Raw genomic sequence first — 72089 nt, 5'->3', positions numbered from 1 at the left:
TAGAGTAAAGGGTAAAGGGAATGCTGTCAAGAGTCCTGGTCTTTTTCTCAGTTCACCCCCTGGAACCGCTATAACTGCCTCTCTCACTGCTGGTTTCAACAATCCAACTCCGATTCCACACCCCTTTAAACCATGCTCACAACTCCCACATTTTAGCTTTTCACTGGGCACTTTATTAGATTTGAGACAGCCCATTCTTAGAGAAACTTTAAGTGCTCTGAACAACAATAACAACAATTTGCATTTGTGTAGCGCCTTTAACGTAGTAAATCGTCCCAAGGAGCTTCACAGGAGCGATAATCAAAGTTTGACACAAAGCCATATATGGAGATATTAGGACAGGTGGCCAAAAGCTTGGTCAAAGAGGAATTTTTTAAGGAGCGTCTTAAAGGAGGAGAGAGAGGTAGAACGGCGTAGAGGGTTAGGGAGGGAATTCCAGACCTTTGGGTATAGACAGCTGAAAGCACGGCGGCCAATGGTGGAGCGTTTAAAATTGAGGATGCGCAAGAGGCAAGAATTGGAGGAGTGCAGAGATCTCGGAGGGTTGTAGGAATGGAGGAGGTTACAGTGATAGGGAGGGGCGAGGCCGTGGAGGGATTTGAAAACAAGGATGCAAATTTTAAAATCGAGGCGTTCCCGGACCGGGAGCCAATGTAGATCAGCGAGCATGGGGGGAACAATCTTTTTTTTTCTCTCAGTTACCTTTCAGAATGTCGAACAACCATCTCACCAGTTCTTTTTCATCCCAGTACCACTGTCCTTTTATTTCTGCTGACTCATTCCCCAGTGCCGCTCAATCTCCTCCCAGCTCCCTTCCAAATTTTATTTGGAAAATCCGTAGAGTCCCCCTTTACTTCTAATCCAGTCAGAAATTTTCAAAGAGACCAACTTGGTCGAGAAACTTTCTATTGTGTCTGATTCCATCCTATTCCCTAGATCGCGATTCCCAGGAGCTAGTTATACCCACTGTCGATATTATATCAGACTCACCGTCCACATATTTGTTGGACCAGTTCGTGGCACCAATTGTTGACCTCCTTCCTTCTAAGGTTCACCACAACACTTTACGAGTAAGTACAAGACACTTGATAGTGGAGTATATGGAACAGACTTTATTCATACACAGTACAGGTGAACAATGTATACCATATAAGGGAATAGCTTCGGGTCCCTCTCTCTTTCGAGTTCTACCAACTAACTCTGGAAAGACTCCCTCTTCTGATACACCTCAGTTTGCCTACTTGAAACATATACTTCACAGGTAAGATTTCATGATTGATCTGTCCTCAGATTCTTTCAAGAAAAATTTATTTATATAAACAGTCTTAGTTGAGTACATTCCATAAACAAGACTTCCTGACAAACTATTCTCGGAATTTTTCAGGAAGAACTTATTTACCTAAACATCCACTCTATACCATGGTTAATTGATCCCTTTACCTATGTTCATTACAATAATCCCTAAGTTAAACATTTATCACTCATGGTCGATGTCATCCCAAACACTATCTGTTTGCAAACATCCCTTGTTGATCGTTATCAGACATTTGACCCAAACACTATTTCTTTGCACAAACACCCCTTGTAGATCGTTATCAGACCTTTGACCCAAACATTATCTCTTTGTGAACATCCCTTCCAGATCGATATCAGACTTTTGACCCAAACACTACGTCTTTCCACAGATATCCCTTGTGAATCATTATTCAACCTTTGAAATTGACCAACGTCTCTTCTCCCAGTTCCCTTCTAGTTTCCTATTTATCTTAGAAAGCCTGTTCTATCCATGAGTTAGACAGGTTAGTTCGATTATTAAACTTAACTCTCCAACATGTCCAACAGAGCCCTGGTAAAATTCTGGTGAATATAGTGAATAGTTGATGCCCCGCCAGAGATCCCTGTGGGACACCACTAGTCACTTCCTTCCAATTTGAGTACAATTTGACTTCCATTATCTCTACTCTCTGTCTTCTACCACCTAACCAATCTTCTAACCAGATCAATAATTTACCTTCAATTCCATGAGCTTTAATTTTAGCAAACAGTCTCTTATATGGAACCTTAGTGAATGCTTTCTGAAGACTTTCCCCTGTCTACTAATTTAGTTGCTTCCTCAAAAAATTCGATTAGGTTCGTTAGACATGACTTACCCTTTACAAATCCATGTTGACTCTCTCTAATCAGCTCAAATTTCCCTACGTGCCCAGTCACCCTCCCTAAATTATAAATTGCAATAACTTAGAATCATGGAATCATAGAAAGGTTACAGCATGGGAGGAGGCCATTCAGCCTATCGAGTCAGTGCCGGCTCTATGCAAGAGCAAGCCAGTTAGGTCCACTCTCCTGCCCTATCCCCGTAGCCCTACAATTTTTTTCCTTTCAATTATTTATCCAGTTCCCTTTTGAAGGCAATGATTGAATCTGCCTCAACTACACATTCTGGCAATGCATGCCAGATCCTAAACACTTGCTGTGTAAAAAAAGTCACTTTTGGTTCTTTTGCCAATCACCATAAATCTGTGTCCTCTGGTTCTTGACCCTTCCGCCAATGGGAACAGTTTCTCTCCGTCTACTCTGTCTAGACCCTTCATGATTTTGAACACCTCTATCAAATCTCCTCGCAACCGTCTCTGTTCCAAGGAAAACAACCCCAGCTTCTCCAGTCTATCTATATAACTAAAGACCCTCATCCCTGAAATCATTCTAGTAAATCTCTTCTGCACCCCCTCTTATGCCTTCACATCTTTCCTAAAGTGCGGTGCCCTGAACTGGACACAATGCTCCAGTTGTGGCCGAACCAGTGTTTTATAATTGCTGGACTATAACTTGGTGTTGTAAAATTGTTTACAATTGTCAACCCCAGTCCATCACCGGCATCTCCACATTATAAAGGTTCAACATAGCTTCCTTGCTTTTGTACTCTATGCCTCTATTTATAAAGCCCGGGAACCCATATGATTTTTTAACCAATTTCTCAACCTGCCCTGCCACCTTCATTGAATTGTGTACATATACCCCCAGATCTCTCTGTTCCTGTGCCCCTTCTCCACAACAGATGTTAGACTAACAGGTCTGCAATTTCCTGCTTTCTCTCTCTCACCGTTCTTAAATATTGGAGGTACATTTGCAATTTTCCAAATTAAAAGGACAATTCCTGAATTGAGAGAGCTTTGGAAGATTATGGCTAAAGCAACTCCAATTTCCTCACCTACTTCCTTTAAAATCCTAGGGTGGAAACCATCAGGTCCTGGAGATTTGTCTGCCTTTAGTGCCATTATTTTTTCTTGCTTATGTTGACTTCAGTGAGTTCCAGTCATTATTAGTTCCCCTGGGAATGTTAGGTATATTATCCTCTTCCTCTACCGTGAAGACTGACACAAAATAATTATTCAAAAAGTCTGCCATTTCCTTATTTAATTTGCAATATTACCCACATCGGTTTGTAAAGGGCCCACATTCCCCTTGATTATCCTTTTTCTTCCAATATAATTCTAGAAACTTTTTGTGTTAATCTTGATATCCCTCGCAACTTGCTTTTCATATTTCTTTTTTACAGCTCTTACAATATTTTTTTGTCTTCCTTTGTTATTCTTTATATCTCTCCCAGTTCCCTGGGTCTACACTATTCTTTACATTTTTGAATGCTCTTTCCTTTACTTCTATGTTATCTCTCACCTCTTTTGTCGATCATGGCTGTTTTATTATTATAAATAGAGCTCTTGCCCCATAGGGGTATACACTAGTCCTGTATTAAGCTAAATTCTTTTTGAACACCTCCCACTGTTCATCTGTACTTTTACCCGCTAACCGTTTTGACCAGTTTGCTGTCGTCAGTTTCTGTCTCATCCCGTTGAAGGTCGGTTTAGTAAACTGTGTTAAGTTTCTGCTTTTCAAATCTAACATTGAATTTGATCCTATTATGATCACTGTTGGATAAATGTTCCCTTCCTGTTAGATTATTAACTAACTGGCTCATTACTAAATCAAGAATGGACTCCTTAAAATCTAGCTCTTCCTGTCCTAATATCTCCTTATGTGGCTTGCTGTCAAATTGTGTTTGATAATACTCCCGTGAAGCGCCTTGGGGCAATTTACAAAGTTAACAGTGTTATATAAATGCACGTTGTTGTTGTTGTAACGCGCACCCATCAATGAAACTGGGAATTTTTGGAAACACGCTGCAGGTCCTTCATTATCTGGGGATCAAATGACTGTTGTATAATGTACCATCCGTTAACAGGTTCCTGTCAACTCCTCCCTCTGCTTTGTAACGCAGACTAGGACACATTTCTTACACACCTCAAGATTAACCCGCACGGCGACTTTGCTGTCAGTGAAGAGAGACGAGAAAGACCAAAGTGCCGTTTGCCCCTCTCCGTGTGGCCCTGACGGACTGTGTCCAGACTGAAGTTCTGTTCCCACCGGACGATCCTCCCCCCAGATTGTCCTTTCTGAGCTCCAGTCAGGTGATGCTAAACACTCAGGTGGGAAAGACCAAAATCTACAACAAGGTGTTTAAAACAAAGTTGATTTATTTGACATGTATCCAGAAAATTAAACTCCAGCCCAGTTATAGGGGTTATTAACATCAGCAGAAACAAACCCCGACTGTCAGAACGAACATTCTTCAGTCCTGGATGGGATTAACCAACAGAATCCAACCCCTGTAATTACATGTGAACTCGCTAGTGTGCCAGCAGGTTGGATGACTGAGTGAATCCCTTCCCACATACAGAGCAGGTGAACGGTCTCTCCCCAGTGTGAGTGCACTGGTGTTCCTCTTTGCTTTTAAAAGGTCTCTTATTAGAATGAACAAATTGGTGTGTCAGCAGGTTGGATGACTGAGTAAATCCCTTCCCACACTCGGAGCAGGTGAACGGCCTCTCCCCAGGGAAATTGAATCCCTTCCCACAGACCCCACATTTCCACGGTTTCTCCGTGGTCCGGGTGTCCTTGTGTCTCTCCAGGTTGGACGATCAGTTGAAGCCTCGTCCACACACACAACACGTGTACGGTTTCTCCCCGCTGTGAATGGTGCGATGTTTTTTCAGGCTGTGTAACTGGTTAAAGCTCTTTCCACAGTCAGTGCACTGGAACACTCTCACTCGGGGGGTGTGTCTCGGTCTTTCCCAGTCACACTGATGTTTGAAATCTTTTCCCAGTCACACTGATGTTTGAAATTTTTTCCCACAGAGAGAACAGACAAACATTTCTCCTTCAATATTCAAAGGCCGATGATATTCAGGTCCTGATGAATCGAGTGACTCTGTCAGATCTTGAGGTGATGTTTGGTTTGAATTTCCCGTCTGCAAATGCTTCCCATCTAATATCCTGTAAAAGGAGTTTACGACATCCATCACTTTAAGTACAGGATAGAAATTCAGAACAGACAATTCGAATTTCTATGGAACATTCTTTCTCCTCTTGTTCCCCCAAAGCTGTAAATCCCCATCCCAAACACTGTCGCTCCTCCCTGTGCTGAAATCATAACCCATCGTACCATCTCCAACATTCTTCAGTTCTACACTCATTGGTTCCCCTTTCTCCCTCCCACCCCTGAAGGTGCTGACTCTGCTGCCCTTATTGTAACTCGCAGCCAGTCACGTTCACCCATCACCCCTGTGATCGCTGGTCTACATTAGCTCCTGGTCCAGCAACGCCTCATATTTAAAACTCTCATCCTTATTTTCAAATCCTTCCATGGCCTTGCCCCTCCCTATCTTTGTAACCTCCTCCAGGCCTACAATCTTCCGAGAACTCTGCGCTCTTCCAATTCTTGCCTCTTGCACATTCCCGTTTTTCATCACTGCTCCATTGACAGCTGTGCTTTCAGCTGCGTCGGCCCTAAGCTCCGGAATTCCCTCCCTAAACCTCTTGGCATCTCTACCTCTCTCTCCTCCTTTAAGACGCTCCTTAAAACCTACTTCTCTGACCAAGCTTTTGGTCACCTGTCCTGATATCTTATTTGTTTGTTAACGCTCCTGTGAACCTCCTTGAGACATTTTACTATGTTAAAGGCAGAATATAAATGCAAGTTATTATTGACTCTGCTGGTTTACTTCTAACCGAGATTCGGGCCAGAATGATCCCGGGAACCAGAGGATGCATAATGTTCCCTGTTTTATATTGGGGCCTGGGGCCGCACTCGGTGTTTATTAACCCGGTGATCCCTCGAGGTTTATGAGCCCTGCAATACCCCCACCCCCACTCCCCGGGCCAGGTTTGTTAACCCTACGATCCCCGGGGTTTATTATCCCAGCGATCCCCCGAGGTTTATTAACCCTGCCATAGCCCCCCGGGCCGGGTTTGTTAACCCTACGATCCCCAGAGTTTATTAACCCGGCGATCCCTTGGGTTTATTAACCCTACGATTCTTGATGTTTATTAACCCTGCGATTCTCGATGTTTATTAACCCTGCGATTCTCGATGTTTATTAACCCTGCGATTCTCGATGTTTATTGACCCTGCGATCCCCCGGGGTTCATTGACCCTGCGTTCCCCCGGGGTTCATTGACCCTGCGTTCCCCCGGGGTTCATTGACCCTGCGTTCCCCCGGGGTTCATTGACCCTGCGTTCCCCTGGGGTTCATTGACCCTGCGTTCCCCTGGGGTTCATTGACCCTGCGATCCCCCGGGGTTCATTGACCCTGCGTTCCCCCGGGGTGCATTGACCCTGCGTTCCCCCGGGGTGCTTTGACCCTGCGGTCCCCCGGGGTTCATTGACCCTGCGGTCCCCCGGGGTTCATTGACCCTGCATTACCCGGGGTTCATTGACCCTCCATTACCCGGGGTTCATTGACCCTGCGATCCCCCGGGGTTCATTGACCCTGCATTACCCGGGGTTCATTGACCCTGCATTACCCGGGGTTCATTGACCCTCCATTACCCGGGGTTCATTGACCCTGCATTACCCGGGGTTCATTGACCCTGCATTACCCGGGGTTCATTGACCCTGCATTACCCGGGGTTCATTGACCCTCCATTACCCGGGGTTCATTGACCCTGCATTACCCGGGGTTCATTGACCCTGCATTACCCGGGGTTCATTGACCCTCCATTACCCGGGGTTCATTGACCCTGCATTACCCGGGGTTCATTGACCCTGCATTACCCGGGGTTCATTGACCTTGCATTACCCGGGTTCATTGACCCTGCATTACCCGGGGTTCATTGACCCTCCATTACCCGGGGTTCATTGACCCTGCATTACCCGGGGTTCATTGACCCTGCATTACCCGGGGTTCATTGACCCTCCATTACCCGGGGTTCATTGACCCTGCATTACCCGGGGTTCATTGACCCTGCATTACCCGGGGTTCATTGACCCTGCATTGCCCGGGGTTCATTGACCCTCCATTACCCGGGGTTCATTGACCCTCCATTACCCGGGGTTCATTGACCCTCCATTACCCGGGGTTCATTGACCCTGCATTACCCGGGGTTCATTGACCCTGCATTGCCCGGGGTTCATTGACCCTGCATTACCCGGGGTTCATTGACCCTGCATTACCCGGGTTCATTGACCCTGCATTACCCGGGGTTCATTGACCCTGCATTACCCGGGGTTCATTGACCCTGCATTACCCGGGGTTCATTGACCCTGCATTACCCGGGGTTCATTGACCCTGCATTACCCGGGGTTCATTGACCCTGCATTACCCGGGGTTCATTGACCCTGCATTACCCGGGGTTCATTGACCCTGCATTACCCGGGTTCATTGACCCTCCATTACCCGGGGTTCATTGACCCTGCATTACCCGGGGTTCATTGACCCTGCATTACCCGGGTTCATTGACCCTCCATTACCCGGGGTTCATTGACCCTGCATTACCCGGGTTCATTGACCCTCCATTACCCGGGGTTCATTGACCCTGCATTACCCGGGTTCATTGACCCTCCATTACGCGGGGTTCATTGACCCTCCATTACCCGGGGTTCATTGACCCTGCATTACCCGGGGTTCATTGACCCTCCATTACCCGGGGTTCATTGACCCTGCATTACCCGGGGTTCATTGACCCTGCATTACCCGGGGTTCATTGACCCTGCATTACCCGGGGTTCATTGACCCTCCATTACCCGGGGTTCATTGACCCTCCATTACCCGGGGTTCATTGACCCTGCATTACCCGGGGTTCATTGACCCTCCATTACCCGGGGTTCATTGACCCTGCATTACCCGGGGTTCATTGACCCTCCATTACCCGGGGTTCATTGACCCTCCATTACCCGGGGTTCATTGACCCTCCATTACCCGGGGTTCATTGACCCTGCATTACCCGGGGTTCATTGACCCTGCATTACCCGGGGTTCATTGACCCTCCATTACCCGGGGTTCATTGACCCTCCATTACCCGGGGTTCATTGACCCTCCATTACCCGGGGTTCATTGACCCTGCATTACCCGGGGTTCATTGACCCTGCATTACCCGGGGTTCATTGACCCTCCATTACCCGGGGTTCATTGACCCTGCATTACCCGGGGTTCATTGACCCTGCATTACCCGGGGTTCATTGACCCTCCATTACCCGGGGTTCATTGACCCTCCATTACCCGGGGTTCATTGACCCTGCATTACCCGGGGTTCATTGACCCTCCATTACCCGGGGTTCATTGACCCTCCATTACCCGGGGTTCATTGACCCTCCATTACCCGGGGTTCATTGACCCTCCATTACCCGGGGTTCATTGACCCTGCATTACCCGGGGTTCATTGACCCTGCATTACCCGGGGTTCATTGACCCTCCATTACCCGGGGTTCATTGACCCTCCATTACCCGGGGTTCATTGACCCTCCATTACCCGGGGTTCATTGACCCTGCATTACCCGGGGTTCATTGACCCTGCATTACCCGGGGTTCATTGACCCTCCATTACCCGGGGTTCATTGACCCTCCATTACCCGGGGTTCATTGACCCTGCATTACCCGGGGTTCATTGACCCTGCATTACCCGGGGTTCATTGACCCTCCATTACCCGGGGTTCATTGACCCTGCATTACCCGGGGTTCATTGACCCTCCATTACCCGGGGTTCATTGACCCTCCATTACCCGGGGTTCATTGACCCTCCATTACCCGGGGTTCATTGACCCTGCATTACCCGGGGTTCATTGACCCTGCATTACCCGGGGTTCATTGACCCTCCATTACCCGGGGTTCATTGACCCTCCATTACCCGGGGTTCATTGACCCTGCATTACCCGGGGTTCATTGACCCTCCATTACCCGGGGTTCATTGACCCTCCATTACCCGGGGTTCATTGACCCTCCATTACCCGGGGTTCATTGACCCTCCATTACCCGGGGTTCATTGACCCTGCATTACCCGGGGTTCATTGACCCTGCATTACCCGGGGTTCATTGACCCTCCATTACCCGGGGTTCATTGACCCTCCATTACCCGGGGTTCATTGACCCTGCATTACCCGGGGTTCATTGACCCTGCATTACCCGGGGTTCATTGACCCTCCATTACCCGGGGTTCATTGACCCTGCATTACCCGGGGTTCATTGACCCTCCATTACCCGGGGTTCATTGACCCTCCATTACCCGGGGTTCATTGACCCTCCATTACCCGGGGTTCATTGACCCTGCATTACCCGGGGTTCATTGACCCTGCATTACCCGGGGTTCATTGACCCTCCATTACCCGGGGTTCATTGACCCTCCATTACCCGGGGTTCATTGACCCTCCATTACCCAGGGTTCATTGACCCTCCATTACCCGGGGTTCATTGACCCTGCATTACCCGGGGTTCATTGACCCTGCATTACCCGGGGTTCATTGACCCTCCATTACCCGGGGTTCATTGACCCTCCATTACTCGGGGTTCATTGACCCTCCATTACCCGGGGTTCATTGACCCTGCATTACCCGGGGTTCATTGACCCTGCATTACCCGGGGTTCATTGACCCTGCATTACCCGGGGTTCATTGACCCTCCATTACCCGGGGTTCATTGACCCTCCATTACCCGGGGTTCATTGACCCTGCATTACCCGGGTTCATTGACCCTCCATTACCCGGGGTTCATTGACCCTCCATTACCCGGGGTTCATTGACCCTCCATTACCCGGGGTTCATTGACCCTGCATTACCCGGGGTTCATTGACCCTGCATTACCCGGGGTTCATTGACCCTGCATTACCCGGGTTCATTGACCCTCCATTACCCGGGGTTCATTGACCCTGCATTACCCGGGGTTCATTGACCCTGCATTACCCGGGGTTCATTGACCCTGCATTACCCGGGTTCATTGACCCTGCATTACCCGGGGTTCATTGACCCTCCATTACCCGGGGTTCATTGACCCTCCATTACCCGGGTTCATTGACCCTGCATTACCCGGGGTTCATTGACCCTCCATTACCCGGGGTTCATTGACCCTCCATTACCCGGGTTCATTGACCCTCCATTACCCGGGTTCATTGACCCTCCATTACCCGGGGTTCATTGACCCTCCATTACCCGGGGTTCATTGACCCTCCATTACCCGGGTTCATTGACCCTGCATTACCCGGGGTTCATTGACCCTCCATTACCCGGGGTTCATTGACCCTCCATTACCCGGGTTCATTGACCCTGCATTACCCGGGGTTCATTGACCCTCCATTACCCGGGGTTCATTGACCCTCCATTACCCGGGTTCATTGACCCTCCATTACCCGGGTTCATTGACCCTCCATTACCCGGGGTTCATTGACCCTCCATTACCCGGGGTTCATTGACCCTCCATTACCCGGGGTTCATTGACCCTGCATTACCCGGGGTTCATTGACCCTCCATTACCCGGGTTCATTGACCCTCCATTACCCGGGGTTCATTGACCCTCCATTACCCGGGGTTCATTGACCCTCCATTACCCAGGGTTCATTGACCCTCCATTACCCGGGGTTCATTGACCCTGCATTACCCGGGGTTCATTGACCCTGCATTACCCGGGGTTCATTGACCCTCCATTACCCGGGGTTCATTGACCCTCCATTACTCGGGGTTCATTGACCCTCCATTACCCGGGGTTCATTGACCCTGCATTACCCGGGGTTCATTGACCCTGCATTACCCGGGGTTCATTGACCCTGCATTACCCGGGGTTCATTGACCCTCCATTACCCGGGGTTCATTGACCCTCCATTACCCGGGGTTCATTGACCCTGCATTACCCGGGTTCATTGACCCTCCATTACCCGGGGTTCATTGACCCTCCATTACCCGGGGTTCATTGACCCTCCATTACCCGGGGTTCATTGACCCTGCATTACCCGGGGTTCATTGACCCTGCATTACCCGGGGTTCATTGACCCTGCATTACCCGGGTTCATTGACCCTCCATTACCCGGGGTTCATTGACCCTGCATTACCCGGGGTTCATTGACCCTGCATTACCCGGGGTTCATTGACCCTGCATTACCCGGGTTCATTGACCCTGCATTACCCGGGGTTCATTGACCCTCCATTACCCGGGGTTCATTGACCCTCCATTACCCGGGTTCATTGACCCTGCATTACCCGGGGTTCATTGACCCTCCATTACCCGGGGTTCATTGACCCTCCATTACCCGGGTTCATTGACCCTCCATTACCCGGGTTCATTGACCCTCCATTACCCGGGGTTCATTGACCCTCCATTACCCGGGGTTCATTGACCCTCCATTACCCGGGTTCATTGACCCTGCATTACCCGGGGTTCATTGACCCTCCATTACCCGGGGTTCATTGACCCTCCATTACCCGGGTTCATTGACCCTGCATTACCCGGGGTTCATTGACCCTCCATTACCCGGGGTTCATTGACCCTCCATTACCCGGGTTCATTGACCCTCCATTACCCGGGTTCATTGACCCTCCATTACCCGGGGTTCATTGACCCTCCATTACCCGGGGTTCATTGACCCTCCATTACCCGGGGTTCATTGACCCTGCATTACCCGGGGTTCATTGACCCTCCATTACCCGGGTTCATTGACCCTCCATTACCCGGGGTTCATTGACCCTGCATTACCCGGGGTTCATTGACCCTCCATTACCCGGGTTCATTGACCCTCCATTACCCGGGGTTCATTGACCCTCCATTACCCGGGTTCATTGACCCTGCATTACCCGGGGTTCATTGACCCTCCATTACCCGGGGTTCATTGACCCTCCATTTCCCGGGTTCATTGACCCTCCATTTCCCGGGTTCATTGACCCTCCATTACCCGGGGTTCATTGACCCTCCATTACCCGGGGTTCATTGACCCTCCATTACCCGGGTTCATTGACCCTGCATTACCCGGGGTTCATTGACCCTCCATTACCCGGGGTTCATTGACCCTCCATTACCCGGGGTTCATTGACCCTGCATTACCCGGCGTTCATTGACCCTCCATTACCCGGGTTCATTGACCCTCCATTACCCGGGGTTCATTGACCCTGCATTACCCGGGGTTCATTGACCCTCCATTACCCGGGGTTCATTGACCCTCCATTACCCGGGGTTCATTGACCCTCCATTACCCGGGGTTCATTGACCCTGCATTACCCGGGGTTCATTGACCCTGCATTACCCGGGGTTCATTGACCCTCCATTACCCGGGGTTCATTGACCCTGCATTACCCGGGGTTCATTGACCCTGCATTACCCGGGGTTCATTGACCCTCCATTACCCGGGGTTCATTGACCCTCCATTACCCGGGGTTCATTGACCCTGCATTACCCGGGGTTCATTGACCCTGCATTACCCGGGTTCATTGACCCTGCATTACCCGGGTTCATTGACCCTGCATTACCCGGGGTTCATTGACCCTGCATTACCCGGGGTTCATTGACCCTGCATTACCCGGGTTCATTGACCCTGCATTACCCGGGGTTCATTGACCCTGCATTACCCGGGGTTCATTGACCCTGCATTACCCGGGGTTCATTGACCCTGCATTACCCGGGGTTCATTGACCCTCCATTACCCGGGGTTCATTGACCCTCCATTACCCGGGGTTCATTGACCCTGCATTACCCGGGTTCATTGACCCTCCATTACCCGGGGTTCATTGACCCTCCATTACCCGGGGTTCATTGACCCTCCATTACCCGGGTTCATTGACCCTCCATTACCCGGGGTTCATTGACCCTCCATTACCCGGGGTTCATTGACCCTCCATTACCCGGGTTCATTGACCCTGCATTACCCGGGGTTCATTGACCCTCCATTACCCGGGGTTCATTGACCCTCCATTACCCGGGGTTCATTGACCCTGCATTACCCGGGGTTCATTGACCCTCCATTACCCGGGTTCATTGACCCTCCATTACCCGGGGTTCATTGACCCTCCATTACCCGGGGTTCATTGACCCTCCATTACCCGGGTTCATTGACCCTCCATTACCCGGGTTCATTGACCCTCCATTACCCGGGTTCATTGACCCTCCATTACCCGGGTTCATTGACCCTCCATTACCCGGGGTTCATTGACCCTGCATTACCCGGGGTTCATTGACCCTCCATTACCCGGGTTCATTGACCCTGCATTACCCGGGGTTCATTGACCCTCCATTACCCGGGGTTCATTGACCCTCCATTACCCGGGTTCATTGACCCTGCATTACCCGGGGTTCATTGACCCTCCATTACCCGGGTTCATTGACCCTCCATTACCCGGGTTCATTGACCCTCCATTACCCGGGTTCATTGACCCTCCATTACCCGGGGTTCATTGTCCCTCCATTACCCGGGTTCATTGACCCTGCATTACCCGGGGTTCATTGACCCTCCATTACCCGGGGTTCATTGACCCTCCATTACCCGGGGTTCATTGACCCTCCATTACCCGGGTTCATTGACCCTCCATTACCCGGGGTTCATTGACCCTCCATTACCCGGGGTTCATTGACCCTCCATTACCCGGGTTCATTGACCCTCCATTACCCGGGTTCATTGACCCTCCATTACCCGGGTTCATTGACCCTCCATTACCCGGGGTTCATTGACCCTGCATTACCCGGGGTTCATTGACCCTCCATTACCCGGGTTCATTGACCCTGCATTACCCGGGGTTCATTGACCCTCCATTACCCGGGTTCATTGACCCTCCATTACCCGGGTTCATTGACCCTCCATTACCCGGGTTCATTGACCCTCCATTACCCGGGGTTCATTGTCCCTCCATTACCCGGGTTCATTGACCCTGCATTACCCGGGGTTCATTGACCCTCCATTACCCGGGGTTCATTGACCCTCCATTACCCGGGGTTCATTGACCCTCCATTACCCGGGTTCATTGACCCTCCATTACCCGGGGTTCATTGACCCTCCATTACCCGGGGTTCATTGACCCTCCATTACCCGGGGTTCATTGACCCTCCATTTCCCGGGTTCATTGACCCTCCATTACCCGGGGTTCATTGACCCTCCATTACCCGGGGTTCATTGACCCTCCATTACCCGGGTTCATTGACCCTGCATTACCCGGGGTTCATTGACCCTCCATTACCCGGGGTTCATTGACCCTCCATTACCCGGGGTTCATTGACCCTGCATTACCCGGCGTTCATTGACCCTCCATTACCCGGGTTCATTGACCCTCCATTACCCGGGGTTCATTGACCCTGCATTACCCGGGGTTCATTGACCCTCCATTACCCGGGGGTCATTGACCCTCCATTACCCGGGGTTCATTGACCCTCCATTACCCGGGGTTCATTGACCCTGCATTACCCGGGGTTCATTGACCCTGCATTACCCGGGGTTCATTGACCCTGCATTACCCGGGGTTCATTGACCCTGCATTACCCGGGGTTCATTGACCCTCCATTACCCGGGGTTCATTGACCCTGCATTACCCGGGGTTCATTGACCCTGCATTACCCGGGGTTCATTGACCCTCCATTACCCGGGGTTCATTGACCCTCCATTACCCGGGGTTCATTGACCCTGCATTACCCGGGGTTCATTGACCCTGCATTACCCGGGTTCATTGACCCTGCATTACCCGGGTTCATTGACCCTGCATTACCCGGGGTTCATTGACCCTGCATTACCCGGGGTTCATTGACCCTGCATTACCCGGGTTCATTGACCCTGCATTACCCGGGGTTCATTGACCCTGCATTACCCGGGGTTCATTGACCCTGCATTACCCGGGGTTCATTGACCCTGCATTACCCGGGGTTCATTGACCCTCCATTACCCGGGGTTCATTGACCCTCCATTACCCGGGGTTCATTGACCCTGCATTACCCGGGTTCATTGACCCTCCATTACCCGGGGTTCATTGACCCTCCATTACCCGGGGTTCATTGACCCTCCATTACCCGGGTTCATTGACCCTCCATTACCCGGGGTTCATTGACCCTCCATTACCCGGGGTTCATTGACCCTCCATTACCCGGGTTCATTGACCCTGCATTACCCGGGGTTCATTGACCCTCCATTACCCGGGGTTCATTGACCCTCCATTACCCGGGGTTCATTGACCCTGCATTACCCGGGGTTCATTGACCCTCCATTACCCGGGTTCATTGACCCTCCATTACCCGGGGTTCATTGACCCTCCATTACCCGGGGTTCATTGACCCTCCATTACCCGGGTTCATTGACCCTCCATTACCCGGGTTCATTGACCCTCCATTACCCGGGTTCATTGACCCTCCATTACCCGGGTTCATTGACCCTCCATTACCCGGGGTTCATTGACCCTGCATTACCCGGGGTTCATTGACCCTCCATTACCCGGGTTCATTGACCCTGCATTACCCGGGGTTCATTGACCCTCCATTACCCGGGGTTCATTGACCCTCCATTACCCGGGTTCATTGACCCTGCATTACCCGGGGTTCATTGACCCTCCATTACCCGGGTTCATTGACCCTCCATTACCCGGGTTCATTGACCCTCCATTACCCGGGTTCATTGACCCTCCATTACCCGGGGTTCATTGTCCCTCCATTACCCGGGTTCATTGACCCTGCATTACCCGGGGTTCATTGACCCTCCATTACCCGGGGTTCATTGACCCTCCATTACCCGGGGTTCATTGACCCTCCATTACCCGGGTTCATTGACCCTCCATTACCCGGGGTTCATTGACCCTCCATTACCCGGGGTTCATTGACCCTCCATTACCCGGGTTCATTGACCCTCCATTACCCGGGTTCATTGACCCTCCATTACCCGGGTTCATTGACCCTCCATTACCCGGGGTTCATTGACCCTGCATTACCCGGGGTTCATTGACCCTCCATTACCCGGGTTCATTGACCCTGCATTACCCGGGGTTCATTGACCCTCCATTACCCGGGTTCATTGACCCTCCATTACCCGGGTTCATTGACCCTCCATTACCCGGGTTCATTGACCCTCCATTACCCGGGGTTCATTGTCCCTCCATTACCCGGGTTCATTGACCCTGCATTACCCGGGGTTCATTGACCCTCCATTACCCGGGGTTCATTGACCCTCCATTACCCGGGGTTCATTGACCCTCCATTACCCGGGTTCATTGACCCTCCATTACCCGGGGTTCATTGACCCTCCATTACCCGGGGTTCATTGACCCTCCATTACCCGGGTTCATTGACCCTCCATTACCCGGGTTCATTGACCCTCCATTACCCGGGTTCATTGACCCTCCATTACCCGGGTTCATTGACCCTCCATTACCCGGGGTTCATTGACCCTGCATTACCCGGGGTTCATTGACCCTCCATTACCCGGGTTCATTGACCCTGCATTACCCGGGGTTCATTGACCCTCCATTACCCGGGGTTCATTGACCCTCCATTACCCGGGGTTCATTGACCCTCCATTACCCGGGGTTCATTGACCCTGCATTACCCGGGGTTCATTGACCCTCCATTACCCGGGGTTCATTGACCCTCCATTACCCGGGTTCATTGACCCTCCATTACCCGGGTTCATTGACCCTGCATTACCCGGGGTTCATTGACCCTCCATTACCCGGGTTCATTGACCCTCCATTACCCGGGTTCATTGACCCTCCATTACCCGGGGTTCATTGACCCTGCATTACCCGGGGTTCATTGACCCTCCATTACCCGGGGTTCATTGACCCTGCATTACCCGGGGTTCATTGACCCTCCATTACCCGGGGTTCATTGACCCTGCATTACCCGGGGTTCATTGACCCTCCATTACCCGGGGTTCATTGACCCTCCATTACCCGGGGTTCATTGACCCTGCATTACCCGGGGTTCATTGACCCTCCATTACCCGGGGTTCATTGACCCTGCATTACCCGGGGTTCATTGACCCTCCATTACCCGGGGTTCATTGACCCTGCATTACCCGGGGTTCATTGACCCTCCATTACCCGGGGTTCATTGACCCTCCATTACCCGGGGTTCATTGACCCTCCATTACCCGGGGTTCATTGACCCTGCATTACCCGGGGTTCATTGACCCTCCATTACCCGCGTTCATTGACCCTCCATTACCCGGGGTTCATTGACCCTGCATTACCCGGGGTTCATTGACCCTCCATTACCCGGGGTTCATTGACCCTCCATTACCCGGGGTTCATTGACCCTGCATTACCCGGGGTTCATTGACCCTCCATTACCCGCGTTCATTGACCCTCCATTACCCGGGTTCATTGACCCTGCATTACCCGGGTTCATTGACCCTCCATTACCCGGGGTTCATTGACCCTCCATTACCCGCGTTCATTGACCCTCCATTACCCGGGTTCATTGACCCTGCATTACCCGGGTTCATTGACCCTCCATTACCCGGGGTTCATTGACCCTCCATTACCCGGGTTCATTGACCCTGCATTACCCGGGTTCATTGACCCTCCATTACCCGGGGTTCATTGACCCTGCATTACCCGGGTTCATTGACCCTCCATTACCCGGGGTTCATTGACCCTGCATTACCCGGGTTCATTGACCCTGCATTACCCGGGTTCATTGACCCTCCATTACCCGGGGTTCATTGACCCTGCATTACCCGGGTTCATTGACCCTCCATTACCCGGGTTCATTGACCCTGCATTACCCGGGTTCATTGACCTGCTCAGCTCACACTGCCCAACAATCAGCCTCTCCCGCGCCTGCGCACTGGGCTCCTCTGCTGCTGTCGATAGTGGACTGTCCAGCGCGCGGTGCATTCTGGGTAGGGACAGCCGCCATTACAGATCCGATCGGAAACTCAGTTCCTCTGATGGGATTGAGATTGCGGGCAGGGAAAAGCACTTTGAGAGCAGAGGAGGGCGGAGTGGAAATACATGAAATAAACCTGAACTCGAGAGCCCGGGACAAGCTGGATAATGGAGACTGCCATTAAACCGCCATATATACTCACAGCGCAGACGCACACAGCCCCGCCTTTAGAAAACATTGGGAAGATTTTTTTCCAAAACTGTTATTAATTTAATTTTATTAAACATTGTAACTGACGGACTGGACAGATGTTCATTTTCTCACCGCCGCTCAGGACCTTCAATCTCATCGTTAACGTGGCGCGGATGATTGACGTGCGCTCCGGACCAATAGGAGGAGCGGAGAGGCATTGTCGGTCCTCCAATCAATGGGAGGGGCGGGAGTTGCGACACGGAGTGGGCGGGGCTGAGCCCGGATCCCACTCATTGCCTGAAACGCTGCAACTTTTTTCAACCTGATTTATCTCAAACTCCAGGAGAAAACCGAACCTTTCTGTTGCGGCTTTAAGCAGATGAAACCCTGTGGTCTGGAGCAAATATTTGCACATTTGTTAGTAAAATGATTTACACGAAGGAATACAGAGCTGTAGATCCAAATTTGCTGACGACACCAAGTTACGTGACACCGTAAATAGTGTAGATGGGAGCAGAATGGGACATTGATAGATAAAGTGAGTGGGCAAATTTGTGGCGGGTGGAGTTGAATGTGGAGAAATGGGAATTCATCCACTTTGGATCTAAGACAGATTGATCAGAGTATTTTCTAAATGGCGAGAAGCTATGAATTGTAGAGCAGCAGAGAGATTTCGTGGTCCAAGTATAGGAATCACTAAAAGCTAGTGGACAGGTACAAAAAATAATTTTAAAGGCTAATGGAATGTTGGCCTTTATCTCAAGAGGGCTGGAATACAACAGATGGGAATTATGTTACAGTTAGATAAAGTTCTGGTTATACCCAAGGCAAAGAACAGTAGAGATCCCATGGGCAGGGAGAGCGACAAAGAACAACAAAGGGATACAAAGAAAGTAGTAAGAGTTGCAAAAGGGGAATATGAGAAAAAACTTGTGAGGGATATCAAGGACAACACAAAAGGTTTTTACAAATGTATTAAGAGAAAGAGGATGGCTAAGAGTAATGTGGGCCCCATAGTGACAGACGCAGGTGATATTGTAATTGAAAATCAGGAAATGGCAGACTTACTAAATCGTTACTTTTAGTAGAGGATGTGGATAAAATATCAGAGATAGGAGGAAAGAAACTAACCAGATTCAATACAAGTTGAAAAAATTGGTGGTGGAGAAACGAATGTTATTAAACATAAAACAAATCTCCAGGACCAGATGGTTTCCACCCCAGAGTTTTAAAAGAAATAGGTGAGGAAATTGTTGAAACATTAGTCTTGATCTTGCAAAACTCTCTCAATTCAGGAATTGTCCCCTTGCATCGGAAAATTGCCAATGTCACTCCACTATTTAAGAAAGGTAAGAGATAGAAATTATGAACTCATAGATATATTAGTCCAATGTCGTTTTTGGGGAAGTTACTAGAATCTGTTACTAGTGATAGTGATTGAGCATTTGGACAAATATGAGTTGATCAGGGAGAATAGATTTGTAAAGGGTAAGCCATGTCTAATGAGCCTAGTGGAATCTTTTGAGCAGGTAACTAATGTGATAGATAAGGGAGTGTCTGTGGAAGTTATTTATACAGACCTCCATATAATGACGGCATTTGACAAGGTTCCACACAAGAGACTGTTAACAAAAATGAGAGCATGTGGAATTGGAGGTAACCAATTGGCTTGGATAGGGAATTGGTTAGAAGGTAGGAGACAGAGAGTGGGCATAATGTGTATGGACTCAAATTGCAGGATGTGACTAGTGGTGTCTCCCGGGGATCTGTACTGGGCCACAGCTTTTCACTATATTGATGAATGACTTGGATGAAGAAATAGAGAGCCGTATATCTAATTTTGCTGATGACCTGAAGTTAGGCTTGATTCCAGAATGTTACTTCCTTGGTGCCAGGGTCAAGGATGTCACTGAGTGGCTGCAGAACATTCTGGGGGGCCGGGGGGGGAAAGGTGAACAGCCAGAGGTCGTGGTCTATATTGGTACTAATGACATAAGTAAAAAGAGGGATGAGGTCCTGTAGGCAGATTATAGGGAGCTAAGGATGAGAGTAATAAGCAGGACCTCAAATGTGGTTATATCCGGATTACTCCCAGTGCCATGCACTGGTGAGTACAGAAATAGGAGAATGGTGCAGATGAATGCGTGGCTGGAGAGATGGTGCAGGAGGGAGGGCTTTAGATTGCTGGAGCATTGGGACAGGTTCTCGGGGAGGTGGGACCTGTACAAGCCAGATGGGTTGCACCTCAACAGGGCCGGGCCCAATATCATCGTGGGGAAGTTTGTTGGAGCTGTGGGGGAGGGTTTTACTAGCTTGGCAGGGGGATGGGCACCTGAGCTTAGATTTAGAAGGGAGAGAAGAAGAGCTGGAAATGGAAGGTAGAACATTAGTAAGTGAGTTTGGAAGGCAGAGGAAACAAGGGCTAGGAAATAGACAACAAAAGAGATTGGCAGTGCTTAATGGTATATACTCCAATGCAAGGAGTCTAGTGAATAAGGCAGATGAGCTGAGGGCTCAGATAGACATGTGGCAGTATGATATGTTGGCTATTACTGAAACATGGCTTAAACAGGGGCAGGAATGGCAGCTCAACGTTCCTGGTTACAGGGTTTTCAGATGAGATAGAGAGGGAGATATAAAAGGAGGGGGAGGGTCTCGCAATATTGGTTAAAGAAACAATTACAGCTGTGAGGAGGGATGATATGTTAGAAGGATCATCAAATGAGGCCATATGGGTTGAACCGAAGACAAAAAAGGGGCAATCACACTGCTGGGAGTGTACTATAGACCCCAAACAGTCAGAGGGAGAAAGAAGAGCAAAGTATAGGCAAAAACAATAAGGCAGTAATAGTAGGGGATTTCAACTACCCTAATATTAACTGGGATACAATCAGTGCAAAAGGTATAGAGGGCTCAGAAGTCTTAAATTGCATTCAGGAGAACTTTTTTAGCCAGTACGTAGCAAGCCCAACAAGAGAGGGGGCAGTTCTGGACTTAGTTTTAGGGAATGAAGCTGGGCAGGTGGAAGAAGTAGTGGTGGGAGAGCATTTTGGTGGTAGTGATCATAATACAGTTAGATTTAGCGTAGTTATGGAAAAAGACGAAAATACACTAGGAGTAAAAGTTCTCAATTGGGGAAAGACCAAATTTCCTAAGCTGAGTAATTTAGCAAAAGTGGACTGGAAACAGCTACTTGAAGGTAAATCAGTGTCAGAGCAGTGGGATGATGTGGAGATGCCGGTGATGGAGTGGGGTGGACAAATGTAAGGAATCTTACAACACCAGGTTATAGTCCAACAATTTTATTTGAAAATCACAAGCTTTCGGAGATTATCCCCTTCGTCAGGTGAATGAGTGGAAGGTTCTCAAATTGCATATCTTATATTAGGCTGGGACAGCATCACACCAATCAAAAGGTGTCGTCGTTGTTCAAACAGGCCAGTCACGGAGGACAGCACGTCCCAGTACACTGGATATACATTGTGTCAATTACATTGTGTCAGGTGACGAAGGAGGAAGCCTCCGAAAGCTTGTGGAATTTAAAATAAATTTGTTGGACTATAACTTGGTGTTGTAAAATTGTTTACAATTGTCAACCCCAGTCCATCACCGGCACCTCCACGTCATTTAGAAAGGCATGGGTTAATCAAGGACAGTCAGCATGGATTTGTTAAGGGAAGGTTGTGTCTGACTAACTTGATTGAATTTTTTGAGGAGGTAACAACGAGGGTCGATGAGGGTTGTGCATTTGATGCAGTCTACGTGGATTTTAGCAAGGCTTTTGACAAGGTCCCACACGGTAGACTGGTCAGAAAAGTAAAAGCCCATGGGATCCAAGGGAATGTGGCAAATTGGACCCAAAATTGGCTCAGTGGCAGGAAGCAAAGTGTAATGGTCGATGGGTATTTTTGTGACTGGAAGCCTGTTTCCAGAGGGGTTCCACAGGGCTCAGTACTCGGTCCCTTGCTTTTTGTGGTATATATCAATTATTTAGACTTAAATGTAGGAGGCATGATTAAGAAGTTTGCAGATGATACAAAAATTGGCCGTGTGGTTGATAGTGAGGAGGAAAGGTGTGGACTGCAGCAAGATATCAATGGACTGGTCAGGTGGGCAGAAAAGTGGCAAATGGAATTCAATCCAGAGAAGTGTGAGGTAATGCATTTGGGGAGGGCAAACAAGGCAAGGGAATACACAATAAATGGGAGGATACTGAGAGATGTAGAGGAACAAAGGGACCTTGGAGTGCATGTCCACAGATCCCTGAAGGTAGCAGGACAGGTACATAAGATGGTTAAGAAGGCGTACTGGACAGTTTCCTTTACTATCCATGGCGTAGAATATACGAGCAGGGAGGTTATGCCAGAACTGTATAAAACGCTAGTTATGCCACAGCTTGAGTACCGTGTACAGTTCTGGTCGTCACATTACAGGAAAGATGTGATTGCACGAGAGAGGGCTCAGAGGAGATTTACGAGGATGTTGCCAGGACTGGAGAATTTCAGCAATGAGGAAAGATTGGATAGGCTGGGGTTTTTTCTGTGGAACAGAGGAGGCTGAGGGGAGATTTAATTGAGGTATAAAATGATGAGGGACCGAGATAGAGTGGACCGGAAAGACCTATTTCCCTTAGCAGAGACGTCAATAACCAGGGAACATAGATTTAAAGTAATAGGTAGAAGAATTAGAGGGTAGTTGAGGAGAATTTTTTTCACTCGGAGAGTGGTGGGGGTCTGGAACTCACTGTCTGGTAGGGTGGTAGAGGCAGAAACCCTCATCACATTTAAAAAGTACTTGGATGAGCACTTGAAGTGCCATAATGTACATGGCTATGAACCAAGTGCTGGAAATTAGATTAGGCAGGTGGCCATTCGACCCATCATATCTGTGCTGGCTTTTTGGGCCATTTTTCTGCACATTCCATGCGGTATATTCCTATGATTCTATGAAGTGGCACAGTAAATTGTATAGATAGGAGCAAAAAGTTGCAAAGGGACATTGACTGATTGAGTGAGTGGGCAAAACTGTGGCAGATGGAGTTCAATATGGCAAAGTGTGAGGTCATCCACTTTGGACCTATTGTGGAGTATTTTCTAAATGGAGAGAAGCTATGAACTGTGGATGAGCAGAGAGATTTAGGGGTCCAAGTACAGAAATTACTAAAAACTAATGGAAAGTAAAAACAATAATTATAAAGCCTTATGGAATGTTGGCCTTTATCTCGAGGGCTGGAATACAAAGGGGTGGAAGTTATGTTACAGCTGTACAGAGTCCTGGTGAGACCACATCCGAAGACTGCGTTCAGTTCCGCGCACCACTCCTCAGGAAGGATATGGAGGTGGTGCAGCGCAGATTCACCAGCGTGATACTGAAAGGGTTAAATTATGGGGACAGGTTGCATAGACTAGGCTTGTACTCCCTGGAGTATAGAATATTAAGGAGTGCGTTTTGCGTTGTCGTGTGTCTCGAAGGCCGACAACGCAAAATCGTCAAGCAGAAATTGATAGCCAAGTTCCGCACCCATGAGGACGGCCTCAACCGGGATCTTGGGTTCATGTCACGCTACATGTAACTCCACCAGTGAAAAAAAGTTATCTGTTTTTAATACAACTGGTCATTCTCTCTCTTTCTCTGCCTTTCGGGTGTGTCCCTCTCTGTCTTTGTGTTGTGACCGTTTGTGTATTTGGTAGTCTTGTATGTAATGTTTCCCTGTCTGAACACCATTCAAGTCCTTTGATTGCTTTGATAACGGGCAGTTGGAAAGATTATCTGTAATCACCAGGCATTGTTCTATGACTATATATGCTGTACTTTTCTGGAATCCCACACTCACCTGACGAAGGAGGAAGCCTCTGAAAGCTTGTGATTTCAAATAAAACTGTTGGACTATAACCTGGTGTTGTAAGACTCCTTACATTTGTCCACCCCAGTCCATCACCGGCATCTCCACATCATAGCTTCTTTAAACAAAGGTGAGTGGAAATCAGGAACTCTTCCCCCAAAAAGCTGTTGAGGCTGGGGTCAATTGAAAATTTCAAAACTGAGATTGATCAATTTTTGTTAGGCAAGGGTATCAAGAGTTATGAAACCAAGGCGGGTAAAGGAAGTTAAGATACAGATCAGCCATGATCTCATTGAATGGCGGAAGACGCTCGAGAGGCTGGATGGTCTCCTCCTGCTCTGATGCTTCTAATCACTGCACTAATTACAGAAGGGACTGACTGTTAATAGGAGCTCCATTAGTGAAATCCACCGACACTCCAAGATAAATGGGACTGTCCATTTAAATATAAATACCCAGAGAAAGGGGAGTCAATGTTCACAGAGGCAGCAGAAATAGTGTTCAGTCTCCTGATATCCTGGACCAGCGGGGCCTCGGGGAGGGGGAGAGAACCTGCTCTCTGGGGAGGGGGGGCGAGTGGGGGAAGGAGGGAGGGAAAACAATTTCTGTTGGGGGGGGGGTGAGAGGAGGGAACCTGCTCTCTGGGGGAAAAGGGGGGCCTCCCCTCTCCCCTCCCCCTGTGGGGGCCTCCCCTCCCCCTGTGGGGGGGGGGCTCCCCTCTCCCCTCCCCCTGTGGGGGCGGGGCCTCCCCTCTCCCCTCCCCCTGTGGGGGGGGGCCTCCCCTCTCCCCTCCCCCTGTGGGGGCGGGGCCTCCCCTCTCCCCTCCCCCTGTGTGGGCCTCCCCTCTCCCCTCCCCCTGTGGGGGCGGGGCCTCCCCTCTCCCCTCCCCCTGTGGGGGCGGGGCCTCCCCTCTCCCCTCCCCCTGTGGGGGCGGGGCCTCCCCTCTCCCCTCCCCCTGTGGGGGCGGGGCCTCCCCTCCCCCCTGTGGGGGCGGGGCCTCCCCTCCCCCATGTGGGGGCGGGGCCTCCCCTCCCCCTGTGGGGGCGGGGCCTCCCCTCCCCCTGTGGGGGCGGGGCCTCCCCTCTCCCCTCCCCCTGTGGGGGCAGGGCCTCCCCTCTCCCCTCCCCCTGTGGGGGCGGGGCCTCCCCTCTCCCCTCCCCCTGTGGGGGCGGGGCCTCCCCTCCCCCTGTGGGGGCGGGGCCTCCCCTCTCCCTGTGGGGGCGGGGCCTCCCCTCTCCCTGTGGGGGCGGGGCCTCCCCTCTCCCCGTGGGGGCGGGGCCTCCCCTCTCCCCGTGGGGGCGGGGCCTCCCCTCTCCCCGTGGGGGCGGGGCCTCCCCTCTCCCCGTGGGGGCGGGGCCTCCCCTCTCCCCGTGGGGGCGGGGCCTCCCCTCTCCCCGTGGGGGCGGGGCCTCCCCTCTCCCCTCCTCCTGTGGGGGCGGGGCCTCCCCTCTCCTCGTGGGGGCGGGGCCTTCCTTCCATCACCCTGTGGGGGCGGGGCCTCGAGCTCTGACGCTTCAGTGACGATCGGAATTACCCGGAATGCGCTGCGCGGCAGACACCCGCCCTCTGCCTGTCGCAGGGTCCCAGTGCGCATGCGCGTAAGAGATTCTGCGACATTACTACTGGCAGCTGGATTCGCGAAGAATGTCGGCGGGAGCTGTGACAGGAGATTCATAAACTGGAGGTAGGACCCGCCATAGGCCTTTTAAACATGGAGGGCGGCTGGAGGGGCGGAAACGACTTATGGTCCCGCGTGTGTTCAGCCGAGCGGCAGCTGCGAGGCTTCTCCCCGGGGACAGGCCCGGGTTACCGGGGGAACCGGCCGCCATCTTTGTACAGGATGAGGGTGAGTTTCCGCGCATGCGCGGCCATCTTGGTGCAGGAAGAATGAGTCCAGGTAAATGTCCTCTCTCCACCTGTGAACCTGGGCACTGAGGGTCAATAGTGGGGAGTCTGGTAAATGTCCCTTGTTCACCTGTGAGAGGGACATTGAGGGTCTATAGTGGGGAGTCTGGTAAATGTCCCCTCTTCACCTGTGAGAGGGACACTGAGGGTCTATAGTGGGGAGTCTGGTAAATGTCCCCTCTTCACCTGTGAGAGGGACACTGAGGGTCTATAGTGGGGAGTCTGGTAAATGTCCCCTCTTCACCTGTGAGAGGGACACTGAGGGTCTATAGTGGGGAGTCTGGTAAATGTCCCCTCTTCACCTGTGAGAGGGACACTGAGGGTCCACAGTGGGGAGTCTGGTAAATGTCCCCTCTTCACCTGTGAGAGGGACACTGAGGGTCTATAGTGGGGAGTCTGGTAAATGTCCCCTCTTCACCTGTGAGAGGGACACTGAGGGTCTATAGTGGGGAGTCTGGTAAATGTCCCCTCTTCACCTGTGAGAGGGACACTGAGGGTCCACAGTGGGGAGTCTGGTAAATGTCCCCTCTTCACCTGTGAGAGGGACACTGAGGGTCTATAGTGGGGAGTCTGGTAAATGTCCCCTCTTCACCTGTGAGAGGGACACTGAGGGTCTATAGTGGGGAGTCTGGTAAATGTCCCCTCTTCACCTGTGAGAGGGACACTGAGGGTCTATAGTGGGGAGTCTGGTAAATGTCCCCTCTTCACCTGTGAGAGGGACACTGAGGGTCTATAGTGGGGAGTCTGGTAAATGTCCCCTCTTCACCTGTGAGAGGGACACTGAGGGTCTATCGTGGGGAGTCTGGTAAATGTCCCCTCTTCACCTGTGAGAGGGACACTGAGGGTCTATAGTGGGGAGTCTGGTAAATGTCCCCTCTTCACCTGTGAGAGGGACACTGAGGGTCTATCGTGGGGAGTCTGGTAAATGTCCCCTCTTCACCTGTGAGAGGGACACTGAGGGTCTATAGTGGGGAGTCTGGTAAATGTCCTCTCTTCACCTGTGAGAGGGACACTGAGGGTCTATAGTGGGGAGTCTGGTAAATGTCCCCTCTTCACCTGTGAGAGGGACACTGAGGGTCTATCGTGGGGAGTCTGGTAAATGTCCCCTCTTCACCTGTGAGAGGGACACTGAGGGTCTATAGTGGGGAGTCTGGTAAATGTCCCCTCTTCACCTGTGAGAGGGACACTGAGGGTCTATAGTGGGGAGTCTGGTAAATGTCCCCTCTTCACCTGTGAGAGGGACACTGAGGGTCTATAGTGGGGAGTCTGGTAAATGTCCCCTCTTCACCCGTGAGAGGGACACTGAGGGTCTATAGTGGGGAGTCTGGTAAATGTCCCCTCTTCACCTGTGAGAGGGACACTGAGGGTCTATAGTGGGGAGTCTGGTAAATGTCCCCTCTTCACCTGTGAGAGGGACACTGAGGGTCTATAGTGGGGAGTCTGGTAAATGTCCCCTCTTCACCCGTGAGAGGGACACTGAGGGTCTATAGTGGGGAGTCTGGTAAATGTCCCCTCTTCACCCGTGAGAGGGACACTGAGGGTCTATAGTGGGGAGTCTGGTAAATGTCCCCTCTTCACCTGTGAGAGGGACACTGAGGGTCAATAGTGGGGAGTCTGGTAAATGTCCCCTCTTCACCTGTGAGAGAGATACTGAGGGTCTATAGTGGGGAGTCTGGTAAATGTCCCCTCTTCACCTGTGAGAGGGACACTGAGGGTCTATTGTGGGGAGTCTGGTAAATGTCCCCTCTTCACCTGTGAGAGAGATACTGAGGGTCTATAGTGGGGAGTCTGGTAAATGTCCCCTCTTCACCTGTGAGAGGGACACTGAGGGTCTATAGTGGGGAGTCTGGTAAATGTCCCCTCTTCACCTGTGAGAGGGACACTGAGGGTCCACAGTGGGGAGTCTGGTAAATGTCCCCTCTTCACCTGTGAGAGGGACACTGAGGGTCTATAGTGGGGAGTCTGGTAAATGTCCCCTCTTCACCTGTGAGAGGGACACTGAGGGACTATAGTGGGGAGTCTGGTAAATGTCCCCTCTTCACCCGTGAGAGGGACACTGAGGGTCGATTGTGGGGAGTCTGGTAAATGTCCCCTCTTCACCCGTGAGAGGGACACTGAGGGTCTATAGTGGGGAGTCTGGTAAATGTCCCCTCTTCACCTGTGAGAGGGACACTGAGGGTCAATAGTGGAGTGTCTGGTAAATGTCCCTACACTCACTCATTCCTCTCCCTTGGTCAGCTCTCCTGAAGGTGTTGACTCTGGCTGGATTCAGTTCTACACTCACTGGTTCCCCAATCTATCTCCTCCCCCCCCGAAGGTGTTGACTCTGGCTGGAATCACTTCTACACTCTATCTGGGCTCCTCATAATTTTATAGAATTATAGAAAGGTTACAGCACGGAAGGAGGCCATTTGGCCCATTGCATTGCCCTCATCTACCCTCTCTATCAGGTTAGTTAAACTCGATTTGCCTTTAACAAATCCGTGCTGGCTTTCCCTAATCAATCCACCCTCGCCCAAGTGACAACACCTTAATTGAATCTCCCCTCAGCCTCCTCTGTTCCAAAGAATACAACCCCAGCCTATCCAGTCTTTCCTCATTGCTAAAATTCTCCAGTCCTGGCAACATCCTCGTAAATCTCCTCTGTACCCTCTCTCATGCAATCACATCTTTCCTGAAATATGGTGACCATCCCTTTTCTAGAGAAAAGAGCTCCAGCCTGTTGAAGCTTTTGTGATAGGTAAAACCTCTCTGTTCTGGTTTCATCGTAGTAAATCTTTTTTGCACCTTCTCCAGTGCCTCTACATCCTTTTTATAATAATGATGTGGAGATGCCGGTGATGGACTGGGGTTGACAATTGTAAACAATTTTACAACACCAAGTTATAGTCCAGCAATTTTATTTTAAATTCACAAGCTTTCGGAGGCTTCCTCCTTCGTCAGGTGAACGATGTGAAAATGAAATCCTCGAAATGAAATCGCATTTATAATTCACAGAACAATGCTTGGTGAGTACAGACAGTTTTTTCAACTGCCCGTTGCCAAGGCAATCAGTGTGCAGACAGACAGGTGTTACCTGCCAGGTCTCAGAATATACAAATCACCAAAAAAAAAAACAACAAACAAAAAAAAACAGAGATAGAGAGGTAGAAACATAGAAAAGACAGCAACTGACCCGTTATATTAAAAACAGATAACATTTGTTCGCTGGTGGGGTAACGTGTAGCGTGACATGAACCCAAGATCCCGGTTGAGGCCGTCCTCATGGGTGCGGAACTTGGCTATCAATTTCTGCTCGACGATTTTGCGTTGTCGTGTGTCTCGAAGGCCGCCTTGGAGTATGCTTACCCGAAGGTCGGTGGATGAATGTCCATGACTGCTGAAGTGTTCCCCGACTGGGAGGGAACCCTCCTGTTTGGCGATTGTTGCGCGGTGTCCGTTCATCCGTTGTCGCAGCGTCTGCATGGTCTCGCTAATGTACCATGCTCTGGGGCATCCTTTCCTGCAACGTATGAGGTAGACAACGTTGGCCGAGTCACAGGAGTATGAACCATGCACCTGGTGGGTGGTGTCCTCTCGTGTGATGGTGGTATCTGTGTCGATGATCTGGCATGTCTTGCAGAGGTTACCGTGACAGGGTTGTGTGGTGTCGTGGACGCTGTTCTCTTGAAAGCTAGGTAATTTGCTGCGAACGATGGTCTGTTTGAGGTTGGGTGGCTGTTTAAAGGCAAGTAGTGGAGGTGTGGGGATGGCCATAGTGAGGTGTTTGTCCTCATTGATGACATGTTGAAGGCTGCGGAGAACATGGCGTAGTTTCTCCGCTCCGGGGAAGTACTGGACGACAAAGGGTACTCTGTTGGTTGCGTCCCGTGTTAGTCTCCTGAGGAGGTCTATGCGATTTTTTGCTGTGGCCCGTCGGAACTGTCGATCGATGAGTCGAGCGTCATATCCCGTTCTTACTAGGGCGTCTTTCAGCGTCTGTAGGTGTCCATCGCGTTCCTCCTCGTCTGAGCAGACCCTGTGTATTCGCAGGGCCTGTCCATAGGGGATGGCCTCTTTGACGTGGTTAGGGTGGAAGCTGAAAAAGTGGAGCATCGTGAGGTTGTCCGTGGGCTTGTGGTAGAGTGAGGTGCTGAGGTGCCCGTCTTTGATGGAGATTCGTGTGTCCAAGAAAGAAACTGATTCTGAGGAGTAGTCCATGGTGAGCTTGATGGTGGGATGGAACTTGTTGATGTTGTCGTGTAGTCTCTTTAGTGATTCCTTGCCGTGGGTCCATAGAAAGAAAATGTCGTCGATGTATCTGGTGTATAGTGTTGGTTGGAGGTCTTGTGCAGTGAAGAAGTCCTGCTCGAACTTGTGCATGAAAATGTTGGCGTATTGGGGTGCGAATTTGGTCCCCATGGCTGTTCCATGTGTTTGGGTAAAGAACTGGTTATCGAAGGTGAAGACATTGTGATCCAGGATGAAGCGGATGAGTTGTAGGATGGCTTCCGGAGATTGGCTGTTGTTGGTGTTGAGTATTGATGCTGTCGCAGCGATGCCGTCATCGTGGGGGATACTGGTGTAGAGTGCCGAGACGTCCATCGTGGTGAGAAGTGTTCCTGGTTCAACTGGTCCGTGGGTACTGAGTTTTTGTAGGAAGTCTGTAGTGTCGCGACAGAAGCTGGGGGTTCCCTGTACGATGGGTTTCAGGATGCCCTCGATGTATCCAGAGAGGTTCTCACACAGGGTTCCGTTGCCTGATACGATAGGACGTCCGGGTGTGTTGGCTTTGTGTATCTTTGGGAGGCAGTAGAAGTCTCCCACGCGGGGATTACGTGGGATGAGAGTGCGTAGGATGCTTTGAAGGTCTGGATCGAAGGTCTTGATCAGTTTGTTGAGCTGGTGGGTGTGTTCTTTGGTCGGATCTGCGGGTAACCGTCTGTCGTGTTCCTGGTTGTCCAGTTGTCGGTATGCTTCTTTGCAATAGTCCGTTCTGTTCTGTATGACTATGGCTCCTCCTTTGTCCGCTGGTTTGATGACGATGTTGCGGTTGGTCTTGAGAGCTTTGATGGCGTTGCGTTGTGCTCGGGTGACATTCTGGACTGTCTTCTGAGTGCGGCTGATGAATCTGGCATTGACGCATTTCCTGACAGCTTGAGCATACATGTCCAGCTGAGGGCAGCGACCCTCCGGAGGAGTCCAGTTTGACTCTTTCCTCTTCGGTTGCTGTACCGCGGATCCCTCTGTCTGCTGTTCCGGATCGTCGATTGTCTCATTGGGTTCGCTGCTGAAATCTTGGGGTTTGTGGTAGAATTCTCGGAGCCTCATTCTCCTGATGAATTCCTCTGTGTCCGCCGCAAGACTAGTGGGGTCCATTTTGGTAGTGGGGCAGAAATTGAGCCCTCGGCTGAGAACTTCGATTTCGTCTGGTTGAAGGGTGTGGTCGGATAAATTGACAATAGACTTCCCTGTGGTTGCAACCGTGGTACCAGGGGAAGCTTGGTCGATGCTGGTGGTGATGCCGAGTTTCTCAAGCTTCCTGCTCTTGGTTTTCATGTAGGCAGCGTAGTTCCGTTGCCTCGTCTGTTTGGCGGTATAACGTAGCTGGTCTGCTGTGTCCTGAGTACAGGTTGAGAGTATGGACTCTATCTTGGTTTCGAGGTTGCGGCGTCTGCTGTAGAGTTGGTGTACGAGATGGTTGCGGAGTGTGCGAGAGGTACGGCGGCAGAGTCTCTCAGCGTAATCTGAGTTGTATGTGGACCTGAGTGGGTTCGTGATCTGGAGTCCTTTCGGGATCTTGTCTGCTTTCTTGCATCTCTGTAAAAACTTGATGTCTGTGTCTAAATGCGCGATCTTCTTGGATATCCTTTCCACTGTGAGCCGGCAGTTTGTGGTGTCGATGGTAGTCATGATGTGGAGATGCCGGTGATGGACTGGGGTTGACAATTGTATACAATTTTACAACACCAAGTTATAATAACACCTTTTTATAATATGGAGACGAGAACTGTTCGCAGTACTCCAAGTGTGGTCTAACCAAAGTTCTATACATAGAATCATAGAATCATAGAAGTTACAACATGGAAACAGGCCCTTCGGCCCAACATGTCCATGTCGCCCAGTTTATACCACTAAGCTAGTCCCAATTGCCTGCACTTGGCCCATATCCCTCGATACCCATCTTACCCATGTAACTGTCCAAATGCTTTTTAAAAGACAAAATTGTACCCGCCTCTACTACTGCCTCTGGCAGCTCGTTCCAGACACTCACCACCCTTTGAGTGAAAAAATTGCCCCTCTGGACCCTTTTGTATCTCTCCCCTCTCACCTTAAATCTGTGCCCCCTCGTTATAGACTCCCCTACCTTTGGGAAAAGATTTTGACTATCGACCTTATCTATGCCCCTCATTATTTTATAGACTTCTATAAGATCTCCCCTTAACCTCCTACTCTCCAGGGAAAAAAGTCCCAGTCTGTCTAACCTCTCCCTGTAAGTCAAACCATCAAGTCCCGGTAGCATCCTCGTAAATCTTTTCTGCACTCTTTCTAGTTTAATAATATCCTTTCTATAATAGGGTGACCAGAACTGTACACAGTACTCCAAGTGTGGCATCACCAATGCCCTGTACAACTTCAACAAGACATCCCAACTCCTGCATTCAATGTTCTGACCAATGAAACCAAGCATGCTGAATGCCTTCTTCACCACCCTATCCACCTGTGACTCCACTTTCAAGGAGCTATGAATCTGTACTCCTAGATCTCTTTGTTCTATAACTCCCCCCAATGCCCTACCATTAACGGAGTAGGTCCTGGCCCGATTCGATCTACCAAAATGCATCACCTCACATTTATCTAAATTAAACTCCATCTGCCATTCATCGGCCCACTGGCCCAATTTATCAAGATCCCGTTGCAATCCTAGATAACCTTCTTCACTGTCCACAATGCCACCAATCTTGGTGTCATCTGCAAACTTACTAACCATGCCTCCTAAATTCTCATCCAAATCATTAATATAAATAACAAATAACAGCGGACCCAGCACCGATCCCTGAGGCACACCGCTGGACACAGGCATCCAGTTTGAAAAACAACCCTCTACAACCACCCTCTGTCTTCTGTCGTCAAGCCAATTTTGTATCCAATTGGCTACCTCACCTTGGATCCCATGAGATTTAACCTTATGTAACAACCTACCTTGCGGTACCTTGTCAAATGCTTTGCTGAAGTCCATGTAGACCACGTCTACTGCACAGCCCTCATCTATCTTCTTGGTTACCCCTTCAAAAAACTCAATCAAATTCGTGAGACATAATTTTCCTCTCACAAAACCATGCTGACTGTTCCTAATTAGTCCCTGCCTCTCCAAATGCCTGTAGATTCTGTCCCTCAGAATACCCTCTAACAACTTACCCACTACAGATGTCAGGCTCACTGGTCTGTAGTTCCCAGGCTTTTCCCTGCCGCCCTTCTTAAACAAAGGCACAACAGTTGCTACCCTCCAATCTTCAGGCACCTCACCTGTAGCGGTGGATGATTCAAATATCTCTGCTAGGGGACCCGCAATTTCCTCCCTAACCTCCCATAACGTCCTGGGATACATTTCATCAGGTCCCGGAGATTTATCTACCTTGATGCGCGTTAAGACTTCCAGCACCTCCCTCTCTGTAATATGTACACTCCTCAAGACATCACTATTTATTTCCCCAAGTTCCCTAACATCCATGCCTTTCTCAACCGTAAATACCGATGTGAAATATTCATTCAGGATCTCACCCATCTCTTGTGGTTCCGCACATAGATGACCTTGTTGATCCTTAAGAGGCCCTACTCTCTCCCTAGTTACCCTTTTGCCCTTTATGTATTTGTAGAAGCTCTTTGGATTCACCTTTGCCTGATCTGCCAAAGCAATCTCATATCCCCTTTTTGCCCTCCTGATTTCTCTCTTAACTCTACTCCGGCAATCTCTATACTCTTCAAGGGATCCACTTGATCCCAGCTGCCTATGCATGTCATATGCCTCCTTCTTCTTTTTGACTAGTGCCTCAATCTCCCGAGTCATCCAAGGTTCCCTACTTCTACCAGCCTTGCCCTTCACTTTATAAGGAATGTGCTTACCCTGAACCCTGGTTAACACACTTTTGAAAGCCTCCCACTTACCAGACGTCCCTTTGCCTGCCAACAGACTCTCCCAATCAACTTCTGAAAGTTCCTGTCTAATACCATCAAAATTGGCCTTTCCCCAATTTAGAATTTTAACTTTTGGGCCAGACCTATCCTTCTCCATAGCTATCTTAAAACTAATGGAATTATGATCACTGGTCCCAAAGTGATCCCTCACTAACACTTCTGTCACCTGCCCTTCCTTATTTCCCAAGAGGAGGTCAAGTTTTGCCCCCTCTCTAGTCGGGCCATCCACATACTGAATGAGAAATTCCTCCTGAATACACTCAACAAATTTCTCTCCATCCAAGCCCCTAATGCTATGGCTGTCCCAGTCAATGTTGGGAAAGTTAAAGTCCCCTACTATTACCACCCTATTTTTCTTGCAGCTGTCTGTAATCTCCTTACATATTTGCTCCTCAATTTCCCGTTGACTATTTGGGGGTCTGTAGTACAATCCTATCAAAGTGATCTCTCCCTTCTTATTTTTCAGTTCTACCCATATAGACTCAGTGGGCGAACCCTCGGATATATCCCCTCTCACTACTGCCGTGATGTTCTCCCTAATCAAGAACGCAACTCCCCCTCCTCTCTTACCTCCTGCTCTATCTTTCCTATAGCATCTGTACCCTGGAACATTGAGCTGCCAGTCCTGCCCCTCCCTTATCCATGTTTCAGTAATAGCTATAACATCCCAGTCCCATGTACCCATCCATGCCCTGAGTTCATCTGCCTTGCCCATCAGACTTCTTGCATTGAAATAAATGCAGTTTAATCTAGACTTCCCTTGGTCTTTGCCCTGCTTTCTCAGACCATCTGTCCGGTCATGTTCTGTGCACTCTCCCTTACTGCCTTTTGTTTCTGTCACCACTTTATTTCCCACTGACTTCCTGCATCGGTTCCCATCCCCCTGCCACATTAGTTTAAACCCTCCCCAACAGCACTGGCAAACACTCCCCCTAGGACATTGGTTCCAGTCCTGCCCAGATGCAGACCGTCCAATTTGTACTGGTCCCACCTCCCCCAGAACCGGTTCCAATGGCCCAGGAATTTGAATCCCTCCCTCTTGCACCATCTCTCAAGCCACGTATTCATCTTAGCTATCCTGTCATTCCTACTCTGACTAACCCGTGGCACTGGTAGCAATCCTGAGATTACTACCTTTGAGGTCCTACTCTTTAGTTTAACTCCTAACTCCCTAAATTCAGCTTGTAGGACCTCATCCTGTTTTTTACCTGTATCGTTGGTGCCTATATGCACCACGACAACTGGCTGTTCACCCTCCCCCTCCAGAATGTCCTGCAGCCGCTCCGAGACATCCTTGACCCTTGCACCAGGGAGGCAACATACCATCCTGGAGTCTCGGTTGCGTCCGCAGAAACGCCTGTCTATTCCCCTTACAATCGAGTCCCCTATCACTATAGCTCTGCCACTCTTTTTCCTGCCCTCCTGTGCAGCAGAGCCAGCCACGGTGCCATGAACCTGGCCACTGCCACCTTCCCCTGGTGAGCCATCTCTCCCAACAGTATCCAAAACGGTATACCTGTTTTGGAGGGAGATGACCGCAGGGGACCCCTGCACTGCCTTCCTACTCTTCCTCTGTCTGTTGGTCACCCATTCACTATCTCCCTCAGTAATTTTTATCTGCGGTGTGACCAACTCACTGAACGTGCTATCCACGACTTTCTCAGCATCGCGGATGCTCCAAAGTGAGTCCATCCGCAGCTCCAGAGCCGTCAAGCGGTCAAACAATAGCTGCAGCTGGACACACTTCCCGCAGGTGAAGGAATCAGGGATACAGGAAGGAGCCCTGAATTCCCACATCCCACAAGAGGAACATGACACGGCCCTGGGATCTCCTGCCATGACTTAACCCTTAAATTAGCTTAAGAACAACTCCAAAGTCAAGAGGAAAAAAAAGGAAAGAAAAACTACTTACCACTAACTTTAAGGAGTTTACTCCTTTAAATTGTTCTCAATTTAGAGAATGTTAATTACACGAGGGACCTTGATTGACTAAAAAATAAACGCTACTTCCTATAAGACCTGCAGACCTTCCCTTTCTTTTTACTTCAGTTACTGTCGATAAGTAGAAATACTCACCTGAACCTACTCACCAATCAGGTGCCTCCCCTGTGTCGCGTCCCGATCTGATTCCTGACGTCACTTCGAACTCGGTCGCAGTTCCGCTCGGCTCGGCTCCTCTCAGCGCTCTGAAATCCCGCCTTTTATCGGACGCTCCCTCCACTCGGCTCGGCTCCTCTCAGTTTAACATTAAGTTTAACATTATTTCTCTGCTTTTCAATTCTATCCCTGTAGACATGAACCCCAGTCCTTGATTTCCTTTTTTTATGGTCTTATTAACCTGCATCACTACTTTTCGTGATTTGTGCACCTGTACCCGAAGATCCCTCTGCTCCTCTACCCCATTTAAACTCTTACTATCCAAGCAGCATTATTCTTCCCACCAAAGTGTAATACCTCACACTTATCTGTATTGAGATTAATTTACCAATTACACACCCATTCTGCAAGTTTTTTAATGTCATCCTTTATTTTGTTGCAGTCCTCCTCGGTATTAACTGTACACCCCAATTTAGTGTCGTCTGCAAATTTTGAAATTGTACTTCCGATTCCCGAGTCCAAATCATTTATGTAAATAGTGAACAACAGTGGTTCCAGCAGCGATCCTTGTGGAGCACCACTTCCCACCTTTTGCCAGTCTGAGTAACTACGTACGTACGGACATATGAATTAAGAGCAGGAGTAGGCCATTCGGCCCCTCGAGCCTGCTCTGCCATTTGATAAGATCATGGCTGATCCGATTGTGACCTCAACCCTACTTCCCCGTCTACCTACTATAACCTTTGATTCCCTTGTTAATCAGGAATCTATCTAACTCAGCCTTAAAAATATTCAATGACCCTGCCTCCACCGCTCTCTGGGGAAGGGAGTTCCACAGACTCACGACCCTCTGAGAGAAAACATTTCTCCTCATCTCAGTCTTAAATGGGAGACCCCTTATTTTTAAACTGTGGCCCCGAGTTCTAGTCTCCCACAAGGGGAAACATCCTCTCGGCATCTACCCCTTCTGGTCCCCTCGGGATCTTATCTGTTTCAATAAGATCACCTCTCATTCTTCTAAATTCAGTGTATACAGGCCCAACTTGTCCAACCTTTCCTCATAAGATAACCCCCTCGTTCCAGGAATCAGTCGAGTGAACCTTCTCTGAAACGCCCCCAAAGCAATTGTCTCCTTTCTTAAAAAAGGCGACCAAAACTGCACACAGTATTCTAGATGTGGTCTCACCAATGCCCTGTATAACTGTAGCAAAACATCTCTACTTTTATATTCCATCCCCCTTGCAATAAATGACAACATTCCATTTGCCTTCCTAATCACTTGCTGTACCTGCATACTAGCTTTTTGTGATTCATGTACTAGGACACCCAGATCCCTCTGTACCTCAGAGTTCTGCAATCTCTCTCCATTTAAATAATATACTGCTTTTCTATTCCTCCTGCCAAAGTGGACAAGTTCACACTTTCCCACATTATACTCCATCTGCCAAATTTTTGCCCACTCACTTAACCTATCTATATCCCTTTGCAGACTCCTCTTCCCAACTTACTTTCCTACCTACCTTTGTGTCATCAGCAAATTTAGCAACCATACATTCGGTCCCTTCATCCAAGTCATTGATATAGATTGTAAATAGTTGAGGCCCCAGCACTGATCCCTGTGGCACTCCACTCGTTGCATCTTGCCAACCTGAAGATGACCCATTTAAGCCTACTCTCTGTTTTCTGTTAGCTAACCAATCCTTTTTCCATGCTAATATGTTACCCCCTACACCAGAAGCTCTTATTTTGTGTAGTAGCCTTTGATGTGACACCTTGTCAAAAGCCTTCTGGAAATCGAAGTACACCACATCCACAGGATCCCCTTTATCTACATTGCTTGTTACTTCCTCAAAGAAGTCTAATAAATTAGTCAAACATGTTTCCCTTTCACAAAGCTGTGTTGACTCTGCCTGATTGCATTGAGATTTTCTAAGTGCCCTGTTATAACCTCCTCAATAATAGATTCTAGCATTTTCCCTATGGCAGATGTTAAGCTAACGGGCCTGTAGTTTCCTGCATTCTGTCTCCTTCCTTTCTTGAATAGAGGAGTTACATTTGCTATTTTCCAATCTGATGGGACCCTTCCAGAACCTAGGGAATTTTGGAAAATTAATACCTCTGCAGCCACTTCTTTCAAGACCCTAGGATGAAGTCCATCAGGACCTGGGGACTTGTCAGCTTTTAGTTCTAATTTTTTTTCAGAACCCTTTCCCTGGTGATTGTAAATGTTTTAAATTCCTCCCTCTCTTTCACCTCTTGATTCACAATTATTTCTGGCATGTTATTTGTATCCGCTAAAGTGAAGATGGAGGCAAAATATCTGTTGCAATTCATCCGCCATTTCCTTATTCTCCATTATTAATTCCTCAGACACTCCCTCTATTGGACCAAAGCTCACTTTACTTACTCTTTTCCTTTTTAAATACCTGTAGAAACTCTTACTATCTGTTTTTATATTTCTAGCTAGCTTTCCCTCGTACTCTAATTTCTCCCTCCTTATTCTTTTAGTCATTCTTTGCTACCTTTAACCCCTACTCTGCTATCTGTTTTGTAGCCAGCTTGCTATCCATTTTGCTACTTGTGCCTTGACTCCACATGCTCTGACCTTAGTCATGAGTCTACTATGCCGTACCTTATCGAAGACCTTTTGAAAATCCATATATATTGTCTACTGCATTACCCTTGTCTCCCCTTTCTGTTCCTTCAAATAATTGAATAAGGTTGTTTTTTGTTGTTCTAACTTCTACCCACCTCCTGCTCTCCACCCAAACTCTTTATAGTTCATTCTTTTTCTTTCCTTGTGTATGTTCTCTCTCCCCTCATGCTATCACTCTGTCCCTCCCTGTAAGCTGTCCGTCTGCAATATCTCCCAGCTCTGCTGAGGGCTCTCCCTGACCAATCACCATTTCTCCTTTATTTATGGATGCTCCCTGATTGATCATCATTTCTCCTTCATTTACAGACACTCCCTGACCCATCACCATTTCTCCTTCATTTACAGACACTCCCTGACCCATCACCATTTCTCCTTCATTTACAGACACTCCCTGACCCATCACCATTTCTCCTTCATTTACAGACACTCCCTGACCCATCACCATTTCTCCTTCATTTACAGACACTCCCTGACCCATCACCATTTCTCCTTCATTTACAGACACTCCCTGACCCATCACCATTTCTCCTTCATTTACAGACACTCCCTGACCCATCACCATTTCTCCTTCATTTACAGACACTCCCTGACCCATCACCATTTCTCCTTCATTTACAGACACTCCCTGACCCATCACCATTTCTCCTTCATTTACAGACACTCCCTGACCCATCACCATTTCTCCTTCATTTATAAACGCTTCCTGAAAGTTCCCAGTTTACATTGCACACGCGCGGAGAAGCAGGCCTTTTGTTATGAGTTAGGCTGGAGCGAAAGGGGAGAAACCGGAAACCGATAGGTGGGGATAATGTTCACTGTTTTATATTCGGGCCCGGGTCCACAATCGGTGTTTGTAAAGCCTGAGCCCGGTCCCCCCCGGGGTTTATATACCCGCTCTCTCCAATCCTCTTACTTGCACTGACCGCTCCGACTCGGGCAGTCTCCACTGGCCGCGCATGCACAGGATGCACTGCCCAACCATCAGCCTCTCCTGCGCCTGCGCGCTGGGCTCCACTGATTCAGATAGTGCACATTCTGTACCGTGCTGGGTGCTGTAGCCGCCATTGATAATCTTTGATGAGCAGAGGAAATGCGTTTGGAGCAAGGATAATTAAATAAACTGAAACCCCAGTGCTTGGTGCTATTAAAACCGCCACAAACACTCTGCGCAGCCACACCCCTAAATGCCAGAAAAGATTTTTTCAGGAGTTTACAATTAATTTTGTTTTATTAAATGTTGTAACTGACTGGTTCAATTAATTTTAATTTTCCAACTGCACATCAGGACCGTCAGTGTCACCATTAACCCCGCCCTGGTGATTTAAGGAGAGTTCCAGCTCGATAGGAAGAGCAGAAAGTGACAGGAAGACCGGGCGTGCGGTTGGCCCTCCAACCAATCGGATCGTGTGAGGGGCGGGACTTGCGGCAGCTAGTGGGAGGGTCTGAGCCTGGACACTCCTCATTATCTGGAGCATCATTTTTAAAACTTAATTTATCTTACGGAGATGATGTGGCGATGCCGGTGATGGACTGGGGTTGACAAATGTAAAGAATCTTACAACGCCAGGTCATAGTCCAACAGTTTTATTTGAAAATCACAAGTTTTCGGAGATTATCTCCTTCGTTAGGTGAGTGAGTGGGATCCCTTGAACGTTTCGCATTTATAGTCAGAGAACAATACCTGGTGATTACAGATAATCTTTCCAACTGCCCGTTGTCAAGGCAATCAAAGTGTTCAGACAGAGAGATGTTACCTACAGGACCACCGAATATACAAACGGCCAGAACAAAAGACAGACAGACAGACAGACAGAGAGAGGGAGAAACATCCGAAAGGAAGAGAAAGACCGAGAATGACCCGTTGTATTAAAAACAGATAACTTTTATTCGCTGGTGGGGTTACGTGTAGCATGACATGAACCCAAGATCCCGGTTGAGGGCGTCCTCATGGGTGCGGAACTTGGCTATCAATTTCTGCTCGACGATTTTGCGTTGTTGTGTGTCTCGAAGGCCGCCTTGGAGAACGCTTACCCGAAGATCAGTGACTCAATGTCCTTGACTGCTGAAGTGTTCCCCGACTGGGAGGGAACCCTCCTGTCTTTCAGGAGAACAGCGTCCACGACACCACACAACCCTGCCACGGTAACCTCTGCACGACATGCCAGATCATTGACACAGATACCACCATCACACGAGAGGACGCCACCCACCAGGTACATGGTTCATACTCCTATGACTCGGCCAACGTTGTCTACCTCATACGTTGCAGGAAAGGATGCCCTGGAGCATGGTACATTGGCGAGACCATGCAGACACTGCGACAACAGATGAACGGACACCGCGCAACAATCGCCAGACAGGAGGGTTCCGTCCCAGTCGGGGAACACTTCAGCAGTCAAGGACATTCAGCCACCGATCTTCGGGTAAGCGTTCTCCAAGGCGGCCTTCGAGACACACGACAACGCAAAATCTTCGAGCAGAAATTGATAGCCAAGTTCCACACCCATGAGGACGGCCTCAACCGGGATCTTGGGTTCATGTCACGCTACACGTAACCCCACCAGCGAGAAAAAGTTATCTTTTTAATACAACAGGTCATTTTCTGTCTTTCTCTTCCTTTTGGATGTTTCTCCCTCTCTCTCTGTCTTTTGTTCTGGCCGTTTGTATATTCGGTGGTCCTGTAGGTAACACCTCTCTTTCTGAACACTTTGATTGCCTTGACAACGGGCAGTTGGAAAGATTATCTGTAATCACCAGGTATTGTTCTCTGACTATAAATGCGAAACGTTCAAGGAATCCCACTCACTCACCTGACGAAGGAGATAATCTCCGAAAGCTTGTGATTTTCAAATAAAACTGTTGGACTATAACCTGGTAGTGTAAGATTTTTTACATTTATCTTACGGAGATACAGGGATAGGGCAGGGGAGTGGGATTAGCTGGATTGCTCTTGCATATTGCCAGCGCGACTCGATGGGCCGAATCGCCTCCTTCCGTGCTGTAACTATTCTATGATTTCTATTCTATGATTAAGCTCCAGGAGAAAAATTGACTTTTTTTATTGTGGCTTAAAACAAACGAAACCAGATAAGGTGGAGCAAACATTTGAACATTTGTTAGTAAAATGGATTAATTAAGTACCATGGAATATTTGAGATAATTACACAGTGTAATGATAAAGGAAATACAGTGGATGGATTGTGAAAATGTGTTTGATAAGATGCCGGACAGGAGACTTGTTGATAAAATTAAAGCTCACGGAATTAAAGGGAGTGGAGCAGCGGGGGGTAGGAAGTTGTGTAAAGGGCAGAAAATAGAGAGTAGTGGTGAATGGATGTTCTTCAGACTGGAGAGATGTAAACAGAGGTGTCCCCAGGGTCAGAGTTGGGACCATTGCTCTTAATATAAATAAATGATCTGGCCTTGGGTATATGGGGCACAAGATCAAAATCAGCAGACTCCGCCAAAATAGGAAGCGTGGGGAACTGTGAAGAGGCCTGTAAATGACTTCAGTGTGACAGACACGGGTTAGTAAATGGGGCAGGTGAAATTGAACGCAGAGCAATGTGAGGTGATAGATTTTGAGATTCTTGCTAACGCCTTGTTTTATTAATTAGCAGGTTCAAGAATCCAGCGTCACCAACTTTATTACTCTATTAGGAAATATAAGATGAGCAGATTCTCTGTCCTCTACCATATCTTATATTGATCCATCGATTAGAGTAAACATGTAAGTCCCCCATGTCCACAGTAACTTACACAAGGACAGCCCGTTATATGGAACCGCGGATGCCCTGAGCTTGATCTCCAGTATCTCCAGTCCCCACTGCCCCCTTATATCAGTGTCCCCTCACTTTTATACCCTGTAGTGATCCATCTCTGTCACTTGACTCTTTTTTCCCTTCTCTGTTGGGTTTAGGCCGGAAGCAAGGAAAAGACAGCTGGAACTTCTCTAATCTGTGATTTACAAGGACACATTCCTTGGTTTCCAGCAGTTACTTTTTCAGCAATTTTCTCATTATCCCTAAACTACCCTACCTTAATGTTAATTATGTTATTTCTTATAGTTTCACAATCATTGGTATAAACATCACACATTATAATCTAATCTGTTCTATTACTCACTCTGTTTAAGTTTATATTGTGGTTAATAGCAGACAAGCTCCTGTTCTTTCCCCTTATCTAGTTAGAATTTCCAACTGACCGGCTCTGTGGAATGAAATGCCTTATCAGTGTTGCCATAGTGACCTGTCTGCAGCAAAGCACCTGTTTGAGTTTTGAATCCAGACTAAACTTCTCTTTCCTATACGACACATTATACAGGCATTTGATGTCTTTTACAGGCATTGAATGTATTTTAAACATGTTATCTCTAAAACCTACATGGGGTTCAGATACACAAATCTTTAAAAGTAGGAGGACAAGTTGATAAAGTGGTTTAACAAAATGGGTTCCTAAGTTTTACAAATGGGGGTATAGAGTACAAAAGGACAGAGATCATGTAAACCTGTACAACTTATTAGTTAGGCTGCAGTTAGAATATTGTCAAGTTTTGGGGATCTTACACTAGGAAGGCTATGGAATGGGTGCAGAAGAGATTCACTGAGATGATACCAGGGACAAGAGGCTTTAGTTATGAGGAGAGACCAGAGAAACTGGGGCTTTTTTCATTCGAACAAAGAAAGGTAAGAGGATCAAAGTGAGGTGTTCAAAATTTGATCAGGAAAATCAGGAACAACTATTTCCACTGGTCTGAGAGTCAGTATCGAGAGGGAATCAAATTCAAATCATCACCAGAAGACTCAGACCTAGGGATGAAATTTTGTTTTATTATTCGTTCATGGGATGTTAGCGTCGCTGGCGAGGCCGGCCTTTATTGCCCATCCCTAATTGCCCTTGAGAAGGTGGTGGTGAGCCGCCTTCTTGAACCGCTGCAGTCCGTGTGGTGAAGGTTCTCTCTCAGTGCTGTTAGAAAGGGTGTTCCAGGATTTTGACCCAGCGACGATGAAGGAACGGTGATATTTTTCTAAGTCGGGATGGTGTGTGACTTGGAGGGGAACATGCAGGTGGTATTGTTCCCATGTGCCTGCTGCCCTTGTCCTTCTAGATGGTAGAGGTCGCGGTTTGAGAGGTGCTGTCGAAGAAGCCTTGGCGAGTTACTGCAGTGCATCCCATCACCGACATTAGGCTGACTGGCCTATAGTTACCTGGTTTATCCCTCTCCCCTTTTTTGAACAGGGGTGTAACACATGCAACCCTCCAATCCTCAGGCACAACTCCCATATCCAAGGAGGATTGAAAGATTGTGGTCAGAACCTCTGTTATTTCTACCCTTACTTCCCTCAGCAACTTAGGATGCATCCCATCTGGACCAGGTGACTTTGTACTTTGAGCACTTACCTCCTCCTTGACTGTAACATTGGCAGCATCCTCTTCTCCAGTGAAGACAGATGCAAAGTATTCATTTAGTACCTCAGCCATGACCTCTGCCTTCACAAGAATATATCCATTTTGGTCCCTAATCGACCCCACCTTTCCTTTGACTACCATTTTACTATTTATATGTTTATAAAAGACTTTTGGCTTCCCTTTTATGTTAGCTGCTAATCTTTTCTCATACATTCTCTTTCCCTTTTCAGTTCTCCTTTGTACCTTCTGTATTCAGCTTGGTCCTCTACTGTATAATGAACCTAACATTTATCATAAGCCTCCTTTATATGTTTCATTTTAATCTCTGTATCTTTAGTCATCCAGGGAGCTCTAGCTTTGGATGTCCTGCCTGTCCCCGTCATAGGAATGTGTCTAGTCTGTACCCCAACTCTTCCCTCCTGCTCATTTAATTTTCAAAAGACATTTGATAAGGTGCCACATAAAAGTTGTTACGCAAGATAAGGGGTTGGGGGGAACATATTAGCATGGATTGGTTAACGGACAGAAAACAGAGAGTAGGGATGAACGGGTCATTTTCAGGTTTTGCAGTCTTTAACTAGTGGGATCGGTGCTTGGGCCTCAGCTATTTACAATCTATATTAATGACTTGGATGTAGTATATCCAAGTTTGCTGACGATACAAAGCTAGTTGGGAAAGTAAGCTGTGAGGAGGGCACAGAAAGTCTGCAAAGGGATATAGACAGATTAAGTGAGTGGGCAAGAAGGTGTCAGATGGAGTATAATGTGGGGAAATGTGAGGTTATTCACTTTGATAGGAAGAATAGAAAAACAGAATATTTTTTAAATGGTGAGAAACTATTAAATGTTTGTATCCAGAGAGACTTGGGTGTCCAATTACAAGAAACACAAGTTAGCATTCAGTTACAGCAAGCAATTAGGAAGACAAATGACATATTGGCTTTTATTGCAAGAGGGTTGGAGTACAAGAGTAAAGGATGTCTTACTACAATTGGACAGAGCTTTGGTAAGACCTCATCTGGAGTACTGTGTACAGTTTTGCTCTCCTTATCTAAGGAAGGATATACTTGCCTTAGAGGGGGTGCAACAAAGGTTCATTAGATTAGCTCCTGGGATGAGAGGTTGAGTGGAATGGGCCTATACTGTCTGGAGTTTACAAGAATGAGAGGTGATATCATTGAAACATATAAGATTCTGAGGGGCTCGACAGAGGCTGTGAGGTTGTTTCCCCTGGCTGGAGAGTCTAGAACCAGAGGGCATAGTTGCAGGATAAGGGTCGGCCATTTAAGACTGAGATGAGGAGGAATTTCTTCACTCAGAGTTGTGAATCTTTAGAATTCTCTACCCCAGAGGGCCGTGGATGCTGAGTCATTGAGTATCTTCAAGGCTGAGATAGATTGATTTTTGGACTGTATGGGGATCGGGCAGGAAAGTGGATTTGAGGTCGAAGATCAGCCATGATCGGATTGAATGGCAGAGCAGGCTTGAGGGGCCATGTGGCCTACTCCTGCTCCAATGTTTTATGTTCTTAATATTTTATCTGCCAATCTTTGTTTCCAATCCACCTGGGCAGATCCCTTTTCAACCTCCTGAAATTAACCCTCTTCCACTTGAATATCTTCACCTTTGATTGTTGCTTGAACTTAGTTGTGGGAACTCAGTTCTGAGATAGATTCCGCTCATTTTGTAACGAGTTCTCAAACAGCTCGTCTTATTGTCGAGACATCAAGGACTCAAAACGCTGACTTTGAAACAAAACTGATTTATTTGACATTTATCCAGAATATTAAACTCAAGCCCAGTTATAGGGATTATTAACATCAGCAGAAACAAACCCCAACTGCCAGAATGAACATGGCTCAGTCCTGAATGTGATTAACAGCAGAATCTAACCCCTGCAGTCACATGTGAACTCGCTGGCGTCTCACACTGTAGCAAAACTTCCTCCCCTTTATATTCTAGCCCTCTAATTATTAAGGCTAACATTCCATTAACCTTTTTGATTTTTTTTTGTATCTGACTACTACATTTTAATGATGTGTGCACATGGACCCCTAAATCTCTTTGGACCTCCACCTTTCCTAGCTTTTCACCATTTTTAAAAAAATGCACAGAACTAGCCTTTTTTGGTCCAAAATGGAATGGATGACCTCACACTTATCTGTGTTGAAATCCATCTGCCACAGTTTTGCCCTCTCACTTAATCTATCAATGTCTCTTTGTAATTTTACACTCACGTATACACTACTTACTATGCCACCAATCTTTGTGTCATTGGCAAACTTGGATTTCTGGCTCTCTATTGTGTTACCTAAGTCATTAATAAATATTGTGAATAATTGAGGCCCCAGCATAGATCCTTGTGGGACACCACTAGTCACTTCCTTCCAATTTGAGTACATACTCATTATCCCCACTCTCTGTTTTCTACTGCCTAACCAATCTTCTAACCAGATCAATAATTTGCCTTCAATCCTGTGAGCTTTAATTTTAGTGAACGGTCTCTTATGTGAAACCTTATTGAATGTCTTCTGGAAGTCTATATAATCTACATCCATAGACACTCCCCTGTCTACTACTTCAGTTACTTCCTCAAAAAATTTCACTGGGTTCAATTTTACAAATCCATATTGGCTGTCTCTGATCAGCTCAAATTTCTCTTAAGTGCTCAGTTATGCTGTCCTAAATGATAAATTCCAATAACTTCCCCATAACAGATGTTAAGACTGACAGGTCTATAATTTCCTGGTTTCTCTCTCTCACCTTTCTTAAATAATGGCGTTACATTTGAAATTTCCCAATCTAAAGGGACAATTCCTGAATTGAGATGGCTAAAGCATCTGCAATTTCCTCAGCTACTTCCTTTAAAATCCTGGGGTGGAAGCAGTCAGGTCCTGAGGATTTACATAGTTACATTGAGTCTGCAGCACAGAAACAGGCCATTCTGTCCAACTGGTCTATGCCAGCCTTTATGCGCCACATGAGCCCCCTTCCACCCCTCTTCATCTCACTCTATCAGCGCATATCCTTCTTTTCCTTTCTCCCTCATGTGCTTATCTAGCTTCCCCTTAAATGTATCTATATTATTCACCTCAACTGCTCCTTGTGGTGGTGCTTTCCACATTCTTACCACTCTTTGGACCGCGGAAGCTATCAGAGGGATTTTTTTTTTAAAAAGCAGGCAATTAGGAAGGCAAATGGTATCTTGACCTTTGTTGCAAGAGTGCAAGAGTAAGGAGGGCTTGCTGCAATTATACAGGGCTTTGGCGAGACCACACCTGGAGTATTGTGTACAGTTTTGCTCTCCTTATCTAAGGAAGGATGTACTTGCCTTAGAGGTGGTGCAATTAAGGTTCACTAGATTGATTCCTGGGATGAGAGGGTTGTCCTGTGAGGAAAGGTTGAGTAAAATGGGCCTACATTCTCTGGAGTTTAGAAGAATGAGAGGTGATCGCATTGAAACATATAAAATTCTTGGAGGGCTTGACAGGGTAAATGCTGAGAGGCTGTTTCCCCTGGCTGGAGAGTCTAGAACTAGAGGGCATAGTCTCAGGATAAGGGGTCAGCCATTTAGGACTGAGATGAGGAATTTCTTCACTCAGAGGGTTTTGTTGACCAGGCTGTTTTATTTGCTAAGTAGAGCTCTTGCCCCTTAAGGGTATATACTGGTCCTGTATTAAGCAAAATTCATTTTTGAACACCTCCTGCTATTCATCTGTAGTTTAACCCAGTAACAGTTTTGACCAGTTTGCTGTGGTCAGTCTCTGTCTCATCCCAAAATCTAGAATCATAGTAAACTGTGTTAAGTTTCCTTTTCAAACCTAACATTGAATTCGATCATATAATGATCACTGTTAGATAAATGTTCCCTTACTGTTATATTATTAAATAAATCTGACTCATACTCATTACTAAATCAAGTAATTAGAGGAGGCTAATTGATGTCCTGCTAACGATTGTTCCATTTTTGGCCCTTTTCTCCTGTCTTGTTTATAGAAACAGGAGTAGGCCATTCAGCCCCTCAAGCCTGTTCCGCTATTCAGTTAGATCATGGCTGATCTGTATCTTAACTCCATCTAGCCACCTTGGTCCTGTAACTCTTAATACCCCTGCCAAACAAAATTCTATCTATCAGTTTTGAAATTTTCAATTGACCCCCAGTCTCAACAGCTTTTAGCAGGAGAGAGTTCCCGATTTCCACTCCCCTTTGTGTGAAGAAGTGCTTTGTGACATCACCCTGAACGGCCTAGCTCTAATTTTAAGATTATGCCCCTTTATTCTGGACACCCCCCACCAGAGAAAATAGTTTCTCTCTATCTACCCTATCAAATCCTTTAATCATCTTAAACAGCTCAATTAAAACACTCTTTAATCTTCAATACTCAAGGGAATACAAGCCTTGTCTATGCAATCTGTCGTCATAATTTACACAAGTCATCACTGTAAGTACAGGATAGAAATTCAGAACAGACTATCCTAGTTCCTCCGGAACATTCTTTCCTCTCTTGTCCCTCCTAAATTGTAAATCCCCTGTCCGACACACACTCCCTCCTTGCTACATCCTCACTGTTTGAAATCCAGATTCATTGCATGCTCTAATTTTAGTCCCTTTTTCCCCTGAAGGTGTTGTGTGATTTTGGGGTTCAGTCCCTGTCACTGTTTACCCCCTGAAGATGCTGTGTGATTTTGGGGCTTGGTCCCAGTCACTGTTTCCCCTCTAAAGGTGATGTGTGATGTTGGGGTTTGGTCCCAGTCACCGTTTCTCTCCTGAAGGTGCTGTGTGATGATGGGGTTCAGTCCCAGTCACTGTTTCTCTCCTGAAGGTGCTGTGTGTGGAAAATTCTCATCCACTTGTTCAAATCCCACCAAGACCTCGCCCCTCTCTATCTCTGTAACCTCCTCTAGTCCTACAATCCTCTAAGAGCTCTACATTCCGCCAACTCTGGCCTGTGCAACATCCACTTTCTTTGTTCTATCATTGGCGGCCATGCCCTCAGTAGCCTAGGCCCTGAGCTCTTTGAGCTTTTGGTCACCTATCCTGATGTTCCCTTCTTTGGCTCGGTGTCAATTATTGTCTCATTACGCTCTTGTGAAGGGCCTTGGAATGTTTTAACACGTTAATGGCGCTATGTAAATACAAGTGTTGGTGTTGGTGTGCTGCCATTGGTCTCAGTTTTGCCAGACAAAATCAACCAGGGACGGCGGCTATGCTACATCTCGTGCGCGAAATGCTGGCAGCTCACTGTATAGGCCCACAAGTGCAGAATTACCACTTGGAAAGGTACTGGAGGGCGATCAGTGACTTGGAACAAACCCCAGCATCACACAGCACCTTCAGGGGGGAGAAACAGTGACTGGGACTGAACCCCATCATCACACAGCACCTTCAGGGGGAGAAACAGTGACTGGGACTGAACCCCATCATCACACAGCACCTTCAGGGGGGAGAAACAGTGACTGGGACTGAACCCCATCATCACACAGCACCTTCAGGGGGAGAGAAACAGTGACTGGGACTGAACCCCATCATCACACAGCACCTTCAGGGGGGAGAAACAGTGAGTGGGACTGAACCCCATCATCACACAGCAGCTTCAGGGGGGAGAAACAGTGAGTGGGACTGAACCCCATCATCACACAGCACCTTCAGGGGGAGAAACAGTGACTGGGACTGAACCCCATCATCACACAGCACCTTCAGGGGGAGAAACAGTGACTGGGACTGAACCCCATCATCACACAGCACCTTCAGGGGAGAGAAACAGTGACTGGGACTGAACCCCATCATCACACAGCACCTTCAGGGGGGAGAAACAGTGACTGGGACTGAACCCCATCATCACACAGCACCTTCAGGGGGGAGAAACAGTGAGTGGGACTGAACCCCACCATCACACAGCACCTTCAGGGGGGAGAAACAGTGACGGGGACTGAACCCCATCATCGCACAGCACCTTCAGGAGAGAAACAGTGAGTGGGACTGAACCCCATCATCACACAGCACCTTCAGGGGGAGAGAAACAGTGACGGACTGAACCCCATCATCACACAGCACCTTCAGGGGGGAGAAACAGTGACTGGGACTGAACCCCATCATCACACAGCACCTTCAGGGGGGAGAAACAGTGACTGGGACTGAACCCCATCATCACACAGCACCTTCAGGGGGAGAGAAACAGTGACTGGGACTGAACCCCATCATCACACAGCACCTTCAGGGGGAGAGAAACAGTGAGTGGGACTGAACCCCATCATCACACAGCACCTTCAGGGGGAGAGAAACAGTGACTGGAACTGAACCCCATCATCACACAGCACCTTCAGGGGAGAGAAACAGTGACTGGGACTGAACCCCATCATCACACAGCACCTTCAGGGGGGAGAAACAGTGAGTGGGACTGAACCCCACCATCACACAGCACCTTCAGGGGAGAAACAGTGAGTGGGACTGAACCCCATCATCACACAGCACCTTCAGGGGGAGAAACAGTGAGTGGGACTGAACCCCATCATCACACAGCACCTTCAGGGGGAGAAACAGTGAGTGGGACTGAACCCCATCATCACACAGCACCTTCAGGGGGAGAAACAGTGACTGGGACTGAACCCCATCATCACACAGCACCTTCAGGGGGGAGAAACAGTGACTGGGACTGAACCCCATCATCACACAGCACCTTCAGGGGAGAGAAACAGTGACTGGGACTGAACCCCATCATCACACAGCACCTTCAGGGGAGAAACAGTGAGTGGGACTGAACCCCATCATCACACAGCACCTTCAGGGGGAGAGAAACAGTGACTGGGACTGAACCCCATCATCACACAGCACCTTCAGGGGGGAGAAACAGTGACTGGAACTGAACCCCATCATCACACAGCACCTTCAGGGGGGAGAAACAGTGACTGGGACTGAACCCCATCATCACACAGCACCTTCAGGGGGAGAAACAGTGACTGGGACTGAACCCCATCATCACACAGCACCTTCAGGGGGAGAAACAGTGAGTGGGACTGAACCCCATCATCACACAGCACCTTCAGGGGAGAAACAGTGACTGGGACTGAACCCCATCATCACACAGCACCTTCAGGGGAGAGAAACAGTGACTGGGACTGAACCCCATCATCACACAGCACCTTCAGGGGGGAGAAACAGTGAGTGGGACTGAACCCCACCATCACACAGCACCTTCAGGGGGAGAAACAGTGACTGGGACTGAACCCCATCATCACACAGCACCTTCAGGGGGGAGAAACAGTGAGTGGGACTGAACCCCATCATCACACAGCACCTTCAGGGGAGAGAAACAGTGACTGGGACTGAACCCCATCATCACACAGCACCTTCAGGGGGGAGAAACAGTGAGTGGGACTGAACCCCATCATCACACAGCACCTTCAGGGGGGAGAAACAGTGAGTGGGACTGAACCCCATCATCACACAGCACCTTCAGGGGGGAGAAACAGTGACTGGGACTGAACCCCATCATCACACAGCACCTTCAGGGGGGAGAAACAGTGACTGGGACTGAACCCCATCATCACACAGCACCTTCAGGGGGGAGAAACAGTGAGTGGGACTGAACCCCATCATCACACAGCACCTTCAGGGGGGAGAAACAGTGAGTGGGACTGAACCCCATCATCACACAGCACATTTAGGGGGGAGAGAAATAGTGACTGGGACCGAACCCCAGCATCACACAGCACCTTCAGGAGAGAAACAGTGAGTGGGACTGAACCCCATCATCACACAGCACCTTCAGGGGGAGAAACAGTGACTGGGACTGAACCCCATCATCACACAGCACCTTCAGGGGGGAGAAACAGTGACTGGGACTGAACCCCACCATCACACAGCACCTTCAGGGGGAGAAACAGTGAGTGGGACTGAACCCCATCATCACACAGCACCTTCAGGGGGAGAAACAGTGACTGGGACTGAACCCCATCATCACACAGCACATTTAGGAGAGAAAGGGCCAAAAATTAGAGCTCGCGATGAATCTGAATTTCAAACTGGCACCAGTACTGGGACAGGAAGGAGCTGTACCACTGGGACGGGCTCCACTTTAACCGGAATGGGACCAGAGTCTGAACGAAGAGGATAAATAGGGAGGTGCATAAGTCGTTAAACTAGCAAGTTAGGGGGAGGGACCTGGTAGCAATAACAAAAGGCTAAGTGTAAAAGAAACAGGAGGTGAGTTAAAGGTCAAATCAGGGTAAGGAATAAAGATAACACAAATGGTCTTTGAACAAATACAGCTGTAAAACACAAGTATAAAAGGACTGGATAAATGTGAGGTTATCCACTTTGGTTGTAAAAACAGAAAGGCAGATTATTATCTGAATGGTGATAGATTGGGAAAAGGGGAGGTGCAACGAGACCTGGGTGTCCTTGTACACCAGTTGCTGAAAGTGAGCATTCAGGTGCAACAAGAAGTTAGGAAGGTGAATGTTATGTTGGCCTTCATTGCAAGAGGATTTGAGTACAGGAGCAGGGATGTCTTACTGCAGTTATACAGGGCCTTGGTGAGACCACATCTGGAGTATTGTGTGTATTTTTGGTCTCCTTATCTGAGGCAGGATGTCCTTGCCATGGAGAGGGAGTGCAACAAAGGTTTACCAGACTGATTCCTGGGATGGCAGGACTACGTATGAGGGGAGATTGGGTCGACTCTGCCTGTATTCACTAGAGTTTAGAAGAATGAGAGGTGATCTCATCGAAACATATAAAATTCTAACAGGACTAGACAGACTAGATGCAGGGAGGATGTTCCCGATGGCTTTTTTTTCATTCATGGGATGTAGGCGTTGCTGGCGAGGCCGGCATTTATTGCCCATCCCTAATTGCCCTTGAGAAGGTGGTGATGAGCCGCCTTCTTGAACGCTGCAGTCCGTGATGTGAAGGTTCTCCCACAGTGCTGTTAGGAAGGGAGTTCCAGGATTTTGACCTAGCGACGATGAAGGAACGGTGATATATTTCCAAGTCGGGACGGTGTGTGACTTGGACGGGAATGTGCAGGTTGTGTTGTTCCCATGTACCTGCTGCTCTTGTCCTTCTAGGTGGTAGAGGTCACGGGTTTGGGAGGTGCTGTCGAAGAAGCCTTGGCAAGTTGCTGCAGTGCATCCTGTGGATGGTACACACTGCAGCCACTGTGCGCCGGTGGTGAAGGGAGTGAATGTTTAGGGTGGTGGATGGGGTGCCAATCAAGCGGCCTGCTTTGTCCTGGATGGTGTTGAGCTTCTTGAGTGTTGTTGGAGCTGCACTCATCCAGGCAAGTGGAGAGTATTCCATCACACCCCTGACTTGTGCCTTGTAGATGGTGGAAAGGCTTTGGGGAGTGAGGAGGTGAGTCACTCGCTTCAGAACACCCAGCCTCTGACCTGCTCTCGTAGCCACAGTATTTATATGGCTGATCCAGTTAAGTTTCTGGTCAATGGTGACTCCCAGGAAGTTGATGGTGGGGGATTCGACGATGGTAATGCCGTTGAATGTCAAGGGGAGGTGGTTAGACTCTCTCTTGTTGGAGATGATCATTGCCTGGCACTTATCTGCCGTGAATGTTACTTGCCACTTATCAGCCCAAGCCTGGATGTTGTCCAGGTCTTGCTGCATGCGGGCTCGGACTGCTTCATTATTTGAGGGGTTGCGAATGGAACTGAACACTGTGCAATCATCAGCGAATATCCCCATTTCTGACCTTATAATGGAGGGAAGGTCATTGATGAAGCAGCTGAAGATGGTTGGGCCTAGGACACTGCCCTGAGGAACTCCTGCAGCAATGCCCTAGGGCTGAGATGATTAGCCTCCAACAGCCACTACCGTGTCCTTGCCATGGATGGAGTCCAGAACCAAGGGTCACAGTGTCAGGATACGGGGTATGTCATTTAGAACCGAGATGAGGAGAAATTTCTTCACTCAGAGGGTGGTGAAGCTGTGGAATTCTGTACCACAGAAGGCAGTGGAGGCCAAGTCATTAGATGTATTCAAGAAGGAGATTGATATATTTCTTAATGCTACTGAGTTAGACGATCAGCCATAATCATTTTGAATGGCGGAGCAGGCCCAAAGGGCCGAATAGCCTATTCTTGCTCCTATTTTCTATGTTTCTGTGTTAAACAAAATAAAAGGAAAAATGATTAAAGATGAAATAAACTGCCTGTACACTAATGTACACAGCGTCCAAAATAAAACAGGGGAATTGGAGGCAATAATCCATGGCGAGGCACCAGATGTATTCGGAATAATTGAACATGGTTACATAAAGAACAGGACTGGCAATTAAATATTGCTGGTTATAGCATAATCAGAAAGCATAGGGAAGGAAGAAAGGGGGTGGACTAGCTGTACAAATTAGAGACAACATAATGGCAGTAATAAAGGGACATAACTAACAGAAGGAAAGACACAGAATCCATATGGATTGAAATAAAAGGCAAGAAGGGATCGATCACGCTAATGGGGGTATACTACAGACCACCTAATAGTGGAAAGGAGGTGGAGGATGAAATAAGTAAGCAAATATGTGAAATAAGTAAAGGACATGGAATAATAATCATGGGAGATTTTCACTATCCCCAAATAAACTGGCAAGAAGAGGTAGGTAAAGGGAATAAAGTTTTCACAATGTGTGCAGGCCTCTTCTTACCCAGTATGTAAAAAGCCCAACAAGAGAGGAAGCACTGCTAGATCTAGTAATGGGAAATGAACCAGAACAGATAAGAGAAGTAAGCGTAGGGGAACATCCAGGCAATAGCGACCACAACAAAATTAGGCTTAAGATAAAGATTGACAAGGATATAAGTAAGACCAAGACCAAAGTAATTAATTGGAAAAAAGCTGATTTTAAAAAAGGAATGAGAATGGAACTTGGAAAATAAACTGGAAAAGTTTACTGACAAAGAAATAGAACAGCATTGGAAACATTTAAAACGATGATCAGTAGAATCAAGGAGAAATATATTCTACTAAAAAGCAAGATAAAGTAACCAATAATGACACACCGTGGATGAATAAAGAAATCAGGGGAAAATTGAAACTCAAGAAAAAGGCATACACTAAGTACATAGACAACCAACGAGAGGATGACAAAAGGGAATACGAAAAAGTTAGGAAAGAAGTCAAAATAACAATTAGCAAGGCAAAGAGAAACCACAATTAAATTCTCAAGGAATATAAAAAGAAATAGTAAAGTATTCTACAGACACATAAATAACAAAAGAAAAATCAGGGATAGGGCCACTAGGGGATGGATACACATGATAAGCTCACAGGTGATGACAGTGAAATGACAGAAATATTATCTAGCTTCTCCTTAAATGCATCTCCGCTAGTCGCCTTGACTACTCCTTGTGGGAGTGACTTCCACATTCTAACCACTGTCTGAGTAACAAAATTTCTCCTGAATTCCTATTGGATTTAATGGTGACTATCTTATATTTATGGCCCATAGTTCTGGTCTCCCCCACTGCACCCCCCCCACCACCCCACAATTGGAAACAACATCTCTACATCTACCCAATCAAACCACTTTGTAATCTTAAAGACCTCTATCAGGTCACCCCCTCAGTCATAGAATCATAGAAACTAACAGCGCAGAAGGCGGCCATTCGGCCCGTCTTGTCTGTGCAAACCGGAACAGTGCTATCCAGCCTAATCCCATTTTCCAGCTCTTGGTCCGTAGCCTTGTAGATTACAGCACTTCATGTGGGTATCCAAGTACGTTTTAAATGTGATGAGGGTTTCTGCCTCTGTCACCTTTTTAGACAGTGAGTTCCAGACCCCTACCACCCTCTGGGTGAAAATAAATTCTCCTCAACTCCCCTCTAATCTTTCTACCAATTACTTTAAGTCTATGCCAACTGGTTATTGACCTCGCTGCTAAGGGAAATAGGCCCTTCCTAACCAAGGTTCTATGCAAGTTTAACTTAACTTCTCTGCTTTTGAATTCTATCCCTCTAGAAATGAACCCCAGTGCTTGGTTTCCTTTTTTAAAAGGCCTCATTAACTTGCATTGCTACTTTTCGTGATTTGTGTATCTGTACCCCCAGATCCCTCTGCTTCTCTACCCCATTTATACTCTTCTTATCCAAACAGTGTGTGGCCTCCTTATTCTTCCTACCAAAAGGTAATACCTCACACTTCTCTCCACTGAAATTCATTTGCCAATATATTAATAAATTTGTAGAACGCCTATTCTGCAAATTTATTAATATCTTCCTGTATTTTGACGCAGTCCTCTTCGGTTTTAACTATAGCCCCCAATTTGGTGTCGTCCACAGATTTTCAAAATGTATTTCCAATTCCCGAGTCCAAATCGTTTATATAAATGGTGAACAACAGAGGTCTCAGCACCGATCCTTTTGGAACACCACATCCCATCTTTTGCTAGTCTGAGTAACTACCTTTAAAGCCTACTCTCTGTTTTCTGTTTCGTAGCCAGCTTGCTATCCATTCTGCTATTTGCACCCTGCCTCCATGTGCTCTGATCTTAGTCATGAGTCTGCTATGCGGTACCTTATCGAAGGCCTTTCGATAATCCAAATATCGACCGCATTACCCTTGTCTACCCTTTTTGATCTTCAAAGAATTCAATAAGTTTGGTAATCCGTGCTGACCATTCTTTATTATATCTTCGGTTTCTAGATGTTTTTCTATTACATCTTTGAGTAAGGATTCCATTATCTTTCCTACCATCGATGTTAAGCTAATTGGTTTGTAGTTCCCTGGACTTGTTCTATCTCTTTTTAAGAAAGGAGAGAGAGGGAAACCGGGGAATTATAGACCAGTTAGCCTAACATCTGTTGTGGGGAAAATGCTGGAGTCTATAATTAAGGATAGGGTGACTGAACACCTCGAGAATTTTCAGTTAATCAGAGAGAGCCAGCATGGATTTGTGAAAGGTAGGTCTTGCCTGACAAACCTGATTGAATTTTTTGAAGAGGTGACTAAAGTAGTGGACAGGGGAATGTCAATGGATGTTATTTATATGGACTTCCAGAAGGCATTTGATAAGGTCCCACGTAAAAGACTGTTAGCTAAGATAGAAGCCCATGGAATCGAGGGAAAAGTACGGACTTGGTTAGGAAGTTGGCTGAGCGAAAGGCGACAGAGAGCAGGGATAATGGGAAGGTACTCACATTGGCAGGATGTGACTAGTGGAGTCCCGCAGGCATCTGTCTTGGGGCCTCAATTATTCACAATATTTATTAACGACTTAGATGAAGGCATAGAAAGCCTCATATCTAAGTTTGCCGATGACACAAAGATTGGTGGCATTGTAAGCAGTGTAGATGAAAACATAAAATTACAAAGCGATATTGATAGATTAGGTGAATGGGCAAAACTGTGGCAAATGGAATTCAATGTAGACAAATGTGAGGTTATCCACTTTGGATCAAAAAAGGATAGAACAGGGTACTTTCTAAATGGTAAAAAGTTAAAAACAGTGGATGTCCATAGGGACTTAGGGGTTCAGGTACATAGATCATTGAAGTGTCATGAACAGGTGCAGAAAATAGTCAAGAAGGCAAATGGAATGTTGGCCTTTATATCTAGAGGACTGGAGTACAAGGAGGCAGAAGTTATGCTGCAGCTATACAAAACCCTGGTTAGGCCGCACCTGGAGTACTGTGAGCAGTTCTGTGCACCGCACCTTCGGAAGGACACATTGGCCTTGGAGGGAGTGCAGCGTAGGTTTACTAGAATGATACCTGGACTTCAAGGGTTAAGTTACGAGGAGAGATTACACAAATTGGGGTTGTATTCTCTAGAGTTTCGAAGGTTAAGGGGTGATCTGATCGAAGTTTATAAGATATTTAGGGGAACAGATAGGGTGGATAGAGAGAAACTATTTCCGCTGGTTGGGGATTCTAGTAGGGGGCACAGCCTAAAAATTAGAGCCAGACCTTTCAGGAGTGAGATTAGAAAACATTTCTACACACAAAGGGTTGTAGAAGTTTGGAACTCTCTTCCGCAAACGGCAATTGATAATAGCTCAATTGCTAAATTTAAATGTGAGATAGATAGCTTTTTGGCAACCAAAGGTATTAAGGGATATGGGCCAAAGGCAGGCATATGGAGTTAGATCACAGATCAGCCATGATCTTATCAAATGGCGGAGCAGGCACGAGGGGCTGAATGGCCTACTCCTGTTCCTATGTTCCCTTTATAAATATAGGAATAACATTAGCTGTCCACCAGTCCTCTGGCACTGTTCCCTCTTCTAATGATTTTTTTTATATATGTAATAGTGCCTTTGCTACCTTTTCCCGAATTTCTTTTAATATGTGCGGATGCAATCCATCCGGACTAGGGGTTTTATCCTTTCTAAGTGTGATTGGTTTATCAATTATCTCCCCCCTTTCCATCTTAAATGTCTTTATATCTTCTTTGTTCTCTTCTAATGTCCTTCCCACCATATTAGTCTCCCTGGTAAACACTGAGGCAAAGTAATTAATATTTCTGCCATTTCGCTGTCATTACCACTCCCCACGGGACAGGCTGGGGATCCAGTCCCCGCAGGAGGGTCCGGTGGTCCAGTCCCCACAGAGGGCCGGGAGTCTCGTCCTGGGCTCCTGTCTGCCCTCTGTTCCCTCACTCAAAAGGCCACTCTTCATGTGTGGATGAGAGGCAGCAGGTTATTTAACTGCAGGGACATTATAGCAGAGCCCACTGCTGCGCTCGCCCTCTCTGTCTCGCTCTCACGGTTTAGGGTCACTGAATGATGCTGCGATGCGTTTGGATTTCAGCACAGGGAGGAGGAGAGAGGATGGGGATTTGCAACTTTGAGGGAACAAGAGAGGAAAGAATGTTCCGTAGAAACTAGAATTGTCTGTTCTGAATTTCGATCCCATACTTATAGAGATGACTTTTATAAACTCCTTTTACAGGGTAATAGGAGGAGAGGATTTGGAGACAGTAAACTCAAACCAAACATCACGTCAAGATCTGACAGTCGCTCGATTCATCAGGACCTGAATATCATTGGCCTTTGAATATTGAAGGAGAAATGTTTGTCTGTTCTGTCTGTGGGAAAAGATTTCAAACCTCAGTGTGACTGGAAAAGCACCGAGACACCCCCCGAGTGAGAGTGTTCCAGTGCACTGACTGTGGAAAGAGCTTTAACCAGTTACACAGCCTGAAAAAAACATCGTACCATTCACAGCGGGGAGAAACCATACACGTGTTGTGTGTGTGGACGAGGCTTCAACTGATCATCCAACCTGGAGAGACACATGGACACCCGGACCACGGAAAAACCGTGGAAATGTGGGGTCTGTGGGAAGGGATTCAATTCCCCGTCCCAGCTGGAAACTCATCAACGCAGTCACACTGGGGAGAGGCCGTTCACCTGCTCCATGTGTGGGAAGGGATTCACTGTTCTATCTAACCTGCTGAAACACCAACGAATACACACAAATAACAGAGCTTTAAAATGTTTTGACTGTGAGAAGAGCTTTAAAAGCACAAACAAGCTGCTGACCCACCAACAAGTTCACACAGGGGAGAGGCCGTTCACCTGCTCTCTGTGTGGGAAGGGATTTACTCTGTCATCCAACCTGCTGAGACACCAACGAGTTCATAACGGGGAGAAGCCGTTCATCTGCTCCATGTGTGGGAAGAGATTTACTAATTCATCCGGCCTTCTGATACACCAGCGAGTTCACACTGGGGACAGGCCGTTCACTTGCTCCGTGTGTGGGATGAGATACACTCAGTCATCCCACCTGTTGACCCACCAGCGAGTTCACAGTGGGGAGAGACCATTCACCTGCTCCGTGTGTGGGAAGGGATTTACTAATTCATCCAACCTGCTGAGACACCAGCGAATTCACACTGCGGAGAGGCTGTTCACCTGCATAGTGTGTGAGAAGAGATTCACTCTTTCATCTGATCTGTTGACACACCAACTTGTTCACACTAATGAGAGACCTTTTAAATGTTCTGACTGTGAGAAAAACTTTAAAAGCAGAAATGACCTGCTGGAACACCAGCGCAGTCACACTGGGGAGAGACCGTTCACCTGCTCCATGTGTGGGAAGGGATTCACTCAGTCATCCCACCTCATTGAACACCAAGTTGTTCACACTGAGAGATCTTTCAAATGTTCTGACTGTGAGAAGATATTTAAAAGCAAAAGGAATCTGCTGACACACCAACGTACTCATACTGGAGATAGGTTGTTTAAATGTTCTGAGTGTGGGAAGGGATTCACTCAGTCATCCCAGCTGCTGAGACACCAGCGAGTTCACACTGGGGAGAGACCGTTCACCTGCACTGAGTGTGGAAAAGGATTCACTCAGTCATCCAACCTACTGACACACCAGCGAGTTCACACTGGGAGGAGACCGTTCACCTGCTCCGTGTGTGGGAAGGGATTCACTCAGTCATCCACTCTGCTGAGACACCAGCGAGTTCACACTGGGGAGAGGCCATTCACCTGCGTCGTATGTGGGAAGGGATTCACTCAGTCATCCCAGCTGCTGAGACACCAGCGAGTTCACACTGGGGAGAGACCGTTCACCTGTATTGACTGTGGGAAGGGATTCACTCAGTCATCCACCCTGCTGAGACACCAGCGTGTTCACACTGGGGAGAGACCGTTCACCTGCTCTGTGTGTGGGAAGGGATTCACTCAGTCATCCAACCTGCTGACACACCAGCGAGTTCACATGTGACTGCAGGGGTTGGATTCTGCTGTAATTGCTGCTGTTAAATCACATCCAGGACTGAACCATGTTCGTTCTGACAGTCGGGGTTTGTTTCTGCTGATGTTAATAACCCCAATAACTGGGCTGGAGTTTAATTTTCTGGATATATGTTAAATAAATCAGCTTTGTTTTAAACACCTTGTTGTAGATTTTGGTCTTTCCCACCTGAGTGTTTAGCATCACCTGACTGGAGCTCAGAAAGGACAATCTGGGGGGAGGATCGTCCGGTGGGAACAGAACTTCAGTCTGGACACAGTCCGTCAGGGCCACACGGAGAGGGGCAAACGGCACTTTGGTCTTTCTCGTCTCTCTTCACTGACAGCAAAGTCGCCGTGCGCGTTAATCGTGAGGCGTGTAAGAAATGTGTCCCAGCCGCTCTGTTCTATGGTTCAGAGCTCCAGGCACTGAACAGAAGACTCCTTTACAGCGGTGTTTAGAGTCAGGAAGAACAACAGTGAGTGCTGGAAACATGCTGTCAAATCAGAGATTGGTGTAAAACTGTGATCTGTTCCTGACTGGAAGTGAAACGGCAGGTTTAAGTCTCCAGTCTAAAAATGATCCTGGTAATTATTCTATGAAGATTTAACCTGTTTGTGAGACAGTCCTGAGTCTACCATTTTAAGGCGAGCGTTAACTCATTTAAAATAAATGGGTTAAAGTCTGCATTAACATAGCAGAGGGAGGAGTTGACAGGAGCCTGTCAACAGATGGTATAATTATACAAAAGTCATTTGATCCCCAGATAATGAAGGATGTGCAGTGTGTTTCCAGAATTCCCGGTTTTATTGATGTGTGCGTGTTAGATACCCGGAATATTAAAAATACATGAGCCGGAATACCCACGGGGGGGTGGGGGGGCGATCCTGACGGTTACTCTGCGTTCACTCCCACTGCGGAACTCCACCACTGACCCTGCTGAAGGTTGCAGGTTCGGGGAGTGGGGCCTCCAGGAGTGGACTGTAAGAAAGCTGGGCTTCGGTATCCTGACAAATATATGCCGAGGAACCAATGGTATCCTTAATAAGGAACGGTCTGGGGTTTCACCTGCCAGTGTAGGACCAAGGGTGAATGATTCCTGACTCCCGAACTGTCTCATATTTAACCCAGGTCAGATCAAGATAAGTTCAGTTTACAGTAGAATAGGGACAAATATCACCCACAATCGAAGGAGACAAAAGCAGCCATTAGAGAAGCTGAGAGATCTTTGGAAAAGAAGATGGTGCACAATTGTGGTAATAATAGTAAAAGCTTTTCCAGCTACGTCAGGAGTCAGAAGACTATTAAAAATGGTTCAGGGCCACTGAAAGACAGATTCAAACTGGTTCCCAGGCTAGTGCAGAGCTGTTAAATGACTATTTCACACCAGTCCACACTCCTGTGGAAGATGCTCAGATTCCAGCTGTGGGATGTGCTGTCGACAATAACATCATAAATATTAAAATAGAAAGGGATGTGATCTTGGATAAAATAGGAAATCTCAAACTAGATCACGCTCCAGGTCCAGATGATATCCACCCCTGGGTGTTTAAAGAGATGGGACGGGTGCTCTGTGAGCCCCTTGCCTGTATCTTCAACAGTTCAATAGAGTCAGGGATTGCCCCCTTAGATTGGAAGGTAGCTCAAGTCGTTTCCATTTTCAAACAATGGGAGAGATCAGAGCCAGGGAATGACAGGCCCATCAGTGCAACCACGATCAGAGGGAAGATGATTGAAGGGATCCTAAGAGATGCTGTTTATAATCACTGGAAGGAGAAGGAGTGATTGCAGATACTCAACGCGGCTTCAGGAAAAGGAGGTTGGTTCCGACAGACTTGCTTGAGTTTTTTGAAGAAGTTGCTGGGTTAGTGGATGAGGGTAATCCGGTTCACATTGTCTATCTCAGGGGTGTTAAACTCATTCCCATGGTGGGCCTCGGCCACATTCAGCAAAAGATATTTTTTTAAAATTCATTCATGGGATGTGGGCGTTGCTGGCGAGGCCAGCATTTATTGCTTATCCCTAATTGCCCCTGAGAAGGTGGTGGTGAGCCGCATTCTTGAACCGCTGCAGTCTGTGTGGTGAAGGTTCTCGCACAGTGCTGATAGGAAGGGAGTTCCAGGATTTTGACCCAGCGAAGATGAGGGAGCGGCGATATATTTCCAAGTCGAGATGGTGTGTGAGTTGGAGGGGAACGTGCAGGTGGTGTTGTTCCCATGTGCCTGCTGCCCTTGTCCTTCTAGGTGGTAGAGGTCGCGGGTTTGGGAGGTACTGTCGAAGAAGCCTTGGCGAGTTGCTGCAGTGCATCCTGTGGATGGTACACACTGCAGCCACTGTGCGCCGGTGGTGAAGGGAGTAAATAGGGTGGTTGAAGGGGTGCCCATCAAGTGGTCTGCTTTGTCCTGGATGGTGTCGAGCTTTTTGAGTGGTGTTGGAGTTGCATTCATCCAGGCAAGTGGAGAGTATTCCATCACACTCCTGACTTATGCCTTGTAGATGGTGGAAAGGCTTTGGGGAGTCAGGAGGTGAGTCACTCGCCGCAGAATACCCAGCCTCTGACCTGCTCTTGTAGCCACAGTATTTATGTGGCTGGTCCAGTTAAGTTTCTGGTCAATGCTGGCCCCCAGGATGTTGATTGTGTGGGATTCGGCGATGGTAATGTAATGCCATTGAATGTCAAGGGGAGGTGGTTAGACTCTCTCTTGTTGGAGATGGTCATTGCCTGGCACTTGTCTGGCACGACTGTTACTTGCCACTTATCAGCCCAAGCCTGGATGTTGTCCAGGTCTTGCTGCATGCGGGCACGGACTGCTTCATTATCTGACAGGTTGCAAATGGAACTGAACACTGCAATCATCAGCGAACATCCCCATTTCTGACTATATGATGAAGGGAATGTCATTGATGAAGCAGCTGAAGATGGTTGGGCCTAGGACACTGCCCTGAGGAGCTCCTGCAGCAATGTCCTGGGGCTGAGATGATTGGCCTCCAATAATCACGACCATCTTCCTTTGTGCTAGGTATGACTCCAGCCACTGGAGAGTTTTCCCCCTGATTCCCATTGACTTCAATTTTTACTAGGGCTCCTTGGTGCCACACTCGGTCAAATGCTGCCTTGATGTCAAGGGAAGTCACTCTCACCTCACCTCTGGAATTCAGCTCTTTTGTCCATGTTTGGACCAAGGCTGTAATGAGGTCTGGAGCCGAGTGGTCCTGGCGGAACCCAAACTGAGCATCAGTGAGCAGGTTATTGGTGAGTAAGTGCCGCTTGATAGCACTGTCGACGACACCTTCCATCACTTTGCTGATTGAGAGTAGACTGATGGGGCGGTAATTGTCTAGATTGGATTTGTCCTGCTTATAGTGTACAGGACACCTGGGCAATTTTCCACATTGTCGGGTCGAGGCCAGTGTTGTAGCTGTACTGGAACAGCTTGGCTGGAGGCGTGGCTAGTTCTGGAGCACAAGTCTTCAGCACTACAGCCGGGATGTTGTCAGGGCCCGGAGCCTTTGATGTATCCAGTGCACTCAGCCATTTCTTGATATCACGTGGAGTGAATCGAATTGGCTGAAGACTGGCTTCTGTGACGGTGGGGATATCGGGAGGAGGCCGAGATGGATCATCCACTCAGCACTTCTGGCTGAAGATGGTTGCGAACGTTTCAACCTTGTCTTTTGCACTCACCTGCTGGACTCCGCCATCATTGAGGATGGGGATGTTTGCAGAGCCTCCTCCTCCCGTTAGTCATTTAATTGTCCACCACCATTCACGACTGGATTTGGCTGGACTGCAGAGCTTTGATCTGATCCGTTGGTTGTGGAATCGCTTAGCTTTGTCTATAACACATTGCTTCCGCTGTTTAGCATGCATGTCCTGTGTTGTAGCTTCACCAGGTTGGCACCTCATTTTTAGGTATGCCTGGTGCTGCTCCTGGCATGCTCTTCTACACTCCTCATTGAACCAGGGTTGATCCCCTGGCGTGTTGGTAATGGTAGAGTGAGGAATATGCCGGGCCATAAGGTTACAGCTTGTGCTGGAATACAATTCTGCAGCTGCTGATGGCCCACAGTGCCTCATGGATGCCCAGTTTTGAGCTGCTGGATCTGTTCTGAATCTATCCCATTTAGCACAGTGATAGTGCCACACAACACGTTGGATGGTGTCCTCAGCGCGAAGACGGGACTTCATCTCCACGAGGACTGTGCGGTGGTCACTCCTACCAATACTGTAGTGGTAGATTGGTGAGCACGAGGTCAAGTAGGTTTCTCCCTCGTGTTGGTTCGCTCACCACCTGCCGCAGACCCAATCTGGCACTTATATCCTTCAGGACTCGGCCAGCTCGGTCAGTAGTGGTGCTACAGAGGCACTCTTGGTGGTGGACATTGAAGTCCCCCACCCAGAGTACATTTTGTGTCCTTGCTACCCTCAGTGCTTCCTCCAATTGGTGCTCAACATGGAGGAGGACTGATTCATCAGCTGAGGGAGGATGGTAGGTGGTAATCAGCCAGAGGTTTCCTTGCCCATGTTTGACCTGATGCCATGAGATTTCATGGGGTCCAGAGTCAATGTTCAGGACTCCCAGGCCCACTCCCTCCTGACTGTATATCACTGTACCACCACCTCTGGTTGGTCTGTCCTGCCGGTGGGACAGGACATACCCAGGGATGGTGATGGAAGAGTCTGGGACTTTGGCTGAAAGGTATGATTCTGTGAGTATGGCTATGTCAGGCTGTTGCTTGACTAGTCTGTGGGACAGCTCTCCCAATTTTGGCACAAGTCCCAGATGTTTGTGAGGAGGACTTTGCAGGGTCGACTGGGCTTGGTGTTTTGCCGTTGTCGTGTCCGGTGCCTAGTGGTCCGATGCCGGGTGGTCCATCCGGTTTTATTCTTATTATGACTCTTTTTCGCGAGATTTTACAACTGAGTGGCTTGCTAGGTCATTTCAGAGGGCGATTAAAAATCAACCACAGTGCTGTGGGTCTGGAGTCACATAAACTAGAAATAAATGAAGAGAAACGATATTGGTACTTACTTACATTTAGATTTTATTTACAGCTACTGCTGCTCCCGATGCCTGGCATCTCTTAGTTTGAACCATTGTTGGTCGACACTTTTCCGTTACTAATTAACAACTCAGTCTGGTTTAATCACTAAATGTTTTCTAACTGTGTTTTCTATCTCAATTTCATGCCTATCATTTTAAGGAAAACTTCCGAGGCCTAATTTTTTGTATGTCCTATTTGAGAGGCTGTTAATGGCTTTAATAAGCTGGCAACAAGTGTTTGGAAAGGTGGAATGGGGTGAAAATTGGCAATAGCGATGTCTCAAAACACACAGGACAAGAAATCCACTTCATATCCGCCCCTATCACAGGACTCATTATCCAGTGAAATAATGTAGAGTAATAATCAGGTGTCCGACTCCAGAGACTTGAGCACAAAATCTAGGCTGACATTTCAGTGCAGCACTGAGGGAGAGCTGCACTGTTGGAGGCGCCGTCTTTCAGAAGAGATGTTAAACCGAGTCCCCGTCTGCCCTCTCAGCTGGTTGTGGAAGATCCCATGGCGCTATTGGAAAGTTCAACCAACATCACTAAAAAAGATGACTGTATCTGGTCATTATCACATTGCAGTTTGTGGGACCTTGCTGTGTGCAAATTGGCTGTCGTATTTCCTACATTACAACAGTGATTACACTCCAAAAGCACTTCATTCGCTGTAAAGCACGTTGGGACACCCTGAGGTGGTGAAAAGCACTGGTTAAAAGTAAGTCCTTTAACAAAGGAGAAAAGGCCCAAAAATGGAATAGTCAGTAACAGGATATCAATTGGTCTCCTCTTGGAGAAATCAAGCACTCGCCATGCTGTGTGTTTAAAACAAAGCTGATTTATTTGACATGTATCCAAAATATTAAACTCCAGCCCAGGCATAGGGGTTATTCACATCAGCAGAAACAAACCCCAACTGTCATAATGAACACGGTTCAATCCTGATTGTGATTAACAGCAGAATCCAACCCCTGCAGTCACATGTGAATTCGCTGGTGTCCAGCAGGTGGGATGACTGAGTGAATCCCTTCCCCCACAAGGAGCAGGTGAACGGCCTCTCCCCAGTGTGAACTCACTGGTGTTTCAGGAGATCATTTCTGCTTTAAAAGCTCTTGTCACAGTCAGAACATTCAAAAGATCTCTCATCAGTGTGAACAAGTTGGTGTGTAGTGAGGTGAACGGCCTCTCCCCAATGTGAACATAGGAACAGGAGTGGACCATTCAGCCCCTCGAGCCTGTTCCACCATTAAACGTGATCATGGCTGATCTGTATCCAAACTCCATCCAGCAGCCTTTCCTCCATATCCCTTAATACTCTTGGATGGCAAAAATCTATCGATCTCAGATTTAAAATGATTAATTGAGCTAGCATCTACTGCTTTTTGTGGGAAAGAGCTCCACAGTTTTACCACCCTTTGCATGAAGGATTGTTTCCTAACTTCTCTCCCGAACAGTTGGCTCTGATCTTAAGGTTACGTCCCCTAGTCCCAGACTCTCCCACCAGCGGAAAACATTTCTCTCTATTTTACCTAATCAATTCCTTTCAAAATCCTAAATATCTCAATGGAATCACCCCTTAAACTATATTCCAGGGAATAAAAACCTAGTTTATGCAATCTCTCCTCATAACCTAACCCTTGGAACTCTGGTACCATTCTGGTGAATCTGCACTGCACTCCTTCCAAGGCCAATATAGCCAACATATCCGCTCCATCACCAAGACCGCCTACTTTCACCTCCGTAACATCACCTGTCTCCGCCCCTGCCTCAACTCATCTGCTGTTGAAATCCTCATCCATGCCTTTGTTACCTCTTGATTTGGCTATTCCAATGCTCTCCTGCCAGCCTTCCATCTTTCATCCTCCATAAACTTGAACTCATCCAAAACTCTGCTTCCTGTATCCTAACTCACACCAAGTCCTGCTCACCTATCACCCCCTTTATATTCTAACCCTCTAGTTATAAAGGCTAACATTCCATCAGTGTTTTTGATTACTTTTTGTACCTGACTATTACATTTCAGCGATCTGTGTACACCGAGCCCTAAATCTCTTTGGACCTCCACTGTTCCTTGCTTTAAACCATTTAAAAAATACTCGGATCGATCCTTTTTTCGTCCTCACACTTATCTGTGTTGAAATCCATCTTCCACAGTTTTGCCCACTCACTTAATCTATCAATGTCTCTTTGTAATTTTATGCTCCCGTATACACTACTTACCAATCTTTGTGTCATCAGCAAACTTGGATATATGACTCTCTGATGTGTTATCTAAGTCATTACTAAATATTGTGAATAGTTGAGGTCCCAGCACAGATCCTTGCAGGACACCACTAGTCACTTCCTTCCAATTCGAGTAAATACCCATTATCCCCACTCTCTGTCTTCTACCGCCTAACCAATCTCCTAACCAGGTCAAAAATTTGCCTTCAATCCCATGAAATTTATTTTAGCGAACAGTCTCTTATGTGGAGCCTTATTGAATGCCTTCTGGAGGTCCATATAAACTATATCCATAGACATTCCCCTGTCTACTACTTTCGCTACGTCCTCAAAAATTTTATTGGGTTCATTAGATATGACCTACTCTTTACAAATCCATGTTTGCTCTCTCTAATCAGCTCAAATTTCTCTAAGTGCTCAGCTATCCTTAATTATAGATTCCAATAAATTCCCCACTACAGATGTTAGACTGACAGGTCTATAATTTCCTGGTTTCTCTCTCTCTCACCTTCTTTAAATAATGGATTTACATTTATAATTTTCCAATCTAAAAGGACAATTCCTGAATCGAGACAACTTTGGAATACTATGGCTAAAGCATCTGCAATTTCCTCACCTACTTCCATTAAAACCCTGGGGTGGAAACTATCAGGTCCTGGGGATTTACATAGTTACATTGAGTCTACAGCACAGAAATCAGGCCATTCTGTCCAACTGGTCTATGCCAGTGTTTATGCTCCACCTAAGCCTCCTCCCAACCCTCTTCATCTAACTCTCTTAATATGTCCTTCTATTACTTTCTACCTCATGTGCTTATCTAGCTTCCCCTTAAATGCATCTACACAACTACTCCTTGTGGTAGTGGGTTCCTACCACTCTTTGGGTAAAGAAGTTGCTCCTGAATTCCCGATATGATTTATTAATGACTATCATATTTATCATTTGGACTCCCCCACAAGTGGAAACATTTTCTCTACATCTACCCTATCAAACCCTTTAATAATCTAAAGGCCACTATCAGAAAAGAGCCCCAGCCTTTTCAGGTAAGTATATTCTTTCAGTTCTGGTATCATCCTTGTGAATCTTTTTTGCACCTTCTCCAATGCCTCTATATTCTATTTGTTAGTCTTTAGTGCCATTATTTTCAATAATACTGTTTTCTTGCTTACTTTAACTTCAGTGAGTTCCAGTCCTTGATTCATTATTAGTTTCCCCGGAATGTCAGGTATATTATCCTCTTCCTCTACTGTGAAGACTGACACAAAGTAATTATTCAACACGACTGCCATTTCTTTAATTTGCAATATTACTCGCTTGTTTTTAAAGAGCCCACGTTACCCTTGACTGCTCCTTTTCTTCTAATATAATTGGAGAAACTTTGTGTTAATCTTGATATCCTTCGTGAGTTTCTTTTCATATTCCCTTTTTTGCAGTTCTTACTATATTTTTTGTCTTCCTTTGTTGTTCGTTATATCTCTCCCAGTCCCCTGGGTCTACACAATTCCTTGCATTTTTGAATGCTCTTTCTTTTAGTTCTATGTTATCTCTTACCTCTTTTGTCAACAGTGGCTGTTTTATTTGGTAAGTCAAGCTCTTGCCCCTTAGGGATATATACTGGTCCTATATTAAGTTAAATTCTTTTTTGAACACCTCCCACTACTCATCTGTTTATCCAATAACAGTTTTGACCAGCTTGCTGTCGTCAGTCTCTGTCTCATCCTGTTAGCTGTACCAAAATCTAGAATCTTAGTAAACTGTGTTAAGTTTCTCCTTTTCAAACCTAACATTGAATTTGACCATATTATGATCACTGTTTGATAAATATTCCCTTACCGTTAGATTATTAACTAAGTCTGGCTCATACTCATTACTAAATCTCATAATTAAAGGAATTGACTGTTCCATTTTTGGCCCTTTTCTCCTGTCTTATTTATAGGAACAGGAGTAGGCCATTCAGCCCCTCAAGCCTGTTCTGCTATTCAATTCGATCATGGCGGATCTATATCTTAACTCCATTTACTCGCCTTGGTTCCGTTACCCTTAACACCTGGATCAAGAGTTTCTCCCACACTCCTTCAGTCTCATTGTCTGAGGCTAAGCCCAAGCTCCAGACTGTTTATACTTTTAATTAACAGAGTGTCAATGCACTGAGTTCAACGAAGAAATAAACAGATACGTTTCCAGAACAATGTCTTTCAGGTGCAATATTTCTATTTTCTGTTTAAAACAGCCGCTATCTTCCACCCCAGAACACAATATTTTCTGTGTTTCAAACATTGCCTAAAGCTCAAAAGAATGGAAGGAATTGGTCCCGTGCCTATTACTGCAACAGCTGCCTCTGTGAGTCTCTCTGTCTTGTGCAGGCTTTCCCAGCTCCCTCTCTGAACTCTCTTCATATTCTCTGCGCTTGCCTCTCTCTTCTCTTTCTCTGTATTTACTCTCTATCTCCATCTCTTCCTCTCACAATATCTTCTCTCCCTCTCCATGACTTCTATTCTCTCCCACTCTGCTGGTTCGGTGAGTCCTATTTACAACACTTGGAATCGGTTTTCCAATGAGGAAAATGAATTTTGAGTTTTGTAGCTCGGTAAAATGTGTTGAAGCTGCCGTGTGGCCAGGCTGGGATTGCGTAACTGTGGAATTGTGATTACCGTTCCCACTGCTGTTTTCCTGCACCAGTTACAAAGTACAGACCTGGTCTCACTGCTGCTGGGACCCTGATCTGATCTGTGCTTCTGCCATCTCAAGCCTTCATTTCTCCAACACTCTTGTCACCTAACATATTTAAATTAGCAAAGCGAGGAAATCCCACCGAGAATCATAGAATCATACAGCACAGAAGAAGGCTATTCGGCCCATCGTGCCTCTGTCAGCTGTGTAAAAGAGCTCTCCAATTAGTCCCACTCCCCCGCTCTTTCCCTATCGCCCTGGAAATGTCTCTTTTACAAGTATACATCCAATTCCCTTCTGAAAGTTACCACCTGGGCCAGTGTCAGGAGCGGTGAAGCAGGTCCCAAGTTCAGTCAATGGTGCTCCAGTGGGATTACTGCTGAGGGGGAACATCCAGCCCCAAGTTTCCACTTGGGGGTCCTGTAAATATAAGTAACCATCCTCCAGGCCTCGGCCGACCTGTGGGTAAAGTCACAGGAGATCTCTCAGTGACATCAAATGAATCACTCGACCCTGCGGTGCGCTCAGTGTTACTGGATCTGTTTAAATGATCACACAGTGGAATCCGCTCGGTTTGTCCGTTAGATCAAATAACGACTGTACCCCGCTGACCATTCCAGCCCATTCTCCATCTACTGCTGCTCAATTACAGCACAGAAGGGGACACTGTCAACCTGCGCCCAGTGCAAGCTCTTCAACTGATGCCATCTAATCCTTACACTTCCCCGTGTCCTTTTACATTCTTCATTTTTAAATATCCAATTCCTATTTAAATGATTCTAGAGTTTCTGTGTCGATAGCCACTTGTTCTAATAACCCTCGGTGTGAAGAATTTCTTCTCCTTCCTCCTTCGTTTTTCCGGCCTTAACCCTGAGCTCTCGGTGCTGGTGGACACTTGGAGTAACTGATTATTCAGAGGTTCTCTCTCTCTCGCTCTCAGCTTCTCCCTTTATTTAGTCCCATTCATTCCATTGCACGACTGCACTCTGAGTGAGACACTGCTCAACACCAATCAGTGGTTTACACTGGGAGGCTCTCAAATGTTTAAATGGTCGGTTCGGGCTGACTCCATCTCT

The 72089-nt window shown here is 47.6% G+C and overlaps 1 protein-coding gene across 5 annotated transcripts; it reads left to right on the top strand.

The window, feature by feature from the left end:
* Positions 1 to 25697: 25697 nt before the first annotated feature.
* LOC137332765 (zinc finger protein 229-like) lies at positions 25698 to 61231 on the top strand. 5 transcript variants are annotated; one of them, XM_067996705.1, is made up of 3 exons: positions 25698 to 25819; positions 41238 to 41391; positions 59276 to 61231. In XM_067996705.1, exon 3 carries the CDS (start codon positions 59621 to 59623, stop codon positions 61061 to 61063), a length of 1443 nt encoding a protein of 480 aa, XP_067852806.1. In that variant the 5' UTR covers positions 25698 to 25819; positions 41238 to 41391; positions 59276 to 59620; the 3' UTR covers positions 61064 to 61231. The 5 variants fall into 5 exon arrangements, with proteins under 5 accessions (XP_067852806.1, XP_067852810.1, XP_067852816.1 ...); XM_067996729.1 differs by lacking the exon at positions 25698 to 25819 and adding an exon at positions 39711 to 39767; XM_067996709.1 differs by lacking the exon at positions 41238 to 41391.
* The last annotated feature ends 10858 nt before the right edge of the window (positions 61232 to 72089 follow it).

This window comes from Heptranchias perlo, chromosome 2 (assembly GCF_035084215.1).
Source record: "Heptranchias perlo isolate sHepPer1 chromosome 2, sHepPer1.hap1, whole genome shotgun sequence".
NCBI classification, from domain to species: Eukaryota; Metazoa; Chordata; class Chondrichthyes; order Hexanchiformes; family Hexanchidae; genus Heptranchias; species Heptranchias perlo.
This window is presented reverse-complemented; position numbering and strand designations above follow the sequence as displayed.

Bases quoted from the DNA above. Each gene is read 5' to 3' on its own strand.
- LOC137332765 (XM_067996709.1), top strand. From the start codon at position 59,621: ATGGACACCCGGACCACGGAAAAACCGTGGAAATGTGGGGTCTGTGGG.